Source organism: Sorghum bicolor, chromosome 2 (genome assembly GCF_000003195.3).
Source record: "Sorghum bicolor cultivar BTx623 chromosome 2, Sorghum_bicolor_NCBIv3, whole genome shotgun sequence".
Lineage (NCBI taxonomy): Eukaryota > Viridiplantae > Streptophyta > Magnoliopsida > Poales > Poaceae > Sorghum > Sorghum bicolor.
Window position 1 is genome coordinate 57844387 of NC_012871.2, and position 63773 is coordinate 57908159.

The 63773-nt window shown below is 44.5% G+C and overlaps 4 protein-coding genes and 2 long non-coding RNA genes across 10 annotated transcripts; 1 reads left to right on the forward strand and 5 right to left on the reverse strand.

The window, feature by feature from the left end:
- LOC8055784 (zinc finger AN1 domain-containing stress-associated protein 17) lies at positions 2891 to 3978 on the reverse strand. The gene has a single exon (XM_002462285.2). The coding sequence runs from the start codon at positions 3686 to 3688 to the stop codon at positions 3131 to 3133; it is 558 nt and encodes a 185-aa protein (XP_002462330.1). The 5' UTR covers positions 3689 to 3978; the 3' UTR covers positions 2891 to 3130.
- Positions 15856 to 18480, reverse strand: LOC8056216 (U-box domain-containing protein 39). Its single transcript, XM_021452076.1, has one exon. It carries the CDS (start codon positions 18135 to 18137, stop codon positions 16374 to 16376), a length of 1764 nt encoding a protein of 587 aa, XP_021307751.1. The 5' UTR covers positions 18138 to 18480; the 3' UTR covers positions 15856 to 16373.
- Positions 25128 to 29718, reverse strand: LOC8056217 (enhanced ethylene response protein 5). Its single transcript, XM_002462287.2, has 12 exons — positions 29309 to 29718; positions 29130 to 29223; positions 28959 to 29048; positions 27906 to 27971; positions 27646 to 27735; positions 27501 to 27557; positions 27330 to 27391; positions 27165 to 27252; positions 25865 to 25941; positions 25715 to 25789; positions 25528 to 25633; positions 25128 to 25439 (listed from the first exon to the last, which is right to left on the reverse strand). Exons 1-12 carry the CDS (start codon positions 29605 to 29607, stop codon positions 25314 to 25316), a joined length of 1230 nt encoding a protein of 409 aa, XP_002462332.1. The 5' UTR covers positions 29608 to 29718; the 3' UTR covers positions 25128 to 25313.
- LOC110432159 lies at positions 30394 to 32948 on the reverse strand. The gene is made up of 2 exons (XR_002449567.1): positions 32493 to 32948; positions 30394 to 30803 (listed from the first exon to the last, which is right to left on the reverse strand). It is a non-coding gene; the product is annotated as an uncharacterized LOC110432159 (long non-coding RNA).
- On the reverse strand, positions 33100 to 35241 carry LOC110433136. 3 transcript variants are annotated; one of them, XR_002450539.1, is made up of 6 exons: positions 35105 to 35241; positions 34877 to 34979; positions 34705 to 34762; positions 34095 to 34164; positions 33928 to 33980; positions 33100 to 33660 (listed from the first exon to the last, which is right to left on the reverse strand). It is a non-coding gene; the product is annotated as an uncharacterized LOC110433136 (long non-coding RNA). The 3 variants fall into 3 exon arrangements; XR_002450538.1 differs by having other exon boundaries at positions 33100 to 33664; XR_002450537.1 differs by lacking the exon at positions 33928 to 33980 and having other exon boundaries at positions 33100 to 33664.
- On the forward strand, positions 45599 to 51214 carry LOC8056218 (chromatin remodeling protein EBS). Of its 3 annotated transcripts, XR_002450472.1 has the most exons (6): positions 45602 to 45810; positions 45911 to 46253; positions 46363 to 46431; positions 48278 to 48416; positions 50383 to 50525; positions 50743 to 51214. XR_002450472.1 is itself a non-coding variant. In XM_021454695.1 (5 exons), the coding sequence occupies exons 1-5, from the start codon at positions 45738 to 45740 to the stop codon at positions 49751 to 49753; spliced, it is 906 nt and encodes a 301-aa protein (XP_021310370.1). In that variant the 5' UTR covers positions 45599 to 45737; the 3' UTR covers positions 49754 to 50373. The 3 variants fall into 3 exon arrangements, 2 of the variants coding, with proteins under 2 accessions (XP_021310370.1, XP_002460174.1); XM_021454695.1 differs by lacking the exons at positions 50383 to 50525; positions 50743 to 51214 and adding an exon at positions 49472 to 50373 and having other exon boundaries at positions 45599 to 45810; XM_002460129.2 differs by lacking the exon at positions 50383 to 50525 and having other exon boundaries at positions 45607 to 45810.

A 63773-nucleotide genomic window follows, 5' to 3' on the forward strand; every position in this document is an offset into this window, starting at 1 on the left:
CAGGGTTTAGGGGGAGACCAGCCCCAAAGACATAATCTATGACCGTGATCCTGAAGATCACGAGTCGGTCCTGAAGACCAACCTGAAACTATTGTACTCTTTTTCCCTTGATGAGTTTTTCCCACTGGGTTTTCTCATGCAAGGTTTTTAACGAGGCAACAGGTGCAACATAAGCGATACGTGTGATGTACTCTTTTCTCCTACCCTTTTTTTCCCCACAGGGTTTTTGGGGGGAGTTTTTAACGAGGCATACACACAGCATAAATTTGGCCAAGGGGGAGTGTTGAAAATCAAAGTCAAGGAATTGTGTATGAACAAAGACTTTGAATGGTGGCCAAATTTAATGAAGGAGGAGGATTTTCAAGAGTTCAAATACTGTAGAATTTCTGTATGTATTCACCACATCCCTCTATAAATAGGGAGTCACTTTCACCTTTGTAAAAGCAATCAAGAAGAGAGTGAAATACAGAACAAGCTTCTTCCTCCATCTCCCTCCCTGTGTGTTCTGTGCCTGTATTGTGAGAGTGACTGAGCAACCCAGTGACTCGATTTCTAACACTATTCTTTTTTCTCTGTGTGCTTCTCTTTTTTTGTCTATATTTTATTTATTTATTTTTATTGAAAAATAACTATTGGACAATGCAGAGTTTCTTCCGTCCGAACTTATATATAGAATAACTCTTATCTAGCATAATATGGAGTTCGATTCCAGTTTTATATAGGTCCTGTATATAGTAACCTTGATAGCTAGGTAGCTAGGAGGAGTCTTAATCTTAATATAAATAGATTACTCTAATCCTTTGATTAAGATAAATAGAATTCTAATCCAAGAGTTTGATTCCAGATTTATATATGCTCATATATGATTTTTTTCGATAATTATGTGCTCATATATAGGATAACCTTGATAGCTAGGAATCCTAATCCTAATATAAGGCCCTGTTTAGTTTCCTACCCAAAATTTTTTCATCCATCCCATTGTGGGGGGATAGACCCCTATACCCTTACGGCTAGACTTGGGCCAGGAGGCTTGGCCCATTACGAGACGAGTTCAAGGCTTGATCCGACAGCCTGGAGTTTCGCGCAAGGAAGCAAGATGTGGAGATCAAGCAGGATTCTAGTCGGTTAGAATAGGAATTGATATCGAACTATCTATGACAATTGTAACCGACTAGGACTAGTTTCCAGATCTGTAACCCTGCCCTTCAGACTATATAAGGAGAGGCAAGGGACCCCCCTAGGACATACGATTCTCTCAACACAAATCAATACAACCAGACGCAGGACGTAGGTATTACGCCAACTCGGCGGCCGAACCTGGATAAAAAGCTTGTCCGAGTCTTGCGTCACCATCGAGTTCGTAGTTTGCGCACCGTCTACCGATAAACTACTACCGTGGGTATACCCCAAGGTAGACTGCCGACCAGCTTTCGTCGACACCCATCGAATCTTTGGACACATGCATGGAACATTAAATGTACATAAAAAAATAAATTAATTACACAGATTGGTTAAAAATCACGAGACGAATCTTTTAAGCCTAGTTACTCCATGATTAGCCTTAAGTACTACAGTAACCCACATATGCTAATGACAGATTAATTATACTTAGTAGATTTGTCTTGCAGTTTCCTGACGAGCAATGTAATTTGTTTTTTTATTACTTTCTAAAAACTTCTCTCGACATCCTTCCGACATATCCGACGTGACTACCAAAAAATTTTCATCTCCAATCTAAACAGGCCCTAAATATATTACTCCACTTTGAGTAATCCAAATAGAAAAAAGATATAAAATTTTCTATCTTGTTGAACTCTTTTTCTATTATTTTTCATCTGTCCGTCCCGGACTACAACTACATCTGGTTCTTTTTTTTTGTTCTGGGTCGTCTCTTTTTTCCGGTCCATATTTTATTTAGTTTTTAAATTTTTTACCGCAAAATGGCCACACATAAATATACCTATTTGATATAAAAAGTTATAATTCTCTTTATAATTTTAATCAAAATTGAGATATTTTGACTCTCGAAGATTCTCAGAATGACTTATAATTTAAGATGAAGAGACTATTTTTAAGAATATTGTCATATTATTAACAGCATTAACTTAAATTATATATGTCATAGTCACATAACAAAAATTATAAATTTGAAATTTTCATTTTATAGAAAGAATAAAATATAAATACATTTGTATCATTTTTGTTGTCGTTTTTCACGAACATTCGATAATTTTTTTCTTCCATTGTAACGCACGGACATGTTTTGCTAGTAAATAAAAAAGGAAAAAATAAAATCGGCAAAACCACTATCCGAAATTGCTTGGGGGTTATTTGACCGATTTTGAAAAGCTCAAAGATGGAAAATTCGGTTTTATAATTTAAGGGTGAAGTAGGCCGCACTAAATAGCTTGTGGTATGTAAAGTTTTCCCTGGTTTCTTCCATTATCATGAGATTGTGAGTTGCAAGGCACGGCCATTAACTTAGGGGGTGAAAAGACATTATGGCATTGTTTAGTTCCAAAATATACTGTAGCTTTTTCGTTTGTATTTGACAAATATTGTCCAATCATGGACTAACTAGGCTCAAAAAATTCGTCTCGTCAATTTCGACCAAACTGTGCAATTAGTTTTTATTTTTGTCTATATTTAATACTTCATGCATGTGTCTAAAAATTCGATGTGACGGGAAATCTGAAAAATTTTGTAAAATTTTTTGGAAACTAAACAAGGCCTATATTCTCAAAATGTGCTTGCCCGATGCTTTCTTTCATTGTCATCAGCTGATAATTTGATTTGATACCTTGAAAATAGAGTCGAACATGCATGCGCCGTAAAATTCGATGTAATAAAGAATCTTGAAAAATTTTGGTGGAACTAAACAAGGCCTCCAGAATCAAGATCAAATAGTGAATTATTACGTTTTTCATCACAACGCACATATTCACTAGTATTTTTTATATTTTATTAGATCACAAATTTGTCCATGTTTATACATCAATCAAAAGAACATAGTACTATGGAATATGTGGACCGCATGGTCGGCATCCCATCTGGACGAGCAGTTTTTTTCGCTGCTGAAGACGTGGCTGCAACGTGACAGAATGGCACGCCCCATCCCCCCAGGCAGGCCTCAAAAGATCTTGAGGCTCCGGATGGACGCCGGCAGCGCCCAGCCGCCGCCGTTCCCTTCCTTCCGCGCGCCACGGCCGCACTCCCCGCCGGCCCTCCTCGCCGCCGCCGCCGCCGCCCCCGCCGCGGCGCGTGCGCTGGCGGCGCAGTCGTGGTCGGCCGGGAACCTGTGCTTGAGGCACACCTTCCGGGCGCAGCCCTTGCAGTGGTGGGTGTTGGAGAAGGTGAGCTGCTCCTTGCACCGGCGCGCGGGGCACCGGGGCTTGCGATTCTTGGCCGGGTCGCAGCGCCGCGACCGCGCGTGCGCCGCCAGGATCTCCCGCTCGTCCTGCCCCGGGACGAGCCTCTCGATGGAGTCGCCGCAGTCCGGGCAGACGACGACGGTGCGGCCCTGGTCCGCCGCCTTGGCGCAGCCGTGGTCCCGGTAGGTCCGGTGCGCGGCGCAGAAGACCTTGCCGCAGCCGTCGCAGTCGAAGGGCAGGAAGTCGAGCTGGTTGCAGTCGGGCTCGTCGCAGTGCGCGCCCAGGCTCGGGAACGCCTCCGTGCCCCGCCGCGCCATCGCCCGCCTCCTCTCTCTCCTTGATCGGCCGGCAGATATTGAACGAGTGTGGATCGGATCGCTGGTTTCTTGCTGCGTCCGCGATTGGTTGCGTGATGAGCGAGCGAGCGAGCGGCGAGGGGACGGAGACGTAGATTTATAGGTTGGGCTGGTGGTCCGGCTGGCGGTGTCGCTGTTGCCGACGCGGAAGCCGAACCGTTTTGCCTTTCCTTTCTTTCTTTCGCGGCAAGAAGAAGGCTGGGTTCCCAGTCCGGACAGGTCATGGCGCGCGTTGTTCTTGTTTGCCTGGCGTGGCGTCTCCTTCTGGATTGGCCGGGTCTCCTCTGGAGGCGACTTTTCTTAGCCGGGGCGGTTTCGTTTGATTTGTTTTTTATTCGCGAGGCGAGCGTCCGCGTCGGCCGTGACGTGCGGTCGCGGGGGGTTGGGGGTAGACTTGGGTCGTCTTGGTGGGTCATTGTGTCAGCGTCCCAGGTTTTTTTTTCTCATAGTCCTTATTTCTTATAATCGAATATTATGAAGGATTAAGTCCACTTTTGGCTCCTCAACTCTTGCCATAGTCTAATTTTAACCCCCAACTTTAAAACCATCTAGATTAGGCCCCTTAATTTACAAAACCATCCATGTTTAAACCTTGTGACTGTTGTAGGCTGTTTTAGAGTGACGCGGACATGGTTTTGAGAAGCGCTATGGTGTTGACTTGCCACGTTGGCTGGCTGGAACGCCCAGAAGGACTGGACGAACAGCTCTGCAGAATAATGGCTGCATATATAACTAAATTGCTGCATATATATACAAGAACAATCGTTGCATATATACAAGAACAATCGTTGCCATTGCCAAATGGATATCCTTGCCAAATTGAAATACAGTAGTTCATAATCAAACGGAAGTGTTTCCAGAATTCATCAAACATAAACCACAGAGAGAAACGCAACACACTAAATGAGTTCACACATGAGTTCCCAGAAATCACGTCACACAAATTCATCACATAATCCCATCATTGAAAAATTCACTGCCAAAATGAAATCGAACAGCAAGAAAATCCAAAGAGTCCATTGCTACAACATAACACAGAATCTCAGACATACAGAACCTGAGTTCATCTATCAAATTAGGAGAAAAAATTTGAGAAGGAAGGAATCATACCATCACTTGGCCGCGGGTCAGACCGCGCCGGGCGGCCATAGGTCAGACCAGCGTCGGGCGGCGGAGGGGCGGACGGGACCGTGTCGGGCGGAGACGTGCGGAGCAGGCGGGGTCGGGCGGAGACGCGCGCAGCAAGCGGGGTCGGGCGACCGGCGTCGGGCAGCGGATGGAGTGCTAGGGTTGGAAAAAACAGAGCGAGACTGAAAGCGAGGACAGGGTCGGGAGCAGGACGGTTGCTTTACCCACTCCAGCGTGCTGCCAGCATGGCAGTCAATGCCATGGTGGCAGTCAAAACCATGTCCATGTCACCCTAAAACAGCATACAACCGTCCCAGGGTTTAAATACGGATGGTTTTGTAAATTGAGGGGCCTAATCTAGACGGTTTCAGAGTTGGGGGTTAAAATTAGACAATGGCAAGATTTGAGGGGGGTCAAAAGTGGACTTAATCCTATTATAAATATAAACTAGTTATAAAACTAATTGCACATAATGTGACTAATTTATGAGTCGAATCTGTTAAACTTAATTAGTACATGATTCGACAATGTGGTGTTACAGTAAATATGTGTTAATGATGGATTAATTAGGCTTAATAGATTATGGAGTGGATTCGATGATAAGGAGGCATCCTAATATACTAAGGGTCTGTTTAGTTTGCAACTGAAAAGTTTTGAGGTACTATAGCATATATGTAACTATAATAATTTGTGTCTAATTATGGACTAACTACGCTCAAAAAGATTTGTCTCGCAAAATACATGCAAACTATAAAATTAGTTATTGTTTATCTATATTTAATATTACATACATGTGTCACAATATTCGATGTGATTGAGATAAAATGAAAAGTTTTTCGTAGAAACTAAACAAGGCCTAATTAGGTCACTAGTGATATATATGAACCAGGTATCTATATAATATTAGATCCATATAAGTGGGTATTAGTTGTTGTTTAATGTCCACGATGCTAAAGTATGAAGTGATTTATAAGATGAGTCTCACAGCAAGGAAGATTGCTATATATTAATAATATTTTATTTGATATGTGGGGTTTGTTTGCTTGACTCAAAAGCCATGGCTGAAAGTACTGTCGTTGATTTATTGTAAGAAAAAAATACTGGTGAATGACTAGCAGATTCGATAGATAAACTCAAACGAACAGACTCTAAAATATGGTACTTCTTACTATGTACTAGTGTAAAGCATACTTGCACATTCCTTATAGACTGTTTAAGTGGCTTATGAACTACTACTTGTTGTCACCCTCTCTTCCTTATCGTTTTTAGGACTTTGATCTAATCATCTAATTATAAAATCAGGCACACAAAAAGACCAATTGTGATTAGGGAACTCATGGTTCTCAAACTCTTTAGTGACAACAGTACTCAAGCAATTACAACTACTTAGGACCTGATTGGTATCCTAGATTTAGCTCAGTCAAGCTTGCGGGATGCACATGAGTAGTTGAGCATGGCTAATTAAATATCCATATGCAAAAGTTGCACATATGTTTTTTACACCAAGGTCTTGTTTAGTTCGCGAAAAGAAAAAGATTGGATATTGTAGCACATTTTTAACTATAGCAATACATGTCCAATCTATACATGGCCATGCAGCCCGCGGCCCGGTGGCCCGACCCATGGCCTGGCCCAAGCATGGCACGGCCCGATGGCCATGGGCTCGAGGGACCAGGCCACGCCTGGGCCACCACCCAGGCACGTGGCACGGCACGGGCACGACCCGTTCAATGGTCGACCTAGTAGTGGCCCGGTAAAAATAAACTATTGGTATAGTTGTCACCTGTACATATATGTTGTTAATTGTTATATTGGTGAAAATAATAAAATGTTTTAGCATTTGGTGAAAATATTGATGAAAATAAATTGTTGTCGGCTTGATGGGCCATGGTCCGGCACGACACGGCGTGCTTGACGGGTTGGCACGATACAAAAACCGACCCATGGGCCGTGCCATGGGCCGAAGGCCAGGCACGAAGCCCATAGAGGCACGACCCGCTAGGCATGATGGCTCGTAATAGCCCGACGACCTGCGGCATGACACGACATGATGTCGGGCCGTGCAGACCTGGCCTGGCTCGGCCTGTTGGACATATATAATCTAATCATAAACTAATTATACTTAAAAGATTCGTCTCGTAAAATACATGCAAATTGTATAATTATTTAATTTTTTATCTATATTTAATGTTCTCCAAACATTCGATGAGATGGAATAACAAGTTTTAAATGAGAACTAAACAACACACAAGTTGCTCACATGTTGGGCTCCAAGAATGGTGGTATTTCTTCGGAGTCAGGATAGTGTTGTTGTTATATGCACTCAGCATGTCCGATCTCCAGTAAATTGTGAAAATTTCAGTTCACCATATCTTTATATGTTCACCATGTCTTTTATCAGTATCAGTGTATATATAGAATTATATGTGATTTACAATTACCAGTCTACAGTGTCCCTATACGAGTCTATCGATCGGGCTTTCATCCGTGTCCGTATATAGAGCAGTCTACAGCTATTAATAAAGAGGCAAAATTTCCGCTGTTTTTTTGGTCCGGACGTTTTTGGTGTGGCCTATTTATTGGCCGAGACCACCCCTCCTTCCGTATATGCCGCGTCTTCGTATGTATAGTCTCGATCCAACCACAACACAACATCTAGAGAGTTTTGATCTTAATCATCCTGCTTCCCTCTGCCATGTTGAAGCCACTTTGAGGCATCTGCAGACTATTTAATTCCAAGACCACCTCCAAATCATATGGCAACGGCAATAGCAACACTTGTGGAGGGCATGGAGTTCAATTTTCACAAAAAAACGTACCATAGCCACGACACATCATATAGAAGTGGATAGGGGAAGGCTGCTCAGATGTTGCTGCAAAGATAGAGGAATAGAGGATAGCAGAAGGAGACGATGCTGCTGTCCGTTGCACAATCACCATCATCTCAGCCTCGACCACTCGCATGGACCGATGGACGTACGTTGTTGCCGCCCTGCTCGCACGGACGCCAGGGACTGGTGCATCGCTTCGAGGAGAGGGGCTCCCACGTACAGACTCAAAGACGCTGCTGCGTCATTGGCTAGCTAGGCCGCTTGCCCGGGAGCCGAGGGGATAGAATTGGAGGCGAGAAAAGAAACGACTTACAACAGCCAACCAAGAACATAGATTTCTACGGACGATTGTAACTAAACTATGATGAATGCTATAATTTTGCATTATCTTTTTGAGAATGATTCAACTCAGATCATACGTTGCACTTTTATAGTTTTTACCTTCTTTCTTTCCATAATCAAGATATGGTGAACTGAAATTTTCACAATTTATTATTAGATATAGATATATATAATTAAATAATAGAGATATAGATATAGATTTGATAATTTTTTCCCCGTTGCATTGGACGGGCATTTTTGCTAGTCTCACTTAAGTGTGAAGTACACAAACCAATCATATCCTTAGTCTCACTTAAGCGTGAAACCTAGACACGCCTATGCGCTGGTTAGAGTTTTATTGCCTCTATAGCACTCAATCGTTGGTCACTCTAAGGCTCCCTTTGGAATGCGATTTTTTTTTTGTGTTTCTTTAAAATAAAATGATTCCTATAAAAGTTCTGTAAAATTCATGTACGATCCTTATGAGATTCCTACATTTTGAAGGGACCCTAAGAATTACTATGGTATAGTGAGTAGGGCCATGGGCGTTAAAGTGGAAAAAATCGGTGTCCATGTCGATGGTATAGCTGACAAAGTGACAATTAACCTAAGCATTTTGCAAATCGGACCAATAAGAAAAAATAAATTGGGCTCAAATTCTATACCCAAAGACGAAGATCTGCCGTTGAGTATGCTCGGGATGGCTTTTCTAAGCTGGGCTTGGGTCGGACGGAGCTAGTTGGGCCACCCACTCTTTTCTAGTGTGAATAAAAATAATTGAACAATTGAAATACTACTACCTTGGGTTGAGAATCGACCACGCCTGCGAAACGGTTTGTAGTCTAATGGTTGAAGAATCCCCCAATAGCACATGAGGACTTGGATTCGACTTCCAATAGGAGTAAATATTCTAGAATTTAACAGTTTTGTACTTGAGTGGTAGGCGATGTTAGGGGTAGCTTATGTATTATACACTCAAAGATTTTCCCAGCCCCTCTTTCGAATGTAGGGGTAGCTTATGTATTATACTCTCAAAGATTTTCCCAGCCCGTCTTTCGAATGTGCTCATTAGCGTCTAGAAGATTTGTTAGTCCCTTCTTCAAAGTTGTTTATAGGGGTAGCGTCTGTATTGTACTCTCAAAGACGGACCCTTTTTCGAATCTGCTCATTAGCATCTACATTGTATTGTTCAATCTTAAAAAAGATAACACATTTGTCTTTGGCCAGACACACACCTGTGATCATTAATATCATCTAGAATGTAAGAATGGATGATCATTTGTCTTTCCCCGACACACACCTTTTTCGTTAATACCATCTAGAATGTATTTTTTTTTAGAATCTCAATTTTTGTGAGATGTTGCATGTATATTCCAATTGAACCTATAAATTATATATCTTTTTATGTTTCTAAACCCAATAATTTAAAAGTCGGTGATGTTTGCAATGTTGAAAGTTCAACTAAATAGTGACCTAGATAACTTTTTGCGGTAATGATACTGTGCGGGCGTCCGTCCTGTCCGGACACCGCGCACACGAACCTGCGGCCTAATTAAATCAGAATAGATGCCACCAACGCCTTGTTATTTCCGTCCACCTCCACATACACCACCGCTCGCTGCTCTCGGTACTTACGCTCGCAGCTGCCCTCGCTGCTACTCTCTAGGACAGACGACACCCTCGCATCGAGGCTGCTGCCACGCCTTCTGTTTGCGCTCCCTTCCTTCCTCCTCCTACCAGCAATCTCCCTGCTCCTCGGAGACGAGGACAATAGCGGCGGCTCCGACGAGGTAGGTCGGTTCTTCTCTAGATCTGAGCCTCCTCCTCATCCTTCTCCTCCTTCTCCTCGTATGGATCTCAGCCCCCATCCTCCTTATCCTCATCCTCTAGATCTAAAGGACACTCCTCCTCCTCCTCCTCCTACTATGGATCTGAGTCCTCGTCCTCATCATCTTCATCCTCCTCTAGATCTGAGGGACATAATGGTGGCTAGGGGTCTGGTGAACTCCTCCTTCCTTCAGAGAGCTCGAAGGTGATGGGTCAGGGTTGGAGCAGAGCCCATCCCCTTGCTACTTTTGCACGTCCTTTTTTGTTTGTTTCTCCATGTTGCAATGGTTCTTTTTAGATGTTGCGATAGATGACTTTCAAATGTTGCAATGAGATTCTTCGGTTGTTGCAACAGATGACTTTTCGAATATTTTCTCTCCATGTTTCATGGTCAATTTTTGTGACGTTGCAATACTACCATTTGAGATGGTCCAACATATGTTGCAGTACATGTTTATTCAATGTTGCAGTACATATTTTTTCGATATTGCGGTACTTTGTTTTCGATATTGCAGCATATAATTTTTGATGTTGCAGTACATATTTTTTCGATGTTGCAGTACATGTTTTTCGATGTTGCACTACATATTTTTACGATGTTGCAGTACATGTTTTTCGATGTTGCACTACATATTTTTGCGATGTTGCAATATTTATATTTTTGATGTTGCACTTGCGAACGGATTGCGTTAGGAACAGGGGACAGGGTGCGATGGGGAACGGGACCCAATGAAGGAACAGGGCGCGGTGGAGGACGGGGTGCCGTGGAAGAACTGGGTGCAATGGAGGAACGGGGAGAGAGGACGCGGTGGGAAACGGGAATAAGGGCGCCGTGGAGAATAGAGTTGGGAGCGGAGGTGGAAAACGGGATGCAGTGGAGGAACGGGACACGGTGAGAGAGCGCTACCTGAGACTTGCGTACGGACGCTGCCTACTTTATATTTTTTCATGTGATGCGGGTGGAAGCCTCAGCGTCCGGACACGCTGCTAGCGCCGGACGTCCGGGCGCTAGCAATACCGAACTTTTTGTTGTTGTTGTTGTTGTTGTTGAGACGAGACTCGAGGGGACTAGGGGAGTAGCTGTGCATGGCTTCCTGGGCCGAGCCAGACTCGTTCGGTCAGAGCAAAATGAGGCCCGAATTCCTTCCAAAAAAGTTAAAAGCTTATATAAATTAGCTAATAATTTTTGGCAAGGAATCCTTCCATGGAGTCATTCCCGGCGAAACAAATGGCCCCTGAGGTTGTGTTGGTGCTCGGAGTGGTTTTCAGAGGATCGGAAGAACCAAGCACTGCACAGCACGCGCATGTCGGTGCCCTAGGCGCGTCTCTTTCGGCGCTTCACTGCTTCAGAGGTACGTACTCCCAGCTCGGTGCCGCCGAGGCCGACGGATCACCTGCCCCAATGAGGCAGACCGAACTCAGCATGCGCCATGATGATCGATCGTTTTTTCATGGCAAGTGCCTGTGCCTGCCGGGGACGCCCGGCCTGGAGGAACAGCTTAGGCCTTGTTTAGTTCGCAAAATTTTTCGTTTTTGGATACTGTAGCATTTCGTTTTTATTTGACAAACATTGTCCAATTACAGAGTAACTAGGCTCAAAAGATTCATCTCACAAATTACAGCTAAACTGTGCAGTTAGTTTTTATTTTCGTCTATATTTAATGCTTCATGCATACGACCAAAGATTCGATGTGACGGGGAATCTTGAAAATTTTTGCGAACTAAACAAGTCCTTATAGCAAAGGTCGCAAGGATGGATCGTCCGACGGCACGACTCCATGTGCACAAACAGTGCCATCAGAGCCCTTTGCAGTTGCGACTTGATGACGCCTGACGACGCTCCAACGAGCAACGGCAGGAGCAGGCAGCCGTGACGCATTCGCCGGCGCCCCCTGCCGTGACGCTGACGCATTCGCCGCTGGCCAGTTGCAGTTGCCAGAATGCCAGAGCCAGAGAGCCTCGCTCGGCACGCCCGGGGGAGCCCCGACGTGCGCGCGCGCGCGCTCGTCACCAGTTGACGACACGATCACACGACACGCCCCGGTGGTCTCGAGGCTCAAGGGTACGACCACGACGCCGCCGTCCCGTCCTTTCTCGTTGGTCAAACACGGAGGAGCACCTGCCAACTGCCATGTGCCAAACGCATGGTCACGCCGATGGACGACGGCCGAGCTACCAAACTTTTTCACAAGCGTTGCTCGACGTCACGACACCCTGCTCATGCCGAGAAAGTTGCGAGGTGCCTGACGGTCTGACCTGACCTTTTGGTCCTGATGAGGGTCCAGTCGCATGAAGACATATTGGCTCCACCCGCACACTCTTCTTTAGACTTTGGTCTTGTTTAGTTCCAAAAAATTTCGAAGCACTTTTGTTTTTATTTGACAAATATTGTCTAATCATGAACTAACTAAGATCAAAAGATTCATCTTGTGATTTACAGACAAACTGTATAATTAGTTTTTGTTTTCGTCTATATTTAATACTTCATGCATGTGTCGCAAGATTCGATGTGACGGGGAATTTTGAATTTTTTTGGATTTTTGGGTGAACTAAACAAGGCCTTTATTACTACCGCTTCATTAGGATAGGGGTTCTAGATGTGAGGGGTTGAAACTATAATTTAGAAGGGCATGGAAAATGGGAGCCTAAGTTCCTAGATTTAGAATATGGACTTGTTTAAGAGGTGGGTTGGAGTTGCTCTATTAGGGAGTAGTACTGTACTGTATTAGCCAAGTCAAAGTACTCAAATCTCATTTCCATCTTTGCCCGTCACATGGGGTTTTAGAACTGCTAGCAAGTGAACTAAAACAACCTTATCAGAAGACCAACAAAAAAGTTTAATAAATACTAGTAATGGTAACACATCACCTGACGACATACTCTCACGGCCCTATTGCAAACGCTTCCTTGCAACCACGTCCAAGGCATGGTTATCCAATGGAGAAACGCCGAGGATGTCCCCAACCCCAAGTCACAGTATCCGTATGCTTGGACTCCAAACAAAGCATCGCAACGAACGGGTCCGTCCAGCCAGGCAGTTCCGAGCACGAACAAGGTTGGTCAACGAGCGTCTTCTGCCGACACGCACGCCTCCTCCTCCGGGTCCCCCTGGCCTGCCTACTCTGACCCCCCTCGCTCGCTAAGTCGCATGGCGGGGCGGCAACCCACCCGGCGGCGTTGACATTGCAGGACTAGACTACTGCACAGAGTCATTATCAACAGTGTCATCGCTTTTCGGGCCTTGTTTGGTTCCACCTAAAATCTCAAAATATTTTAAGATTCATCGTCACGTCAAATCTTTAAATACATGCATAAAGTATTAAATATAGATAAAAATAAAAACTAACTGCATAGTTTGGTCGAAATTTACGAAACAAATCTTTTAAGCCTAATTAGACTATGATTAGACAATAATTACCACAAACAAACAAAAGTGCTACCGTGTCGTGAAATCTTTTGGTCCACGAACTAAACACGGCCAAAAACTTTCATGATCTCTGTCACGTTGAATCTTTCTTTTTTATAAATAAAATATTAAATATAAATTAAAAAATAATTAATCATAAAATAGAGTTGAAAATCACGAAAGGATTCTTTTAATCTTATAATCTATAGTTAGATAATAAATACAAAAGTGTCATCATATCAGAATTCTAAATATTTTTGGATCTAAACAAGGTCTTCATTTGTGTATCAAAGAATGTTCTGTTTGTTGCGTTCCATGATGAGGTGTGGTTGTGACTGACTGCAACTCTACAACCATACCAAACAGAATTCTAAATATTCGTCTGTTTTCTTTTCCTGTCGTATAAAATGACTTTTATGTGGCCTGGTTTAAGACCCATTTAAATGTCTTTAAATTTCTAAAAAGTTTACAAGATTTCTTATCACGTCTGAATACATACATAAAGCACTAAATATAGATAAAAAATAACAAATTGCACAGTTTGCATATAAATGGCGAGACGAATCTTCTGAGGCTAGTTAGTCTATAACTGGATATTTAATTGCGAAATACAAACGAATGTGCTACAGTATCCAAATTCAAAATGTTTTTAAAAAGTTCAAGATTCTCCGTGACATCGAATCTTTGGACACATGCTTCGAGCATTAAGTATAGACAAAAATAAAAAATTAATTACACTGTTCGCCTGTAATTTGCGAGACAAATCTTTTGAGTCTAGTTAGTCTATAACTGAACAGTAGTTGTTAAATACAAATGAAAGTGCTACAGTAACGAAAAGACAAAAATTTTGGCGGAAAACAAAGCCTGACTTAGGACACATTTGATAGGTAGAAACCATATATAAGAGTTATACGAGGATTAGTTTAGTTTTATAGAAGAAACTTGGAATTAAAAAAAAAATCTAAGTATATGGACACATGTACTAACCATATGCTCAAATCCATGTAAGACTGTCCGAGAAATATTAGAACACATTTACCAAGCAACACGCAACACTCAGCCTTCGCAACGGAGGCGGTACCACCGCGCTATGAGTGTGCCCATGTTCCAAACTTTCACATTGCAAAGGTTATCGCCAGGTTCACCGCTGATTTTCAAGATAAGTGGGTTATGCACATGTAGTCTACAGTATGTCAAAATTAAGTACATATACAACTTGAAAAAATGACGTCAAAAAATAAGAATGAGAAAACAATTTTAATTTTAGGATAAGATTCCATAATCTAAGTATTTATTAAAACCTTGCTATTTGTGAGATTTTCACTATACAAAATTAGTCATTGCTGTGAGAACGATGGCTTGTTTAGTTTGAGGTCGAAAACTTTTTTAGGTGTCGTATAGAATGTTGTATAGGGTGTTCAGATACTAATAAAAAAAATAAATTATAGAATCCGTCAGAAAACTACGAGACGAATTTATTAAGTCTAAACAATTAATCATTTGTATATTTAATTATAAATTAATTAGGTTTAAAAATTGATCTCGCAAAATCTAATTAATCTATACAATTAGGTTTTTTTATTTTTTTCTATATTTAAAAATATATTTAATACTCTAGAGTTGGCAGCATCTAGGGATCACGCAAGCCATGCGATGCGAAAAGGGTCGAGCTGCAGTACTGCTTGCACATTTGCACTGGCACAAGAGATGAGGAGGGATGGCCTACAAAAGGTAGGACACCTGTGATTGATACAAAAGGCAGTAGACAGGCATGGCCTGCATGGCTCTATGTCCATCTCAGCATTAGAAAAGGGGTGAATTCCATTGCTTGTCCGGGATCTGGATCCATCCACGAGCAGCCAAGGCCCAAGATCAACGACATCGCACAGCGCTACTCAAAACGAATACTAGTCCTTTTTTAAAAATAAATAAATAAATTTTGAGTAGTGAGGGCTCGTTCACTCGCGAAAATTTTTGACTTTGACTACTGTAGCATTTTTATTTATATATGATAATTATTATCAAATTGCGGAGTAACTAGACTTAAAAGATTCATGTCATATTTTGAAAAATTTTGGAAACAGGGCTGATATGTGATGGAATGGATCAATGCAAATGCAAACGAATACTAGTCGCCGAATGTGGACCATACCGCCGGCGAGGTCCGCGGAATAGGCCGGTCTCGGACCGGCGGTGCGGGGAAGCGGCCGCTGGGCACCGTCCACCGTGAACGAGACTGGAGCGCGGACGCGAGGAGCCACACTGACGTGCGCCGGTTTTACGTGACAACGGCGGCGGGGATGAAAGCAGACAACAGTCCAAAACTGAAGGGCTGAAGAATGTACTCCGAAGAAGCATGCCTGTCCATCCAATGGCCTGCAATTATCTCTCCGAAACGCTGCGTGACAGGGATGAAGCAGGAGCACAATACAAGTTGGATGAACAAGACAGTCAGTCACGGATGCACCTCGCTACGATCCTGTCGCAGAGCGCATGATGTGCCTCTCCTCTCGTCGAACTGCAATCATCAAACATTAGTGATGAGATAAAGAGCTTGACAGCGTAGGGCCAGGAAGCATCAATGAAAGATTTAGAGCGAGTAGTAGATCAGATCAGAGCACAAAGATGGTTTCCTTTACTGATGGAGACACATGCGTGGGTCTCTCGCTCTAAACTACTATAATGGCTGGCCCGTCAAGGACACGAGCTTTGCCTGCCTGCCAGCGCATCAGGTACGCGAGGGAGTACGGATGGAAGAACAAAGCCATTGCTCTGACTTGCAAGCAACACCCAACCCCCGCCACCCCCGCCCGCGCCTTGTCCCGCACACGACCCGGTCGCTTTTACACATCCCATCCCGTTTCGCCATTACGCAAAGCACGCCAACTGACACACACACAGCACGGAGCAAGGAGCTTCACTGACAGTCACACAGGTGAGCTGAAGAGGGCGCATTGGTCACTGTTCCAAAAACCATGGACGTTTTTCATCGTCGCCCTTCACACACGGCACAGATGTCTAAACCTCGTGAACCTAAACCAAGCAATTTTTTACATACAAAACATTCATCATCGCAATGGGACGTGTGGACGGGGGACCGGTCGCCGTCTTCGCCGGAGAACGAACTGAGGTTTCAGAACTCGGCGGTGTTGCCGCACGACGACACGCCGAGCTCGCGCTGCCGGCGCCGGAACGACATGAGCCCGTCCGACACGATGCTCCCGCCGCAGTCCTCGCCGTCGCCGCACTCCGCGCTGCTGCCGGTCAGGTCGTTGTACTCGCCGCCGCCGTCCTCGTCGTCGAGGTCGCCCCGCATGGCGCGGAGCGTCTTCCGGGCCATCTCGCGCCGGACGCCGCCGCCCTCCTCGGCCACCACGCGCCGGAGCGCCCGGTCCGCGCCGGCCGCGCGCGCCAGGCCGCGGAACCGGAGGCTGCCGCGGCTCATCGCGTACATCGCCGACACGCACCACTCCTCCAGGTCCGCCGTGCCCCCGTCTTCGTGGGAAGGCGAGGCGAGGAGGATGGCGGAGACGGACGCGACGGCGCCCGCGTCCATGAGCGCGTTGCGGCCCTCGGCGCAGGCGGCCACGTTGCAGGCCACCATGAGCGCCAGCCTCCGTATGGGGCCCGGCTCCGCGGCACCGGACGCCACGGCGAGCAGCGCCTTGGGCGCGCCGGGGAAGCGCGCGACCTTGGACTGGTTGACGGCGGCGAGGGTAAGGTGGTAGAGCGCCATCCCGGCGTCGCGGCGCGCGCGTGGCGGGTACTGGGCCGGGGACGTGAGCAGGTCCAGGAGCGGGGGCACCGCGCCCAGCACGCCGATGGCGGCGCGGTTGTCCTCGTTGAGCGCCAGCCCGAAGAGCGCCCCCGCCGCGTGCTCCCGCGCCTCGGGCGCCGACGCGCCCGACCGGAGCACCTCGACGAGCGCCGGCACCGCACCCGCGCGCACGATGCGGACCTTGTTGGCGGGCTCCAGGGAGAGGTTCACCAGCGCGGCCGCCGCGTCGACGCGGGCGGGCGCGTGGCGCGGGAGCAGCAGCACGCGGCGCAGCGCGCCCAGGAGCCGCGGCGTGCACAGCGCGCGCCGCCGCTCCGCGCCCTCCCGCGTGGCCTCCCGCAGCGCGCCCATCGCCGCGGCCACCACGCCGTCGTCGTCCGCGTCCATCACCTTGCCCACCACGTCGTCCTCCAGCGGGTCAACCGGCGTCGCGACAGGCGGATCCGCCTCCACCTCCTTGACAATCCTCCTCCGGGGCGCCTCTTCCTTGGCGTCGTCCTCCTCCGCCGCGGTGATCTCCGAGGCCGACCCGTACGACGACGTGGACTCCGTCGGGGACGAGTAGGACGAGTTGGATGTGCTCGCGGCCAACACCGCCACGCGCCTCGCGGTGGTGGTCCTCACGGACTTGGCCGCCGCCGCTACCGCCGGAGGCATAACGCGCAGCACGGCCTGCCTTGCCGCCTCGGCGGACGGCGGCGCCGGCACCGCCCGTCCGGAGCGCGCGCACCAGGTGCCGATGGCCGCCTTGAGCGCGGCGTTAGGGATGAGGGTGTCGGCGCCCCCGTCCTCGACGCCGGGGGGCAGGAACGCGAGGTCCGCGCAGGCCTGGAGGCAGGCCCGCTCGAAGGTCTTCCCCGACGGCAGTATGACGGGGTCCGCCATGAGCGCGCCGGAGAGTGGGCACAGGAACTCCTCCGGCACCGCCTCGGCCGCCGCCCACGCCTCGGAGCGCGCGGGCGAGGCGTGGCCTGGCGGCGGTGGCGGCGGCGCCGCCGAGGCGGACGACCTGGACGAGGGCGAGCACGGCGCGCTGCTGCTGCCGCCGCCTCCTCCGGCCGCGGCGCTGATGGTGCGGTGGAACGGCAGCTTCCAGCGCCGCGGACGCGCCGCACCCATGGACCGCGAGAGCTTTAGCTTAGCGGCGACGGCGGCGGGGAACGATGGATGATGCTTTTGCTGCTGCTGCGGGCATGGCTTTTGTTTTGTTTGTTTTTCTGGGTTTGGTGCTTTTGGAGCTTGCGGTGTGCTTTGTTCCGTTCCGTGGGAGATGGCTGGCTCTGGCTTGACTGGAGTGTGCTCGCTCTTGGTTTTATGCGCCGGGAGAGAGAAGGCGTCGCGTCGGGGAGGGAAAGGGAAGCCTTAGCCTGGAAGGGACCGCTCGCTCGCTCTCCCTCCGGAGTGTGAGTGTGTTTCGCTGCGCGGTTTGGGCTGGTTTCGCTGGGGTTTTTTGGCTGGGTCTCGCGTCCCGTGGCCCGTGGAGGGAGATGGCGGACAGGGCGTGTGGTCGCGGTCGGCGTTGGTTGGGGGCGGATGGATCGGCGCCAACGGAAAAGGCTGCTGGGTTTGGCTGGACGGCCGTCGTATACTGATACGGTACTACGTAGCCGGGTGTATTCCTTGTGTAACTGCAATTCGGCGCCTGGCGGGAGTGGAGGGTGCGTGCTTGTACATTTTATTAGCGGTTGTTGGCTACGAACTGGTGGGTTTGTGAGCTCACTTGAAGGGAAACAACGGCGGATTGGTGGAGCAAGCAACCACCATTGTTGTTGTTAGCCACCTGTCGACTATTGTCCGCCGTCGTTGATTGGATAAATGAAGCAAACAAAGTTTAGGGTGTGGTGTTCGGACGACGAGACCACATGCGAAAGAATCAAAGGAACCACTGATCCGGCGGCGGCTCAGCAGAAACGAGTGCGTGCCCGCCGCGAAACGCTGTTCGGACTCGAGAACGAAACAAACAATACTACTCGTACGCGGTCGCCCAAGAACCGTGACGCTTCTGCTAGCGAAGCGCTTTGGTACCCCGGATCTCGACGTCAAAGGTCGAGAATTGGCAGGACAAGAATCGGGAGGGACGTGTCACGTGTGCAATGCTAGCCGGACCGGGTCAAGGCAGGCACAGGCAACCTACCCGGGACCCGACCCCAAACTGTGGCCTGCCTGACCCCGATCGATGGCCGATTGTTGCAAAGGATCTATAAACCGTGCTCGACAAACAAGCAAAGCCACTCGTACTGGTTGCACGGTACCTCCAAATTAATACAGCGCAAAGTTCATACGGCCAAGTACAAGCTGTGCACCAAGCAGATGCAAAATGGTTCACGGAATTCGTTCAGCAGCCCGTTGCGGTTGCGTGGCCCTCCTGGTCCATGCTTCAAGGAAAGGAAGCTTCATCCTCCACCGTGCGGCCCCAGCGGACGAGGAATCTCCTCTCCTCGGCCTCGCCTTGTCGTCTCCACTCCACACTCGAGCCATGGTTCTAGACGTGGCGTCGCCGTCCGATCGCTTTCGTTGCAGACTTGACTGTTCTCGCTCGCTTCGCCTCACCGCTTGGAAAGGGCCCAAGGCTGGAAACTCTCTCTCAAGGAAACCTTGGCAGCGTCCGCGGCACGGGACAAACATTTCCACGTCCCCGCGCTGCTGCCGGATTCCTTTGATTCCTCCAGTGCTGCTGGTACACTTGTAAAAATTGGGAGAAAATATTACAACAAGGAATTTCTCTGGAGTCCCAGAGAAAAAAAGCCCCAAGGGCTTGTACAGATGTGCGCATGCCGCATGGCACGACCAGACCAACGACAGGACTGGATGCAGCGTGTGAATTGGAGAGTGGGAAGCCGAGTCAAAGAATGCTCTCGTCAGTTTTCATTGTGTGCACCACAGTTTGCTCCTCCAGTCCAACAACTCCTACTACTAGTATACATGTTTTCATTTTCAGCCCTGTGCCTTGATAGGGATGCGAGCAGCGATTCGATTCGTTCTCCCCCAGCGCCAGCGGGCAGCGTCCGCTGTCCGGGACCGGGCCGTTTTGGTTTCTTGCGATTCATCAACCGCCGGTGCCTGTGCCCGGTCGGGTCAATGCACTGCGCACGTCGACTGATTTCCTTTTTGGCAGCTTCATCGTGACAGCCTCTAATCTCATCGATCTAATCATATATATATACAGCGTGGCAGATTGGCCAGGGCACCTCTCTCTCTCTCTCTCTCTTTGCGGTTGTGTTGTGCTCATGCTGATTCCTCAGACTAAAAGATGCGATTGCTGTGGATTTGGGACCGTGCGCCGTGCCCACTGATGAATTTTCAAGTGAATTTGGTATAGTATTTAGCATTAAGCGCCACATCACCATCCACTTAATACCCTGCCACCGGTTTAAATGGGATTATTGCGTGATTACATCCACCCACCATTGTATATGCTATAGCAGCAAAGAAATGCCAAGTCAGAATTGCTTACATCATTGCACCTTACCCTCAGAACCATGGCTGAAAACAAGTTCCCCGTACGTGTTGACCCTTTTTTTTTTCTGTTATAATAAAAGAAAACGACTTTGAGCCAAGCCAAGTTTAAAAGTATTCACGTTCAGCGCTTGGAAATAGTTTAGTCCATTCCTTTCTATACCAACCCCGTGTTAAACAACAACTACTACGTACAAGATGTGTACCAGTACTTCGGTTGGTGCAAATGAGTGCCCAAAAGTCGGTTCTCGTCTGTGTATTATTTTCCCAGCTAGCTCTTGTCTCTTCCGGTGGATAGCATTACACTCCATCAGCTGCTCTGGTTCTATCTAAAATAAATGGCAATCCATGTCATCGTATTTAATCTTGTCTGTACCAAAGTGTTGCCGCCTTGCCGGCACTAATGGTGGGGTGGGAGGGCAGTCTCTCTTCATCATACTTATAATTGGCTGACACTGACATTCAGTGTAATGCTGGTAGGCTGGTAGCAGATGTTGCTTTGGCAAACAATGCCAATGGTGGCTCTTGGCTCCTCACACAGTCAACTTTTGAGTATATGCGCCTGATAGGCAATATATGCAAATCCTCAAATGCACATGTGTCCTGTTTCCAGACTATATGCTGTCTGCTCAAACACACCACTTGATTTCAGGGAATTGGAATTATGCCCAATGCTTAGTATCCTTTTGCCTAGAAACAATGAGATACGTGGCAATGTGGGTGAATCACGTGAACACCAGTTGTCGCAATCTAGGTGCGCATCAAGTAGATAGCACATGGCAGCAACAAAAAACAACATAAAGGTAGAAAACACATGGTATCTTAAACTCCAGCTGTTTGCATATCATCATCATTATACTCCAATTTGCTATCAATAAGTGGAAAAACACAGACCGGTAACAAAAATCTTTTCCTTGTGCAAGAACCAGACATCTCTAACACATGGCTCGATGTACTCTCTGGCGTGAAGCTAGCCTTGTGATGCTCACCCATCACCCGACGTTCTTGGCGCCAACGCAAAGCGCTCATCCAATTGATGCGTCATCATCATCATCAAAGCCCACACACAACAGGAAGGAATGAAGGTGCAGCAGCCATGGCATTGGCATGGGCATCGTTGAGCAGAGATTCCCATGCCATGATGGCTTCTTCTTAGCTCCTTGCCGCACACAACACAGGTAGGTAACACTAACAGGTGAAGAGGATCCGTCAGATTCCAACCATGGAACATGGAACTGCAAACGGCACCCGCTGGCTGGTGCTCCACTACGTACATACTCCAGCCTCACACTCACAAGTGACACCGATCAACTAAAATGATTCACGACGGCACGGCAGTGAGTGGTGATTATGGCATGTGTTGAAACCGGATGCCAGGTGGGCACGGCAGGCAGGCACAAAAAGGTTGCAGCAGCAGCAGCAGCAAAGGCAAACCCAAAAGCTGGGCAGAGCTTTATCACATCGCAGGCCAGAATGCACGCTGAATGATACGCTTGGAAAGTTTCAGCAGTTCACACCAACCTGTATACAGATCCTTTTCTCCATCGTCCATTTCACACATCCACACAAAAAAAAAAAGTATTATCCATATGACCATATCCACCGAGCGAAACGAGCATGTAAATGCAATTTTACTGGATACAAGTATCTTAATACATGTTGTCACACCTCTAGAGAAAACAAGAATCTAACAGGGATATGTGTGGGTGTACATGTGATAAGTGGCGCATCACACTTTATTCCACGGGAATCTTAGCATACGGTATGTGTATGTAGTAGTGGGTTTTGTTTTGTTTTCTGCGACTTGTTTGCAAAGCGAGGATCGTGATGTCTGCTTTAGGAAATACTAGTAGGATAGAAGAGGTAAACTACTCGTGGACATGGACACAACAAATGTGCTCTACCCACAAAATACGGTCTGTCTCTTGCATTGTGTTTTGCTTATACGTTTTGTGCTTGCAAAAGTTGTGTCTCTAGCTACAACAACGCTTTTAATCATGCGCCTTATTATAGTGGTTTCACTTTCACAATAAACGACCATACTCATGATGGGCAATGCATGCACGAGTAAACAACAACCTTTTGTGTGTGGAGGGGAAAGGTGATGTTTTACATGTACGTCGTGAGGGGAATGCATGTACGAAAAATACATAGTAATTAAGCGAACAACTTGCGCAGGAAACATCTGGTGTAAAGATGTGAAGGACGCATGTCTCCTAATTAAGAAAGTAATAAAGTAATTATGTACATGTACGTAGCTGATATATTCTCTTTGTGATGGATCAGAACGTGCTACATCTGACACTGTAAAATTAAACCATGTGCCAAGTTAAAAAGAGGCTTTTGACATTTACAGGTTGTCTTCGTCTTTAGCAATGTGCACGTCTTCTGTACCCGCGCGGCTACTGGATCGGATTAGAAGTGTGTGCACGTCTTCAAGACCGTGACGGGAATTTAATAAGAAATATATAAAAGGTCACCCTTATTATAAATAAATAAATAAATAAATAAATAAATAAATAAATAAATAAATAAATAAATAAATAAATAAATAAATAAATAAATAAATAAATAAATAAATAAATAAATAAATAAATAAATAAATAAATAAATAAATAAATAAATAAATAAATAAATAAATAAAGAGACACAGAACGGAAAAGTCGAGATGAAGCACCAAGGAAACAGCTGTGACCAGAAAATGATTGTGGTAAACAAATATTCCCGCTTATATTTCTTAATTTCGTAGTCACATTCTTTATCAGATTGTTTCAGATGATCCGTTTACTAGATTCTGATAATTTGTTTACTAGAGCTTTTTTTTTCTTTTGTTGGATCAAGAAAGGAGACAGCACTACTATATCGTTGAGCAGTGTGAAAGAAATAAATTAAAGCCAGCGTTTAAGGAGCTTAACCGGGGCCATGCTAGCTAATGAGGCTGTCTAGGAAGCAGGAACATCGGAGGAATTATATTGTCCATCCATCCATGCAAGCTAAGCTGTCTGAACTGACAAAATGACAGCCAGCAACCAGCATATATAGCGCACAATACTCTGATGCCTTTCCAGTTTGGTTCTTTTTTTTTAAATTAAGAATCAGTTTGGTTCTATGGTATTGGTCTATCAACTTCATCAGCTAGTGCCTGAATCGGCTTTCCGAAAAGCTTTGTAATTTCCTGCGTTGCTCTTTGCTTTGCTGTACTGCTAGCTAGATCTTGCAAATTAATAAATCACAGGGATCTTCCTACATCCTTCTTTTTGGAGTACAACTTTTGGCCTCGCAATTTACCGGATAATATGGACAGGTTACAAACTACACACAGTACGCCCATGCGCTTGGGTAGGAGTAGGACAATTAGAGCTCCAATCATATGCAGCTATAGCTAATGCAGCTTGTTACAGTTTTACTACAGTAGTTCCCATACCTTACGCGATCTCAGTCACGGTTGTTAATAAACTTGCTCAGTATCATGATCTTCTTTTTTTTTTTTGAAATGGAAACGATTTTCATTACTCATCACTCATCAGTCTCGGCCAAGTTGCCAGACACCAAACCTCCAACCCATGAGGAACATCATCCCAGTTGCATGGTTATAGCCCCATCAGGATTTTTACAGGCAATCGCCGCACATGCATGCTTAATTAGCATCATGATCTTGTACCACGTTCTCGTGGTCCACCTAAATTCATGGCGGATGATTTCGTCCTAATTTCTTGCACGGCTCGTTTTTTTGCTTGTTTGTTCTGTAGCGAATTCTTCATCATCCGCACGGCGGCTGCTAGTGTATTTTATATAGTACTAGTACCGTAGTACGTACTAGTGGCCACGGTAGATGCGCGATGGCCAATGAATGTATTTTACGTTGCATGGACGTAGAGTACCCGAGGTGTATTTGGGTGACAGGCTAACACAGCTCGTGCACGTACCGACGTACGTACAGCGGTAACCAACTGCATCGTGCAGTGGATTTTGGATGTACCAATGGTGCACAATGCACAACCGACGTACTTCCCCCTTTCCTTGGAAAAAACACATTTCCCCTTTCCTCGTACAGTACTCCTTATGTGATAATTTCTTTACATATTTTTGCAAGTTCAGAACCTCTGCAATGCACTGCAGAAGATCCTGAGATTTTGATTGCAACACAGTAACAGCACTATTCTAAGATGGCAGAGACCAAAATTGAGGCCTTGTTTAAGTTCGTGGAAATTTTTGTTTTATCTAAAACATTTTTGTTTGTATTTAGTAATTATTGTTTAATCATGGACTAACTAAGCTTAAAATTTTGTCTCACAAATTATAGATAAAGTGTATAACTAGTTATTTTTTATCTATATTTAATACTTCATGTCGTAAGATTTAATGTGATGAGAAAATTGAAAAATTTTACAAATTTTTTTGGAACTAAACAAGGCTTAAACAAGGCCCAAGCGGTTAGGCGAAGCAAGCGGGAACAAAAGTCCAAAATATCATACATGCGTCTAAAGATTCGATGCGTCTAAAAATTCGATGTGACGATGAATTTTAAAAAATTTTAGAAACTAAGCCAATCCTGAAGCAAACGCACCTATGCATCCATGTACACTTTCAAGCCAGATCACATTTTGACTGCTTCAAGTCATTTTGCTGATCTGGCTACGGGACGAAAAAATATGTTCTAAACATGAACATAGCGCATTCGCGCATAGAAAATGAAGGCCATTAGGCAATAATGGTACATTGATACAGGTTACATCCAGGGGTGCTTAAATACAAATGTCTTTGTCAGACAGGCGTTTCAGTCAATATGGAAACCATCTCTGTATACGGGGATTACAGGATTCTCGGCAACAATTGTGTTTAAACAGGCTTCCCGTTCAACTTGGGGAAGGGGTCTTGTTTGCTGAGGACAAGGACCTTGCTCTTGTGAGCAAAGTAACCCTTTATAAGGTTCTTGTATATGAGGCATGCCATGATGCACTCCACCTGATAGCAAGGTGACAAACTATGTTAAAAACGTTATTAGAGACATAAGAAGCAAAACATAACATAAACTATTGTACTCTCAAAGCACCTCATCCACATCCATGTCAATTTCAAGCCATTTCAGAGCTCTTACGACAACATCTAGCTTAATTTGATGTGCCTTGGCTGGTTCCTTCTGCCTCTGAATGTTATGGCTGTGAACGAATAGCAGGGCAAAAATAGTCAGTCATAATAGAATGTAAAGTACACAATGACATGTTTAATTCTGTGCTCACATTTTCTTAACTAATCTCTGATAGACTTGAAGTTCAAGTTTCTCCAATACTAGGTAGACGCCAGATTTCAAAAATCTTGCAAAACAATAAGCTATCAGAGATGGCTAAAGGAATGGAACTTTTTTTAAGCAGAGGAACAGATCAACTTACTGGTCTTCATGCCTGTCTAGAGCTTGCCTGAGAAGCCTGAGATCTCCTCTCTTAAGTGCAGTTACAACATCTGCATACTGAAAGGTTATATTACCACTTGTGCAAATCTTAAATAACTACTAAAAAGCAGGGGCGACCACCATATATCAGTAACTATAGCATTATTAAAAACGAGGCAAAGATGTTCACAAAACCAAATAAGACCTACAATGGAAAGGCATATTTTAGCAGAAGTAACGACTACGAAGCTTTTCCATCAAACAAACTTGCAAGTAGAGATCAACTAGAACAGTAATAGCTGTCAACGAGACGACCAGCAGATCAGCAAGGGAATTCAAAATAGCAGTCAGCCAGTCACTAACCAAAACAATCAGCTTGATATCAAACTAAAACAGTGTGTGTTCCCTTCCGTAACTTGGCATGTTTCTCTCTGAAGTTACGGAAGGGAACACACACTGTGGCAACTAAGGGAAAAGAGAAAATATCATATTTGATCTTTGATTAATGATAAATAGATAGTGATGTGAATAAAATCAGTCAGGACTCAGGACCTACAGAGTGATCATTAACTAGTACTCAGACAGGTCAACCCACCTAGTAGTTGTTACACAGCATAATTTGGGTGTCATGGGGACACCTGTTGCTTGTCTTGAACCAAGTAAACAGCTGGTAGACGAGTTTGTAGAACACTGGTGACAACGGTAGATGGGAGAAGGGCCGTTCCTAATGCATGTAGCAGGTCTCACTCTCAGAGGGCTTACGAGTTCACATCCTTTCTTTTAAATACACCCACATAAAAGTTACGGTAAACTTAAGAAATGTTGTACCCTTCAGATAACTTGTAAACTTTCTCAAAGAAAAAACAGATTTAGATTTCTTCAAAAGTGTAGCCAATATGTGGCTAAACTGTTTGTCATGTATAAATGAATGAATTTTCACAATCCTCACCAATTTATCCTATCTATAACTGTTGTAAAATCAATATGATACATCAACATGAAGCAAACAAACTTGATAGGTTGTCACATGTAAATTTCTTCAGATGTCACAAAACAATTTGTGATTAAGACATTACTTAAGTAACTTGTGAAGTTTACAAAATAGGCATTTAAACAGGATAAAACAGGCAATTAAACAGAAATGGTGCACCGCCATATAGCGTTAAATGCTGTCTAAACAGGCTAAAACAGTGCTCGCTTGGTTTTGTGGTTGAAAAAGTTGGACGGTTCAATTCTACAGCATATATTGAGTGCTAGAACTTATTCCAGCTTAATCAAGAATCAAAGTACGAGTAAAATACCTCAAGCAAATTGTACCGCTCCAGGAGAGTCCTTTTTGGCAGTACACCTATTGAAAGCTTTACAGGGATAAGAAACTTCAAAATTCTCCTAAAAATGGAACACAAGTTAGAGTCTAAACAAGTATGTAAAACCACAAGCCAGAAAACTCGATGCAACAAAAGTACCTCAAATTTGACTCGCTTTGAGAATTGCAATGCATCAAAGCATAAGTTAGCTTCTGATCTGCCTGGTCCAATTAAACAAAATCTGGTGTAAGCAGTTTTGCTGCTTTGTTGTTCAAATCACCGTAGTTTGTAACCATGAATAAGTTCACATGTGTGAGAGACAGAACTTACAACAAGAAAGTTCTCATTAAACACCTCCAACCGCCCAGTGTAGTACATATAAGTGACCTGTACCATCACAAGGGGCAACAAAATGTCAACATAACTGAATAAGTCTCTGAGAGGGAAACATGTATGTAAACTATGTTCATCTCACCTTGTCTTTCACTGGAAAATCTTCAAAATCAAAATTCCTTGCAGTTTCGATACTCCTTATGACACTACGGCAAAGGTTTACTGTTCCAAGCTGCATCATTTCATCATCAGCTTCAAGAGCTTGTAACTTAAAAAATATAGAACTGATGCACTAGTGCACATACTACACTCCGTCACTTACTACTACCTTATGTTCAATTAGAACCCAATTACAAAAGTTACATATACCAGAACAAAACTTTACAAGAAAAATCATCCTACCCTGAAGTAAATTTTGAATAGCTGGCAGGTAACATAGAGTGCTCCAATACGCTTAGGTCCTTTCACCTGAAACATTGGGCAGAAAATAGCTATCACAGCACAGATTATGGTAAAAGTAGATATCTCTCTCTCTCTCTCTCTCTATACCATACCATCTCTATCTCTATGCTAAGTTCCTAACAAATGATTGTTGGGGCATTTGTATTTGGCTTCTTTGAGATAAGCTATGAATAATAGTCACTTCTTATTCCTGCCTAATGTTATGCATGTTTTGATCCTGGTAGTAGTAAGCCTAAAGGATATTTATTATTTGAGCTACAAGTTGATATATTCCTGTTGCAACACCGATCAAGTTTGCTAGTATATTAAGTTAAGTAAGATTCTATGATTTCTAGCAAATATGTAGAGATATATGCTGAAAGCAATAGAAACTATAATGGCAGAAATAAAAACTCAGTGAATTCAAACTATTGCAATTAATATTTTACCATAGCAATGTGCGGGCAATCAATTATTTATTTGTAAGTTGGACTTGTCATGTGATTCTTCATAAATAGATGGTTTTCCTCTAAGATTAAAGTGGTTTTTTCATGTACATGGTAAAAGAAAAATACTGGACCATCGACCATGTTTATTATTGGAATAGGGGCATATGAAGATTTTTTTTTTTTGTTCCAACACACAGCCATACTATTTGCTAGTGATTCATCAAAGACCAAATTGAAGGGATAGCCACATAAGTTCCAAGAAGATTTCTAACTAAAATAACCTCCTCAATGGAGTTCCTAATAATTTAATGAATCAAAAAATGATAAGACATTGCATTAAATGATAGTTTGTTCCTCTATAATCCCAAACTATTCAAGCCTTTGCATTAAATGATAGTTTTATTCCTCTATAATCCCAACATCAAACTATTCAAGCCTAGCTGGTTAGCACAACAATCAACAACTAACAAATGCAGTTCACAACTGTCCTGGTAATTCAACTGATGCTTAAAAGTCCAAATTATGATTAATAAGACTGAACAAAATCTTTTGAATGATAACATACCGCTAGTGTGCCAAAAACCTTCATCAGAAAGGACCCGGCTGCCTGAAGCTTGTCGGGGTTCTTTCCATTCGTAGCAAGCTCCCTATCTGCCTACACCAAGATACGAACCAGAATACGTGAGCCAAAATACCAAAAAAAAATTACAAACCCAGATCAGCCACCTCCGCTCACCTTCTCAGCGATTAGCCTGATCTCGAGCGCCACAGTGTGCATCGCCTCCATCGCCCACGGCGTCTCCCAGTTCCTAAACTCCTGCAGGAACGCGCTGCAACCAAAAAAAAAAAAAACACGTCACATCCTCGAAAACTCCCATAGATTGAACCGAATCGGGAGGATGCGGCGGAACGAACCTGGAGGCCTTCTCGAACGAGGAGTAGGCGTCGGCGAAGCGCTGGACGGAGTGGGAGTGGATGGCGCGGAGCAACGGAACGAGGAAGTCGGCAAGGTGGGGGAAGCGGTCTCCGGCGAGGCGCGGGAAGTCCGGGAAGGCGGCGAGCGCGTCGGAGAGCGGGGTGGAGGCCGGCGCGGAGGAGACGGAGAGGAGGGAGGCGAGCGCGGCGCCGTCGGAGTAGGAGATGGCGTTGGTCACGCGAGAGAGGTAGTCGCCGATGCGGCGGTGCGCCTCACCCATGCTCAGGTACGCCGCCATCTCCAGCGACGGCGGCCGCGTTGGGGTTTGGGGTTTCCGAGTTCCGCGGCGGCGGCGGCTGGAAGAAGCCGGTACACGGGTACAGTACAGGTTCGATCAGCTGGTGGGTGAGGTGAGTTGCCAGTTAACGAAGGGCGGCTGCGATCAGCTATCCTCGCCGTCGAGTGAGAAATCGATGGTCATTGGAAGCCGTGGGCTTTGCGTTGATGAGCAACTCTTTCCACAAATTCCATCGTGGTCGTGGAGAACCCCTCTCTCTCTCTCGCCTTGTTTAGTTCACCTCAAAAAGCAAAAAGTTTTCAAGATTTTCCGTCACATCGAATCTTGTGACACATGCATGAAGCATTAAATATAGACGAAAGCAAAAACTAATTACACAGTTCAGCTGGAAATCGCGAGACGAAACTTTTGATCCTAGTTAGTCTATAATTGAATAATATTTGTCACAAACAAACGAAAGTGCTACAGTACCGAAATCCGAAATCTTTTCGGAACTAAACAAGGCCTCTCTCTCTTTTTCCTAAAACAGAGTTTACATAGCTGTGCCTTTCGGCTTTTTTCAAGATTAGGTAGAAATGGGGATGTTTCACACCTGTCCCAAGAAAATAAAGAGAGGGTTCTAAACTATAATTTATAATTTTTTTACAGCATGTAGCTCATGCTCTCTTGAACTTATGGCGAATCTATCAGGCATTCAACAGTGTTTTTCTTTCACAACAAATCAACGAATAATACTTTTAGTAGGCATTCAGTAGTATTTTCTTTTCACAGCAAATCAACGAACAATACTTTCAACTATAATTTTTCAGATAAGCGAACATGCTCAGCCCATAGTCACATTGTCTTATCCATAACTCACAACTAGACCAAGTAGACCTTACTAACTTAGCCAAACACTCTTTCTATATAACTATCAATAAAGAAAATTAAGTACAAAAGAGCTCCATCAAATTCTCTTTTTAATTCTCTTTCCCTCCAAAATTTTCCGAATCCCTCAAAATCTCTCCTCTCTCCAAATGAAAGGGAAGAAAGCGACATATTTTCTCAATCCCTTTCTTACTTCCCTTCTCACTGGCATACAAGCCCTAAGCTGTTGCGCCTACACGAGTCAACAAGCTGCGTCATATGTTGCCCACATCCTTGAGTGAGCCGCCGCCACCAGCCACACACCACCCGAGCCGTGCAGTGAGCTGCATCTGCAACAAGGGAGAGAGACACCTATGAAGAGAGGAAAAAATATTTGATTCACTGTCATGTGGGTCCTGCATATAAAAATGATGAATGTTTCAACATACTAGATTTCCAGCTTAAGAATGTGTCTCTGAATAAATAGATTTCTAGCACAAGAATTTATCTACAAATAAATCAATCTCTAGGAGGTTAAATGATCTTCAAACTCATTTATTTTTCTTGAAGTCTCCTCGCATTTACTGCATCCACTCTCATCTTCCAGTCCGGCTACTCAAAGTTATCAAGAATGCACAGCAAAGTCGCCATGATCATAGTGCATGAGCAGTCTGTTTTAATTATCTTGCAATGATATTCGTGGCGTGGCAAATGTCAATACGATAATAGAAAACCGACGAACTCAGGCTAATCATGGACAATGCATTACTCGGGTTTCCGCTACTTGCTCAAAACGATGCCAGCTGACCCTGCTCAGGCAGTCTCAATGCAAGTTTTATTACCCAAATTCCAAGACTGCCACGTCAGTTTTACAGAGTTGAATTGAGGAGTGAAACTGGCTCTCTCAATGTACAATTTCGTTTCACATTTTCATAGGCAAGCTGCATCATTTAATTTGAGTAAAGTCCATCACCGGTCCCTAAACTTGTTTGGGTGTGTCATCCCGGTCCTTAAACTCACAAAACGATTGTTTAGGTACCTAAACTTGTTCGGCTGTGTCAACCTAGTCCCTAAACTTAGAAATCTCCCATATAGGTCCTCAAACTTATTCAGTTGTGTCATCCTAGTCCCTAAACTTGTTTTTAAGTCTCATCCTGATCGAAGCAGGGCGAATCTAAAAACTCTGTATAGGAAAATAATTCATAACTTTTTCGTATGAACTCAAATGAAGATAAACTTTATATCAAATTTGTAGTAAGCAATGCGATCTACAACTTTGTAGTTGAAAAGTTTTTAAATTGAAATCTTTTGGGGTCCCAAAATATTTTTTAAAAGTTTTTGGATCTAGAAATTTAAAATTTAAAATTAAATTTTGTGATATTAAACGACTTTAAATAAAAAACATTTCAACTATAAAGTTGTAGAACGCATTAAGGGCTACAACTTTGATATAAAGTTTGTCTTCATTCGAGTACATATTAAAAGTTATGAATTATTTTTAATATAGAGTTTTTAGATCACTTTGTTTTGACCCAGATGAGACTTAAAATCAAGTTTAGGGACCTGGATGACACAACTGAACAAATTTGAGGACTTAAACGGGTGATTTCTAAGTTTAGGGACCGAGATGACACAACTAAACAAGTTTAGGGACTGAGATGATACAGACGAACAAGTTTGAGGACCTAAATGGTCGATTTGCGAGTTTAGGGACCGGGATGACACATTAATACAAGTTTAGGGACCGGTGGTGGACTTTACTCATTTAATTTCTATATGGTGCTGTGATCTAATGTGACATGTAAATTGTGTAGCCTGAAATTTTATCTAAACCAAACATAGTCAGTTTGGCAAAGAAATATGGTTTATAACCTTTTGTATTTCTTGTCGGCAAATATACGCATAAACTCTCTTTTCTAGAAGCTACTCTTTAATCAATCCTATGTGCAAACGGACAAAGATCAACAGGCAAATCAAAATCAGTGTGTTGTCTCTGTACTCATGTAGTACGAACTAATTAAATTCGGGTATGAACTTACCGGATACTGCAGATTCAATGATTCATTTCCTTGTGGTCACTGGGTTGCAGCCGGCGTACGTGAAGAGAGAGATGAGGTAGAGTCCCGGGCGTCCTTCTTTCTTTAGTGATACATTGCAGGCATGGCTCCTTTCGCCCGGCAACTTCACCCTGTCGCACCCCGTCGAAGCCCCACCGTGCGTAGATTCAGCTCTACCTTGCGCCTACCCCGCGACGATTTCAGCCGACAAGCACCGACTCAGCGCCGATGGCCCTCTGCCCCACATCGATTCACACTATAACACAACATGGCTTTGCCGACACTTACAACTGTCGTCAAAGGGTACCTTTGCCGATACTTAACGTCTCACAAAAGGTTTTGCCGACAATTTACAAACAGTCGCGGTAGAAGCAGTCGGCGAAACTTTTGCCGACAGTTAATGGCATCGCTGGCACTTATTGTGTAGCCAAATCTCGTACCTACACCGACAGTTGAACTTTCACCGACAGTGAACCCTTTGCCGACAGTTTGGACCTACGCCGACAGTTTGGACATTTTCCGACAGTTCGTATGTTAACGAAACCGTTTCCAAGATGTTTCATAAACCATGTCTTGTCCAACAGTAGAAGTGTCGGCAAAGCTATATTGCAGATAGTTGGGTGTAGATACAATTTGAATATTTTAATAAATACACATCACACTAATCGAGCAAATTCACATAATCAGAATTAAAATATCAGATCTCCATACATACACCAACTGGATGGTCATAGCACAAAGAGCCATATATATATATATAGGTCTAATGGTGATCATACATAACAGGTCAAGTGCTGATCATGGTACATAGAGGCATACATATATAGGTCCAGTGATGACCATACATAACAAGTCAAGTGATGATCATAGTACATGCAACAATACATATAGAGATCCAGGATGTAGATTAGTCTCTAGCAGGATATAGAGATCCAGGATGTAGATCATAGTACATGCAACAATACATATAGAAAATCTTGCCAAACAATTGTCCAAATCAAATCAATTTCACCACACTTAGTGCTAAAAAAATCATCTCACCGCAGGACATCAACATGAATACAACCTGAGCAAAAGTAAACTTACTTCAAAGCTATAGGTGGTGATGACTTGGGTAGAAAGAACAATCGAAGCCTTGAATCCTTTAGTGCTTCCTTATTGGATATTTTGCAACATGCACAAGAAAGAAAGAAATACTCAGAACTGATATAGTGCAGCGAGGAGAATAACTTATACTTCCATTTGCAACGTCTAAAAGTTCAATAGATTTCTTCTCTCAAACTTTTTATTTATAGAATAAACACAACATGTTTTTTCTCGCATAAAGGACCAAAGTAAAGAGACTATGAACTCCCATCAGTGTGGACTTTGCCATCATAGTAAAAAAAGTTGCAAACATAGTATAAAAAGAATATACATGCAAGCTGATGGATTGTGTGGTGTGCAAGATCTTGAATCCAGCTGGTTGCTCTGCAAAATACTCAGAACTGATATAATGCAGCCAACCAACATAGCCTCATTGATTTTCCACATTTCAAACAGTGTTCGGATCACATATACAAGTCAAAATGTTCAACTAAATACCTTCAAGCTGTGATGTCCTTCCTGTGCCACCATCTTTTGAGTGCTGAGGTGACTTCTTGTCATCCTTCATCTAGTATAAAACAAATATATTACTAACCAGCAAAATATAATGATCATTTATTAAAGAATATAGAGAAGTTAGGCCACCACCACTACTGGAAACTAAAATTCCCTATCGATGGTAAACATGGCCATGCCTAGCTAAAACAATCTAATCATATATGTACAAATGTACGCCATGGCTATAAAATTGCAACAATTTAGGGTAAGTTAAGGAAGAAAAAGACCCATCTTAGTTAACTGATAGTCCTATTCCACCTTTTCGGATCTGCTCATTCTAAAGATAGAAATCAGAGTCAGACAATGTATATTCCATGTCTCAGCATAATCTTATCTTACATTAAGGCATGATCACTTTGATATTAAATTAAAGCATCACAACACATCTTACATTAAGGCATGATCACCTTACACTAAGTTTGACTTTGATATTAAATTAAAGCATCACCACACTGCTGAATATTGAGCAAAAATATAATGAGAAAAATAATTTATAAATATTCAACTGAGAATAATCAATCTAGAAATTAATGTATGAAGAACTGCTCACCTTTATAGTGTTATTGTGTACTAGAGTGCTTCAATAGTACGGTTCTAGTTGTTATAATCTGCAGTACAGAACCAAAGCACAAAGCAGTATATATTAAATAAATTTATAGACTCACAAATGGTCAGGTAAATTCAGTAGCAACACAACTACACAAATCTAGTGGCTTGAATACCTAATAAACCTCCTCCTTATCTGCAGCCCCATTGATCTTCCATGTGGTGCAGTCTCTAGTGATCTTCCTTTCCTCGAGCAGCTCTAGGGTTCCAGGCGATTTCCTTCGATAAACCAAACATAGATCGGAGAGCAACAAGATATGATCTACGGGAAATGCAGGAAGGGGAAGAACTCAAATTAGACCTTAGATCTAGTTTTGCAATGAAAAAAGGAGGAAAAAAACAACCTGCCACCGGCTATCATAGATTCTCTGCCGATATGGAGCAGCGTCGTGGCTCCTCCGGCTAGGCCTCCTTGTCATGGGCTCCTTTGGATGCGGATCTTGGGGATAGATCCACGTTCACGGGCTCCTTCGATGATGGATCTTGGGGATGATGGGAGGATTGAGGCACTGGCCTTGAACGAGAGGAGAGAGCGACGTCTTAGGGTAGGAGCAGAAGTTGAGGTAGGGGAGCGGAGGTTGGGAGAGAGAGGCCAGAGAAGACGGAGGCGGCGTGCCGCATGCGAGCGCGCGGCGTGGAGGGAGATGGACGGCGCGAGGATGGCAGGCATGCGTGCAAGTGTGCGGCGCGGAGGGAGGGAGATGGGCAGCGCTGGCCTGTGTGGTGGGTGGGGCATGTGGGGATAAGGTTGAAGGGTTCCTTTTTCTTTTTTTATTCTAATAATAGGTTGAAGGGAGATGGGAACCTCTGTGTCCACCCTTCGACGACACTCCAAATGTGGTTTCATTAGGCTACGACGACAGTTTTCTTGTTTGCAAATTATTGCCGACACTTTTTTCGTTGGGAGGAGAAACGCCGACATTTAAGATGTAGCCTTACGACACCTTTGGCGACAGTTTAGGGGATGCTAAAAGATGACACAATTGCCAACACATAACGTGTTGTTACAACCTATGATTTGCCAACACATGAGTGTAGGGAAAAGTGGGTCATGGTGTAGTGTCAGCCATGCATCTCGGTGGAAGCAGGGCGCCATCCACAGCTCTCAACGGATCCATGGTGCTGAATCTATACCTGGTGTCGCCGGAGCTCCCAACCTGCTCGCCTCTGCTGTATGGGAAGGATGGCGCGCACCTAGAGAGATTTAACTTTTTACCATTACTAGTTGAATGCCCGTGCGTTGCAACGGGTTAAAAGAAAGATTACATGATAATATTATATATATTTCATTACAAAATAGGAACTCTAAAAAACATAAGCATAGCACCATAATAGTCGATGCAACACATGTAGGCAAATGGTCGTCAAAATATTTGTTTTTTTCCTTTATGATTAGAAGTGTGGAACCAACAAAAATTACAAAATATGTTTTCAAGCAAAATTATACTAAATAAGAGATCCTCATACTTTTATAGCAAATGAAGGCAATATCAAAAGACATGCATGCTCCTAATTAAAGGATCTCATTTAATATTTTACAACCTCGCTTGTGATTAGAGTACAATTGAAGACTTATATCAGTATAATTCTTGCAGTGACAAATGGAATATCCTCTTTTTTTCAAAAATGTACTCATATGCTAAAATTTTTTCATTCCTGGTCGCTCAAGTTTATCACCATTGAGCTGCAAAAATTACACAACTAACAATATTTTGCAGATATATCATAAGGTAGAGATGAAACTGATTTCAGTGGACAGATATCTCCCATTGAACAAAAATCCATTACAGCAAAAAATACAGTCATAAATGAGATGTGCACTTCTGTATGTTAGATGGTATTGATTCCATGGCCATCAGGCAGGCATAGCTTTCCATTTGGGGCAACATTGTAATTTGTAATAGTAAAGATACTTACGGCACGTAGCAGTTGTTGCCCTATTACTATATTTGTTTTCTTTTTTTTACTATGCCTATTGTTGTGGAAACAACAAATCAGCAATGGTAGCAACAGTCAAAACCATATAGTGCCTAATATAGGCATGGTTATTGCTATTGAATTGTAAGTGGTTGATCTCTTGCATCCACCATCCTTCACATGGAAGGACCAAAAGGACTGGTAATGAAACATTTGAATTAGATCAAAGATGTTTTCTGCCTCTTTTGAGATCGCTATGATATACAAGCTGCAAAAATGTACTTATAGGCATAAAAGTCTTTCAATTTGTGGCAGGTTACGACCTTGAGCGTTCCTGGCCTGAAGGGACGACATTCTTATCATCCCTCTCATGAACACAAATTGAACTGTAGGCACACTTTTTTTTCAAAACCATGAGGCTTGATTGTAAGATGGTCATGTAATATCTGTAAAGGCACATGAATACATTGTGACATGATTCAGATGTAAAGCAAAGGCAACATCAGGTTGAAAAGAATAATTGAGCTTTTGCCTTGAATTACAAAAATCATAAGGAGAAGGGGGAGGAATCTCCTAGCTTCTACATGAAGGGTTCTTCAGAATATAGCTTGAGCCACTTTCAATTTTTGCTGAAACAAGATGAAAAAGTGATCTGAAGATCATCCGCTGTCATCAAGGAACAATACATTACCCCGAAATCCATAAGAATTAAGATGCACATGTTAATCCTAAATTAGGATAGAGTACTAACAAGTGATAACTGAAAATATGAAACATCTGAGGATGCACAACTAAACATTTTTTTAATAATGATGCATAATTGATTTGATATGAAAAGGATAGACAAAATGCCCTGGTCCTTGCCAGATCCTCACCAAACAACCTGTTGTAGTATGTAAATAGCAAACATAAATACAACCAGTTGACTCATTTCAAGAAAAAGGCAGTACCACAACAAAAAAAAGTGACCTGGTTATCTTTTTTCATTCCTAACTGATGACTTTTCTTTTATTTCAGTGCTGCCAAAACAAAGTAATAAGTAAATCTTGACATGATTCAGCTATTACCTCTTGACTGATGTCATGCATCTTTGAGCAGCAGCGCCTTCAGGGTCAAATGCTCCACTTGCCTAGCTGAAAGGAAGAACAGTTACTAAATCTAAGGTTCGACGAGACGACACTTAAGAATATGGAATGCAGTTTTGGGACCAAATTTCAGGCAAATACAATTACATTTTTCAGGAAAATTTAGAACCATTTCAGCAAGCGATACCGAGTTACCCAGCTCCCCACAACTACTCATGATGCTCCAATCCATTCATCATGCTCTAGTTATTTAGAATCTCGATCCTTACCATGCTCTTCTAGTTGCTGGCCCTATTCTTGCAAATTTTCCATTCGTCACGAGCTGGACGCGCCCCCCACCTCCTCGGCCTCGCCAGTCTCGTGGCTGATGCCGCCTCCACTATTCTCCTCATGACCTCGGGCTCTCAACACTATGTGTGAGCATCTGGGAGGACGTGGGTGAGCGCGACAAGCAGACTGCAACAGAGGATAGGGGAGGAGTCGCCGCTGCCCGCACCAGTCACTGGGGTAGCTGTGAGCGATGGGGCACCAGCAGCCAAACTTCGACTCTGCAGATGGGGAGGTGCAGAGGCCGAAGCGGTGGCGGTTGTTCGGGCCGCGCCGCAACGCCCGCTGCGGACTGTGCGGGAGCCATCGGCAGGAGGGAGCTGGGCAGTGGGCGGGGCTGGGTTGTGCAGGAAGGCGGTGGGGCGGAATTGGGCGGCGGATGGGGCCGAGTTGGGCAGGGAGGCGGCGGATGTGGTGCGCGACCGCCTCTCTTCCCTTCCTCAGCGGCGGCGGATGTGGTGCGTGATGGCGCCCCAGGGCCTCGCGTGGTGAGCTGCTGATTTGAGTGGCGTGGGGGAGCTCAGCGACGTCGACGGCAAGGGCGCAGGGGCCGCAATTTCTTGGAGGATTGGAGCTCACAAGGGGGGGCGACGAGGGGCGCGGAGGCACTAACCGCAGTAGGGGGCGACCAAGGGGCTTGTGGGGCAATAACCGCAGGAGGTGGGCGATTATGTCCGGAGACGATGACCTTCGGGTCTTTTTAGTCGTAGAGATAGAGATAACGAGTGACAGCTCCTGAGATAGCATCTTAGCGGCTGTCAATACAACTTTACCAGCAAACTGAGAAAATTGATACAAAAATACCATATTTGTCGACGTGGCACGTTAGCGCCGCATTTCAGGTTGAATCCAAGTCAGCAGGGGTAAGTGAAATGTTCGTCCTGCCCTTCCTCTACCTCCTCTTGCACACACCCAGACACCTGTCCCTGCTATAGTTTTCCAAACAGGCGGCACGTCGCTACACGGCACTAGCACGGTGCTGGCACGGCCCTATCAAGCACGCGTGCCAGCCGTGCCGTGCCGAGCTCCAGGCACGGCCACTACACTAAGGGCGAGAATTAGTGTCGTGCCGTGCCCAAGGGCACGGCAGCCCGCCAGTGAACATTAGTGTAGTGTCATGTCCAGGCACTAACACTACAAAAACATGCAAAAAAACTCATAAAAAATAGCAAATTCAATGAACTTCTCAGAATTTGAAAACAGAAAAACAGGCAGAGATCACAAAGACACAAACATAACAAAAGAAGGGGGCTATGCAATGGCTGCCTCATTAAAAACCTGTCTAGGTAAAACTCACCCTTGTGAGAAACCCTAGACAGGGAAAAAGAGTGCAGCCAGCCCCAAATTAAATGTTCATTACATCAACCAAGGTCCAAAGCATCCACATCCAGAGTTTTAAGATTACAGAACCATTACATAAATGAAATGACTAATCAAGATAAAGGTCTTCAAAGGCAGCCTCCAGTTCTTGTCCTTCACCATATGTTGTAGCTTTGATTCAGCAGCTTCCCAATCCTTGATGCATGCCAGTGCCTCCACAGTCTCAGGATTCAACCTTCGCCGCTGTTCTTCAAGGATCCTGCCACTTGTGCTAAAAGTAGATTCTGAAGAGATTGTAGAAACAGGCACACTAAAAATGTCTTTAGCTAGGGTAGAAAGAACAGGATAAGTTAGTTTATGTTGATGCCACCAATGCAAGAGGTTGAAGTCATCATCATACTGACTGACAGTGTCACAATCCAGATAGGATGTGAGTTCAGATCCAGTAGATGAAGAAGAAATTGCTGCATGAAGCAAGGTAGTAGCAGAAATAGAAGTACATCATCATCATCATCATCATCATCATCATCATCATCATCATCATCATCATATATATAACTTTTGTATGCAGCAATTCTTTGGTTAGAAGCATTAAGCCATGATATTGCAGTTCTAAAAGCATCAAGCATAGGAGTAACAAGAACAAGAGCCTCCTTCACTATCAGGTTTATGATATGACAAGCACAGCATTGATGCAAAACAAATCAGCACCCAAGTACTCCTTAAGTATAGGTTTTAGTGCATCAATGGCTTTAGTGTTAGCAGAAGCATTGTCTAAAGTTACAGAAAAAACTTTGTTTTGTATGCCATAATCATTAAGCACAACATTAATACGATCAGCAATGTTCTCAGCATTATGTGACACATCAATAAGCCTTAAACCAAGCACCCTTTTTTCAAGTTGCCAATCAACATTAATATAATGAGCAACAACAGACAAGTAATATTGTTTAGCATTTCCAGACCAGATATCAGAAGTAATAGCAACCGAAGAAATAGCACTACTCTTCATAGTTTCTATCAGAGCATCACGCTTACCATTGAAATACTTAAGTAAATCTCTACCAGTAGTTTGCTTAGAAACAACTTTAAATCTAGGGTTATGTGCAATGCGTATGTATTCTTCCCATGCCTCAGTTTCCCCAAGTCTAAGAGGAAGGTCTAGTCTAGCAAGCAAACGAACAAGCTGAACACGAGTTACCTCAGAAGAATACTCCCAGTTACGAGCAACACCATCTTTAGTGAAAGTAATGTGGGACTGAGTAAGGCGAGACTTCTCCTTTTTCTTCTCACAAACGTCCATATGATGCATGAGGTGGTTAGTTCCAAATCTAGAATACCCAGTGTATTCTTTACGACAATGAAGACAACGAGCGCCATACCTGATCTCCTTACCATCTACCTTCTTGAAGAGCTTCTCAAAATCCTCCCAGCATTTTGAGGTAGAAGGGCGTTTACCCCTAATGCTGCAGGCATCAGCAGCACCGGTGTTGCCGTCAGCAGCACCGGCGTTGCCGTTAGCAGCACCGTCAGCAGCATGGACCTCGATTGGGGCCACATCGTCGTCGACGGGATGTGGGTGGGCAGCAGAACCCTCGAAGAGCTCCTCGGCAGCACGACGGCCCAAGAGCTCCTCGTCATCCCCAAAGAGATCGTCCTCATCGTCTCCGGTCATCTCGACGATCTCATCCTCTTCTGACATCTCGTCCGTCTCCGGTCCCTCAACGCCAAATCCTAATCAACATCAAAACAAAAGAGTGAATTAAAACCGTTGCTTGATGAGATCTAAACCCTAACGAACATCCAAACCCTAACGAGATCTAGGGTTACGACTCACCTTGCTTGACGGAGCACCAGAGACAACGGCGAGGACGTCGTCGCCAAGATCCGGCACCCTGGTACCTCAACGCATCAAAGCAGAGCACCGAACCTGCCGGAGTCCGGCAACGGCGGCGTCGACGACGGAGACGAGAGAGAGAGAGGATAAGAGGAGATGGATGAGGTTACATTCACATTGACTTGGAGCAAGGAAGAAGGGGGTGGGGGATGTAGATCCGTGTGTCAATCAGCTGCCGTGGCCCTCTTGCTTCTCACCGGACGAAGGGAAGAAGAAGGTGGATTTAGGGTTTCAGCCGGGGACGAGACGCCGCATCGAGAGCGAGTGGAAGAGGAGAGGGCGAGAGGCCGGCCGAGGGGGGAAATGATTTAGGGTTTCAGTGGAGGAGGGGCGGCCGCGGCGCGCGCCTTATATAGTGCCGACCGTTTAAGCGGGCCGTGCCCGGGCCGTGTCACCGTGCTGCCATCGCGGCCCAAGCACGGGCACGGTGCCGAGCCGTGCTTAGCACAGGCACGAGGCAGGCCGTGCCGGGCCGTTTTCGGATCAGGCTTTTTTGTGCCGTGCCCGTGCCAGCCCGCTAAATTTGGCCCGTTTGGGAATCTATAGTCCCTGCCACGGTGGCTCTGCCAGGCCACGAGCACCAGCGCACCATGACGGACTCGAGCTCCAGTAAAGTGAGGGTAGACCCGACAGCATGGGATGCGGATGCCGGCAGCCCCTGTCCGAAGGCGAACTCCTCGGCGGAGCGCTCCATGAACGGTGGCGGCTAGCTGGCGGAGGTAGGCACCATGAATGGCGGTGGCTGGCGAGTGTAGCGGCTGGCATGCAAGCACGGGGAACGGGTGGGCACACGAGCGCGGAGGTGCAGCGGGCGCGCTCGGTGGCCGAGCGGGCGAGCGCGTGGGGCGGCCGGCTCTCGAACGTGGAGGCGCGGGCGAGCGCGGGGCTACCGACGAGCGCACGCGGCGGCGCGGGCGGATGCATTGGGCGGCCGGCGCCTTCTGCTCTCGTCATGGCCCGGCCCCATCCTGCATGCCCTGTTCGTTGCCGCTTGCTGGACAACGAAGCCGAAATAGAGCTCCCATGCCGCACGCACGCAAATTCAGGGCGCACGCTTGGGTGAGGCCGGTGCCGAGTGCCAAGCCGAGCCATCTGCCCATCTCCGTGTCACTAGGCGACAGCAGCGAGGTGATTCCAGCGCGGACGCATCCATGAACCGGATAGGTTGCCACCGTCGGCTTCCACCCTGGCCACGCCGCGTTACGCGCAATGCTCACGTCGTGCTTGTTGCCTTTTGCCGCGGCCGTAGTCACGGAGAGCCCTCGACGGCCGTAGACACGGAGAGCCCCGAGGCCGTTGAGACGTGTACGTCGTGCTTTGCTTCAGCCATGACGTCATGGTGACATCATATGCGCTCTTTTTCCATTGAAAAATAAATAACAAATGTCTTTTAAAAAATATAAGTATACGTATCTCAGCCTCCAGCTATCCTAACTGTTCATTCATTAATCTATGGCCTGGGCGAAAGAAAGAAGGAAAGGGCATGATAGTCTTTTCGCATGTGGATGATGACTCAGTATCGTCGTGGTATTTTTGTATCTATGTTCTCTATAAGCTGGTAAAAATATATTGGCAACCGTTAAGATGTTATCTGAGGAGGTGTCACTCGTTAAGATGGTAAAAAGTTAAATCTCCCGCACACCTGGAGCACGCGACGCGAAGGAATCAGTTGCGGCGCGGGAGAGAAGTCAGAGTCGCACGCCTGGAGCATGGGATCGCTCGGATGAAACTTTCCCCCTCAACGCTGGTTTCACGCGCTTTTCAAGTTGTTGGAAACGGTGTACGCTCGTTTCGTGGGGATGAAACGTATCCCCTCTCTCCTACTTGTTTCATGTAAAAATTCCAAATATGCTGATGTGACAGTATATTTAATGTGCATGAAACTCCTCATAAACTCCATTGAGACTGGCCTAACTAAACTGAAATGCTTCACGTGTTAAGTATGTAGAACTAAAAGAAAATGTTTATCATGCGGGTGCAGCGTAGCGCGCCTGATGTAGCTATGGATCTAAGGCCAAAAGGCCATTATTGAACATCTTAATTAGTTATATCAGTTTTGCTCCTATAGCTAAAAAAAGAGACGCACGACCCATTTGGATGCTGTCCAAAAGCTATCGGCAGCCAAATCAACGAATAGTACTTTTAATCATGATTTTTCAGACAAGTGAAGAGTCTCAATTTCCTCTCAACATGCTACTATAGCAACATCAGCTGCAACGGAAGTCTATTCCTTTCTTAAAAAACCATGACTGAAAATATTATTTGCTGATTTACAGTGAGAGAAAAATACTGCTAACAGATAAATTCAAGTGAAATACTTTAGAAAGCTATATACAGATAAGGATCCAGTGAGCTTCACTTTTGCGTCGAGTTCAATAAGCCAAGTTACACTTGAATGAGAAAAATAAAGAGTACTATACTACGTTGTTCTTTAGTATTTTTGAGGCGCTAAATCTAAATGAAGCCTAAACATAGAACACCAGTTTAGCAAGGATTCAAATCTCAGTACAGCTTTGACACCTATTTAAGTAAGGATTTAAATCTCGATATATATAGTTTTGAGAACAAAATCTGAGCAATCAGATACATTTCATCAATACTTTGGCCTTGTTTAGATTTTTTTTTGATTTGGACCGTAGCACTTTCGTTTGTATTTGATAATTATTATTCAACCATAAACTAACTAGACTTAAAAGATTCATCTAGTAAATTACAGACAAACTATGTAATTAGTTATTTTTTTATCTATATTTAATGCTCCATGCATGTGCCGCAAGATTCGATGTGATGAGAAAGCTTGAAAAGTTTTTGAATTTTAAGTGGAACTAAACAAGACCTTTAGATCCTGTTTTGCAGGGCTTATATTTGCAAGAAGCTTTAACATAAATATCACTGAAGCAATTTTTAGATGGCTTTATTTTTTCATATAAAAACACTTTTTCCTTCAAAAATAATTTTTCTTCCATACAATTTTTTCGTAGAGTTATTTCATGAGCTAGCGTTTGACAAAATCCTTCGAAAAGTTGTGCAAGAAGGCCTAAGTACCGTGTACCTTATCTGAATAAAATATTGCATATTTTATATTCTTATTGTATATCTTTTAGTGTGAATTTAATGAGACAAGTACCACAAAACAGATACTATAGTTGAGGATGTCTTTAATTTTATCTACTCTCTCCACCCAAAGCAAAAACGTTTACCATTCGAATTTTGTACAAATTTTAGTGCAAATTTAATGGGACAAGTACCGCGAAAACAACCCTAATCTATTGTATTCAATGAGGAGAGAAGCTCTCCCCGTCGTCTCGCGAGGGTGGGCTCGTGCTCTGAGATTTCCTCGCCGGCTGAAGACACGGTGTACGGGCTGACTACTCGAGTCGACGAGTTTGCGGATCTAATGCAAGCGCACGCACGGAGGAAGTTGAGGGCACGTGCGAAATGAGTTTTGCACGCCATCAGACTCAGTGAGTGCGGCGACAGTAGTGACGGCGGGTGCGGCGTTGGGGCGGAATGGCAAGTTCAATCAAGCTGTTGCGGCATCGACCTTCCTCCATACGCTGTAGGTCTAGCTGAGCAGCGCCCTCTTCCCCTTGGGCCGCGGATCTGGCTCATCGACGGCGGCTCATCAACGACCTTCTCCTTTTGGCCGTGGATCTTGCTCAGCGGCAGCCCTCTTCCCCCTTGGCCATGGCAACGGCCCAACGGCTGCATTAACTTCTTCTATGGCATCTGACACAGCTGTACCGGCAGCAACGACTCCTCGGTAGTCCTCTTCTCATTTCGGGCTTCAATTCCATCCGTTGTCATCAACGACATGGTGTGGTTGCTATGAAATGTTTTAGGAAGATACAGCATACCCTTTTTTTCTCAAATCTAGCATTAAATAGTTTACACACGATAAAATAGACTATGATTGTATGTGTTGTCTTTTTATCTTGTCTATATGATAAACTCGAGGTGTTTATAGACAACGCATCCGTGGACTGTACATGCCCTTATATATCTACCGGCATTTCGGCGCAGAAAAAGGACGGCGCCACCCAGCACCTATCAATCAAATCAAATCAATCAAATTCTTGAAGATCACGACCAAGAGGTTAAAAAAATATCTTGATGGGTTCACTCTCAGAGCCCACACAAGCACCGAACATTCTAGCTCATGGTGTCAACGGCAAAGCGGACCCATCAAATCCGCCGTCCAAACCAGCAGACCAAAGAGGCAGCCCTCCATCGGACGGCAGAGAGCAGCCGTTCGCCACTTGGATTCAAACGCCCCGTCACTCTAATCGCTGCAGAAACTACCAAATTACCCTTGGCCTGCTCCCTCAGTCTCCTGCTCCGTCGGAACGGACAGCCGCGGCCATTCCCCAGCCCACCTCTTGCTGCACCCTCGCGCTGCTAGGGTTTGCTCGCAATCCAGCCGCCTCCGCCATGGCCAAGACGAAGCAAGGGAAGCGGGACGTCGACGCCTACACCATCAAGGGCACCAACAAGGTGGTCCGAGGTAAGCCCTTGCCCGCCCGTGCTCTTGATCGACGCCGTCGCGTCATGCTGTCTAAGATTTGAGCCCTGACGGGTCCGGCTGCTGTGCGTGAACCGTGAAGTCGGGGACTGCGTGCTGATGCGGCCGGCGGACACGGACAAGCCGCCGTACGTGGCGCGGGTGGAGCGGATGGAGTCGGACGGGCGCGGCGGCGTCCGGGTGCGGGTGCGCTGGTACTACCGCCCCGAGGAGGCCAAGGGCGGCCGCCGCCCATTCCACGGCGCCAAGGAGCTCTTCCTCTCCGACCACTTCGACACGCAGAGCGCGCACACCATTGAGGGCAAGTGCATCGTTCACTCCTTCAAGAGCTACACCAAGCTCGACAACGTCGGCCCGGAGGACTTCTACTGCCGATTTGACTACAAGGCCAGCACCGGCGCATTCACCCCCGACCGTGTCGCCGTGTACCGAGCTCTTCCTTTTCTTTAACCTTTTGTCATCAGTTCGTACTGTCTCTTTGCTTGTGATGTAATGTGGGATTGCTTGTCTTATGGCATCGTTTTGTATGTGAAGGTATTGCAAGTGTGAGATGCCTTACAACCCGGATGACCTCATGGTGCAGTGCGAAGGATGCAAGGACTGGTAAAATCCTGTGATGAAAAACTCCACATTTTTCTCCCAATAATAATGCATATTTTGAAAGGAGTTTATGTGGTAAAATCACTGTGAAATAGCTCCAGATTTTCCCCTCAACAATGCATGTCTTGAAATTGTGCTTATGTGGTGCTTATATGAACTGCCTTTCTTCGACATGTTATATGTTTCTGCTCTCTGGCCCTATGCCTAGTTTGTCGTGCAGAATGAACTAATTAGTCTATCTCGCTATTATTTAGTTTCCTTTTGACTGTGGGACAAAGTATAAATCATCTGGAATACGATCAGGATTAAGACTAAACATTGATTAATGAACATGAGATTTCTTAGAGCCTTATGCTCCTGTGTTTACTTGGTCTTTATCTAAGATATATGCTATTCACTATTGACTAGTATTGCTTACATAGTCTTTTGTAGATATATATAGTATAGTTTCAAGAACTGTTATGATCAAGGAAAGGACTGGTTTTCTGCAAAATTTCGTAGCATTTGTCTGTTCTGTTCTGTTTTATTATACCTGTTGCGCATTGGTTTTTCTTGCTCGACAAGCAGCTATCTTAGTTATATGAACCTGATTGTGGCACATGCGATTCTCCCCAGAATACTACGGAACTAATATAGAATTGGATTAGAGTTTAGAACAGAAGGTGCCATGCAGTGTTTTTAGGATTTGCATGACCTGACATTTCCTTTTTCTTTTCTATATATAAAGAAGCTTTTAAGATGTTTGATCTACATGAATATGATTGCTTATGAGAATATTTAGACATCATGGAGTATGCTATCTCTGGATTTTGTCGCATGATAAATGTATGCCATGTGTTCTACATAATGCTGAGTTTGGGTATGGGTTAGGTGGGTCCCACGAGATTAAAAAAGCAAATCGCACATGTGTCGTCATCCTATCCGCTCGCTGCCAACCACCAGCAGTACCTTATCTCGTTCTCATCCCCAACACTTCCGCAAGCGTTGACCAACATCGGTGGCTCTGGCAGCCAGCGCCTGTGAGCGCGGCTTCACAGAATCGCAGCAGCATGTGCGAGGACGTTGTGAGGTGAGTGGCGGCTCAGGGAGCGCGGGCGCCGAGGGTTTCGGCAGCACGGGCAACCAGGGTGGCAGTTACTCGAGCAGCACAGGCGGTGGCATGGCACAGCTGGGACTCCCAGCATTGCAGGTGATGGGGGCTGCTATTCGCCTGCTCCAGCAGTGCGAGATGCACGGGAGGTGGAGACGACTCCAGCTATGGCGACGAGAGTGGCTCTTACTCCGGTGACGAGGGCGGCTTCGTCTCCTCCTTGGCTGGGAGGCGACAAGGCCAACAACGGTGGCTTCCTCCTTGACGGCCAGCACTGATCTGTTTGAGAGGGCTGTGCTTCCGATATCCCGGTGTAACCCACTAACCCACCCCTCTGGCTGGGATAAAATTGGTAGGATATGAGCTACACATTTCCCTATCCCACAGCAGCCTCATTTCCCTATCCCTCTTACCAAACGATGGAGAAGTTATCCAGCACCCTCCATTTCCCTATCCCACTCCCTATATCCCAATATCCAAACGGCACCTGAGAGTTGAGACTCTTTTTTCATTTATACATATGAGTATTATTTATTATTGTTTGGATCCAATATCATTTTATTGTTACTAACCACTATTTCCTCTTCATCCTGGTGCCATGGATATGACTTGTACATATAATCCTGTTTTTTCCCCTATATTATACGGGAGATGTTTATTCAACTTGTTAACGACATAATTATGTTTCTGATATTTGTATGCTGTTATTGCTCTTCTTTATTACCATTTTTTTAAGTATCCAACTTTTAACTCTTGTAGGTTCCATCCGTCTTGTATGGGAATGACCATTGAGCAAGCCAAAAAGATAGATCATTACATGTGCTCGGATTGTGCTAAAGAAAATGGTGCAAAGAGACCCTCAAATTCATATCCAGTTTCACCCAACTCTGATTCTAAGGTAGTGTGGTTTTCTGTCACATGACTGCATAAATTGTTTATTAATCTTCTGTGTTCATATAGTTTCTTATTTCTATTTTGAGATGATTTTAGGCTAAATCCTATAATAAGATCTTATTTTCATGTAACATGTTTTCAGAACTGGTAGTTTTGCCTGCATTCCCAAATTAATCATGATCAGTGCTTAGTGTTGAGCTGTCGATTACAAATGCTCATCCTTGCTTATAGTCTATGTTTGCTGCAATTAGCTCTTTGCGCCAAGTTGATTTATCTTGTTGAATTTTGTTTCATCTTGCACTGATCAATACTATCTCATAATTATTCAGTGCAACATCTGTATTAATCTTCATTCCGTATGCTGTTTTTGGCATACTTCAAAAGTGACTAGTTCAAGTTACTCCCTCCGTCTCAAAATAAATCAACTCTTAGAGTTGTCCCAAGTCAAACTATTTTAAGTTTAGCTAACTTTATAGAGAAGAGTACCAACATCTACGACACTCAATAAGTACACTATGAAAGTATGGGTGTGTTTGGATACCTGCATAAGGCTCTAGCCAGGGTTCCCCAATGCAAAAATCGTGTGTTTGGATGCTTGCATAGGGGTGTAAGCCTGGGCCGGCTAATGCAAAAGAACGCCCTTGGCCTGGCTTCCTGGGACGCTCCCTCCCACCGTTTCCAGCAAGCCTGGCTTGTGCTAAACCCCGGCACAGCTTTTGGCATGGGCCCGAGTGGCCTCGTTTGGCCAACGAACAAACACTTCCCTGTCGTCCAGGTGCTAGGGTTACCTCCCATTCTCACCCTCCCCGCTGCCGCAGCTCTTTCTCTCTTCGCATGGTTCAGAGTCCAGATCGGAGAGCCAGCCCTTGCGACCAAGGCAAGACCTCTTCTTGTCACTGGTATGTGCTGTATGGTGTTGGTGACCCTATGGCGGACCTCAATCCCCGTCTCCTCATGATTGCTTGAATTTCTGATGTGTTGCTGCTGCTTCTTTGATGATTGCGATGTAGACATTTTTTGTCGATTAACCCTATGTGGTGCTTTTATGTTGTCTTCAAGGGGAGAAATCCTGGTGTGTATGATAACTGGATGGATTGCCATGCACAAGTGAATGGTTTTGCAAGCGACCTATACCAGGGATACAAAACTTGGGAGGAAGCAAACCGAACTTGGTTGCCGTACAAACGTTACCAAGATCAGGCCGCAGAGATCAAAGCAGCTATAGCAGAAACCTGCAAAGCTCCAGAAAAGCCTCCCACTGTTAATTGCAGCAAAGATCTCATCATCATATTGCTGGTGGTAGTGGTTGCAGTCCAGATGTGGCTTCTGTTTGCTAAGTAGTTCAAATGATGCAAAGGACCATATTCATCAATTAGGAGTGGTAGAATGTGAACTGAATTGTGGTAATGTCGTATGTGTCATTAGCATTGGCTTGTGGCAATGTCATTTGTATCGTTCAACTAAGAAGGCAATCCATATTTAAATAGAATTGAGAGCTGGCGGTAAGGTCATCACTACAGGTGGTGGTGAGGCCAAAGGAATCCTAAACCAGGTAACCAAACACGCAGAACCCAGGTGGTGGTGAGCTAGCATTGTGCAATCCGGCAGTAGAGCAGGCAACCAAACAAAATACAAGTGCAGCCAGCCTAGACCAATGCAGCCAACCAAATAGGTCCCATTTGCATTGCAGTAGACAGGCCAGGTTAGCCTAGGCTTGATGCGGGTACCCAGGCTAGGTTTGCCAAGGCATACAAACACATATTTCATGGTGTCATAAATGTTGCTCTCTTCTATAATTTGGTCAAATTGAAGAAAATTTGACTTAGAGCAACTCTAGAAGTTGATTTATTTTGGGGACGAATATTACCTTTTTAGCTAATTGGATTTTTATGTTCGCAAGATTTTTTATGCTTTCTCATCTATGATTGGCAAAGCAAGTCTTAAACCTTGATTTCCAATCTTCTCTTCAGATATCCGAAACATGCTTTCTTTGGTGCGCAGTCAGTATTGTTTTGGTTGGAAGTACCTTATGGGCAACATAAAGCATACCATAGAGATATATGAAGCCTTGCCATTCCAATGATATAAACTACAGCTAATCAGTGAAGTTCTGGTAAACATAAGCTATGATCAGTCGATCACATGGTGAAACCAGTGGCCTAACCGTGTCTGTCATAGTGCATTGTCTAAATTTTAGCCTTTTAATTAACTTTGATTAGCATTTTTTCCTATGCATTTCTTGGTACATTAGGATGCATTGTTTCAATGGTTACATGTGGGTTTAAAGAGATTAAAATATGCTTTCTGTTCTGTCTCTTGATCATCTGCAGATTGAATCAAAGAGGCGCAAGAGATAAAATGCTGTGGCAGAAGCATCCCTGGCAAAGGAGATGCGATATTTATGGTGTCAGCTCCTCATTACTGGTGCATATTGAGATGTTGAGATGTACACTGCGAGAGAAGAGCCAAGCCAATTGTAGGACAAAACTTGTTTTTATCATTCTTCTGTGTATTCTGGGGACGTTTCCTGCAGCTTAGACATTAGTGTGATGAGTAGGTCAGTTCCCGTCGCTGCGCGTGCATGATCAGCTGCTCGAGGCGGGATAAGAAGTCGAGAAGTGCTAGAATGCTGCTGACTCTGTCGATGTAACTTTATCGGTGTGTGTGTTAACATATGCACTGGCTGGAAACGTTCCCATGTGTGAATGGACGATGCTGATGATAGCTTTGACTGTTGTTTCATAATTCAGTTAGATGTTGCGAAGAGTTGAAATAATATTGAGTTTGATCTTGAAACTTGAAGTTGAAATGTGCAGAACGGCATGGTCTTTGGCGATGAGCAGGCTAAGCTGGATTTCCGTGAGAAAACATAGAAGAGCATTCCTCAGCAGTTTTCTGTGTGCTTGAACTATCGACTCGTTTAGCTTCCTGTATGTACTTGCGAGACATTCAATCTGCAGATTTTATTTCACACCTTTAACACTGCATGCATTTGCTGGTCCGGCTGTTCTCACCATAGGTTCAGATCTCGGATCATGGTTGCGAATATGAGGACGGACGGCAGGCACATCCGTTGGCCAGTTGCAGGTAATAAGGACACTCACAATGCAAGACTCTATCAAAGAGTCCAAGATACTTAATTACATATTATTTATGGTATTTTGCTGATGTGGCAGCATATTTATTGAAGAAAGAGGTAGAAAAATAAGACTCCAAGTCTTATTTAGACTCCAAGTCCACATTGTTCGAGATAATAAATAACTTTAGACTTTATGATAGAGTCTGCATTGTGAGTGCTCTGAAAGGTCAGTGATGGTGCTATGGAGGTGGGGTAAGAGCGACGCCGCAGGAGTCAGGACGAGACGAGAAAGCAGCATCGGTCGGAGACTCGGAGTCGACGACACGGCAGTCGGCAGCCACCGGTACATCGTGGAGGTTTCATCAGTAACTCGCGTCCCACCCACCGACCCACGGCACAGCGCCGAATGCCGTTGCATTTCCATGGCACGGGCACGGCCGTGTAGCGCTGAACCGCGTTTTTGCCGGAAGTTGGTCGCATATGTAATACTCCTATAAGTTTGTTCCCCCAAAAAATATACTCCTATGTGTTTAGTGCAAAACCTTCAAGTATTCAGTGACGGAGGTTGCGTTAACAGCCCTCAGCATCAAGTAAATTATGCTCGTTTAGCCTAACTAGCAAACATACTCCTGCACTCATGGACGAAGCTAGCGGTGGGGCTAGGGGGGCTCTAGCCCTCCCTACCGCTGTTGATTCAGTGGAGCTTCTAGTGTTTTTGCTTCTAATTTTAGACACAAATTTATAAGGTAGGGTGGGCTGAGACCTTTATTTTTAGATATATTTTGTGAATTAGTATAAGACTACTTCAAGTTAATATATATTTTTTCTATTGTAAGGGGTTATAGTAAAATTAAATCGATGTAGCAATTTTGTTCAGCCCCTCCTATAATTTTTTCTGGCTTCGTCCCTGCCTACACTACAACAAAGAAAATAATGGCACAATGGGAGTAAATTATGCTTAGTCTCTTCGCTTGTCTGAAAAGCCGTGGTTAAAAGTACTGTTCGCTGATTTATCGTGTTTGAATTTGTCTAGGAATTAAACTCTATATTGTGTTTGGAAGCATGATATGTGTGGTCAAAATCTACGCCATGTCTAGACACTTAACTCGTACCGGTGTGGGAGCGAGTTACTGTACGAACCATGGAAACTCTTGGTATTCCAATTTGTTGACTCTACACCTACATGGACACGCTAATCTAACTTGTACAAGCATAAAAATAATTTGGGTCCACCCATCGGACGGTTGTGAGGTCAAAAGACAATTAAACTTTCCGCACTTTAATATTAGAAGTAGCAGACGTGCCCATATGCTGCAACGAGAATAATGCACGCTATTCGTGCTTGTGTGTTGCAACAGAAATGATGCACACTATTCTAATTCCTATAAACACATGTTGTGAGTTCAGATCACGCACTTGACAACAAATCAATTATACTTTGCATCATTTGTTCTAAGGCCATCCTCAGTGGGAGTTTTATGACACTAGCAAATATACACGTGCGACACGCACGTGTTTATAAATATTATTTCATATATAAGTGTTTGTTCGATTTTATTGGTCGTGTACAACAAAGTTCAAATCATTTGTTCGTTAGGATGCCTCAGCTGCATATATTGCTGCACTTTAACTTACACATTTTATAAACGGCTCGTGATGTTGCCCCTATGTTATCGTATTTCCATAATTTTATTGATCCATCCTCGTATAGATGGAGAACCCAAATCTTTGTACGTGTACAGAGAACCCGACATATTTTGAGTTTTGCTACTGAAGGTTTCAGGGAGATTGAAGATGAGAGCACTCATTTTGGAGTGAGCTTACTAATCATATGTTTTTAGCAATTATCTTTTCCATACTTAGCTACCTAACGTTTACTATAGGCACATACAAACAATGCAAGGGATTATTACTTTATTAATGATGCAATAAGATTGTACCTAAATGAATACATATAAAATAACATGATATAAACAAACAAGCACTTTTAGATTAAAATAATTATGACTTAAATAATGTAGTAATAATTTATTTGGCAAGTCCGTCTAAACATAACTTTATGTTTTTTTCTTTTTAGCCCTATAAATAAATAATGTTTTATGTTTTTTACGAGGCTAGACTTAAAGGTTATGCAGTGCATGTAATTTATTTATTAGTTGCATTTGTATTGATGTGCCTTGAGGACTTAGAACATCTTTGTCACAACCATATACATACATGTTGTTATGTAACAATGTTAAGACGACTACATCGTCATACATGAGTTTTATATATATATATATATATATATATATATATATATATATATATATATATATATATAGATATATTTGTAATATGCTGTTATATGACAATGTAAAACCATGCTTCCTACGTGATGGAAGCAGATTACTTCTATATATGAAAACACTTTTAATGGCTCCCAGCCAAAATAATTACACAATTAGCAAATACAACCTCCGTACCTAGCCATGGCGCCGTGCAGGGCGCTGTGCGCCAGAAGAGGATATAGCCAGAGCCCGACGTTTGGAGCACCTTTGTTGCGAGAGAGGTGTCAGCAAAGCACATGCTCTTGGCGATGAGGTCCTGCCTGCGCCCACGGCCACGACGGTGACCATCTGGCCTTTGTTGTCATAGAGGCTCTTCGCCTCTTCTCCACGAACTCGAGGAAGCCGTCCTTGCCCTCGAGGTCCCGGATGAGACAGAGTCGACGTCATCGCCGCTGGCCATGAGCTTGAAGACCCCGATGCCATTCTCGATCGGTGCATGCTCTTGACCTCGACATGCGCGGTGTTGATGGCGCGCTGCAGATCGGAAGGGGATGGGAAACGAATTGGGACTCTGGGAGGGTCTTACCGAGAGAATCTTGGTATAGGAGGAGTCTTACATCTATATAAGAGATCACGAATAATAAAGGGTTCATATAACACTGAGATTTAGATCGAACGGGTATTATGAAAGGAGAACCGTCTCAAAAAAACTCATTCTTTTATAGTGTGATAGTTTCCAACACATCTATATTTTGGAAACAGTGCAGAAGAGTTTTATCCCCATGAAACTCTCTCCATTCCCATAAAACTCTTATCACATCTCTCTCTTCATTAATATAGAGCCACATCAGCATATTTAATGTGCATAAAACTCTAATAAAACTCCATTAAGACTGACCTAATATGTCATCTTAGAATCGAACTCATCATGAATGGATCCATAGGTCATGAGTTTGGGTCATGCATTGGACAACGAATCAGTTAGGAGTCTTCCGCTAATTTATTACTCCCTCCATCCACGAAAGAATCAATTTTTAGAGTTGTCCTAAGTCAAACTTTTTAAACTTTGACCAAATTTCTAGAAAAATGCTAAGATTTATGATATCAAATTAGTATCATTAGATTCATCATAGAATATATTTTCATATGATGCACATTTTATGTCATAGATGTTGTTACTCTTTTTTATAAAGTTAGTCAAACTTAAAAAAGTTTGACTGACACAGATTCTAAGAATTGATTCTTTCGTGGACGAGAGAGTATGTACTAACAAATATGCTCATGTATTGCAACAGAAAAAAGTTATCAAACGTTCATGAAAACAACATGAATGGTACATATCTTTTTATGTTTTACTATTTTTATCTATATATCTAAACCTACCTTATTATTAACAATAAAGAACCAAAATTTTAGGCTACTTTTTTTGTCTACCTCTGAGTAAGTTGGACAAGGATTGCAATCTAAATCCATATAGAAAAAAGTAAGAGTAGATATTTATTCCTAATAGTACTAACTGCGATAAATTTCTTTAATTTGGATCTTTTTCTTCTATTTTTCTATAAATGCTGACTTTTCTTTTTTTTGGGAGGTATCTGGGTTGCCTGTGCATGTAGGGTGGTCAAAAGGAGGAACTTTTGCTTACCTAAAAGATAAAATCTGGAATCAAATACAAGGGTGGAAGGAGAAATTTCTATCATGGGCATGAAAGCTAGTGCTCATTAAGGTGGTGGCGCAAGCCATCCCAACATTCGCTATGGGCTGTTTTGGTTTAACAAAGTCCCTATGACTCTATGAGATCAGATAAGTAAGATGATTTGCTGATACTAGTGGAATGCACAGGAGGGAAAGCACAAGGATCCACCAAAGAAAACCAAAGAAAGAAGGAGGGCTAGGATTCCGAGACATACATGCATTTAATTTGGCTATGTTAGCAAATCAATGCTGGAGATTAGGGGACAAACTGGATCCACTTTGTGCTAGAATTTTGAAGGCCAAATATTATCCAAATACTTCAGTTTTGGAGGCCAAACCGAAGAGTGGGATGTCATACACTTGGAGAAGCATCTTGGGGGGCCTAGAGGTGATGAAGCTGGGAGTTATATGGAGAATTGGAGATGGCAGAAATATCAAGATATGGTCTAATCCATGGATTCCTAGAGGAATATTGAGAAGACCGATTACCCCTAGAGGGGGGCATGTCCTAACAAATGTTGCTGATCTGATAGACCCATTGACTGGCTCTTGGGCCTAGTTTAGTTCGCAGAAAATTTCAGCCCAAGGCAAAAATTTTGGCCTTTTGCCCTTTTGCAACTAAACGACCCGCCGAAACATTTGGCCTACTACTGTTCATCCAAAATTTCGGCCTGCCACCGCCGCCGCTGCGAACCGCATCAAAGCCTGCTGCCGCCCGCCATCCGCTCCATTCCCAACCCTAGCCGCTCCCGCACCCGCAGCCAAACCCTAGCCGCTTGCTCACCCGCACCCGCAGCCAAACCCTAGGCGCTCCCGATCCACCGCTCCCCTTTCCCCCCGAGACCTCGTGGCCATGGATCTCCACCACGAAGCGGCTACGATGCCGACGGCGCCGAGGAGGACCGCGACGCCGTCTTCCCTCACGGCGACTCGGCTTGGTTTGAACCCGGCCGAGGCCCCCTGCATCCGAGGAAGGCGGCTCTAGCCACCTGACCAACCGGTTAGGGTTGGACTCCTTGGATCTGAACGGCGGCGGCCGTTGGACCGGCGACGGCGCGTACCCCGACTACCTTGCTGGGTTCAATGAGGTGCCCCCCACGGCACCTCGTCCGATCCGCGTCCCCGCAAGGCCGATGACACAGGCCGGATCCGGGATGTCCCCTCCATGGAGTCATCCGCATGCGGCCCTCCCCCGTGCGACCATTGGAGGCGCATTCAGCCCGCCCCGGCCTCCTCGACATCCGGGTGTCTCCGCCGACCTCGGAGGCTCGTTCTGGTTGCCCCGTGCACCAACGCAGTCACCGAACCCACCTGCTCGCCGTGGGAGGAACCGCACCCAGCGTACACGCCGGTCCTCTTCCGACGTTGTCGATGACTCTGAAGTCGGTCGTCTACGAGTAAGACTACTTCCTTTCTTCGTATTTACCATAGCGTACAAACATTTTTTAGGTCACGGTCTAGTTCATGTTGTGCCAACTACATTCTTTATGCAATGTCAATGCTAGCATTTGTTTTTAATAATCATTTAGGCGCACAAAGACAAGGCAAACTGGTCTGCAAGGAACACAAAAATATTCTATGAGATTTGGTGCCAGCAGATTGCAACTAGAAATTGTGTCAGGGGTCATGAGTAAGACTGGATGGAGGGACCTTGTGCAGAGGTACCAAGCTGCCACTAGATTGTTCCATGACAGGGATCAGATAGCAAGTAGGATTAGGCAGCTCAAAGCGCAGTGGCAGTTCTGTAACCGACTATGCTATGACTCTGGCTTAGGACGTCGCCAAGATGGCTCTATAGATGCAGACGATGACTGGTGGGAAACAAATACAAAGGTGCATTCGTCAAAAATGTTGTTTCCTAATTTGCCAACATAGTTCCTGCAAACCTGGTTACCTAACTGTTCTCTTCTTGCAGGATCACTCTGACTGGAAGAAATTCAGGGATGATTTGCCTGAGTACCTGGACGAAATGGACACGATGTTCACAGGGAACACCGTCTATGGGACAACCGCTTTCTGTGCTGGTCAGCCATACTCTTTTGTGGCCGATGCAGGAAGCTGTGTTGAGGAGCCTATAGATGACCCCGAGTACCAGGTGACACCGCCCAGCATGCAGACGCCGAGAGGCACCAGTCCAAGCAGTGGAGCCAAGAGAGCCAGCAACACGAGCACCACAGCCACAAGCCCCAATAAGAAGCCCAGGAGCCCTGCTGTCAGGGTGGTGGACACAAACATGCAGGCGCACAACGACATAGCGGCACACAAGATCAACTTGATGCACATGTTGGAGTTCAAGAAAGAGACTCGCCAAGCTTCGCAGGACAGGATAGAGCTGGTCACTCAGATAGCTTATGACATGGGTGTCTCTGCTAAGACCCCTACTCTCTTCCGAGGGCTGTACAGGGTCATCCAGAGTGATGCTGAGATGAAGTTTTTCCTCATACTTGACCGTGAAGAAAGGCTGGCCCTCCTCCAGCAAGCTGTCGGGGTGGACAACTAGAGCCCGTGCTTTTCTTTCAGTTTTATTTTGAAGATCATGTAGTAATGGCGTAGTACGAACTGAGTTCCTCTAATTTGCTGGTGTGTAATTGTCTTTGATTCGAACTATGTTTGTGTTGTCAGTTGTGGCCATTTGCAGTAAGTTTTGCATGCATGAGGATGAACTGGCATGTGTCAGTGAAACTACATTACAATCTGATTGCATAACAGTGTGGTTCATGACTGAGGAAACTCATTATTTGTGTACACAGGAAGAGCTCATTTCACCACCTTCCAGCGTCTTGGAAGACTCTGATGATGACACCATCGACATGATGTTCAATGACCTGGCTGAGTCTGATGATGATGATGCATACTTTCAAGGTATGTATGAGTATGCCTTGCACATAGACAAGCATTTGACTAGGAGTGAGTACAGGAAACCAGCATTGACTGGATTAGAATGGGTTTACACCAAGCTGGGTGATAGGAAGCAATGCTACAACATGTTTAGGATGAACCCAACTATGTTCTATAGGCTGCATGACGTGTTGGTAGAGTCTTATGGCCTGAAGTCTACAACTAAGTCGAGCTCAATAGAGGCGCTAGGGATGTTCCTTTGGATGGTAGGTGCAGCTCAATCTGTTAGACAAGCTGAGGATAGATTTGAGAGGTCAATGGCAACTGTGTCAGCCATGTTCCACAAAGTTTTGAAGTGTCTTGTCCAGCTAGCAGCAGACATTATAAAGCATGCTGATCCAGAATTTAGAACAATGCATCCTAGATTACAGCAGCCTAGGTTCCATCCATACTTTAAGGACTGCATAGAGGCTATAGATGGCACACATGTTCCTTGCGTCGTGCCACAAGACAAGTTTATGCAGCACTTGTGCCGCAAGGGCATGACCACACAAAATGTCCTGGCTTGTTGCGACTTCGACATGCGGTTCACTTTTGTCCTTGCTGGATGGCCTGGGTCTGCACATGACATGAGAGTGTTCAGGGATGCAACGACACGCTTCGGGCATGCGTTCCCTCATCCGCCAACAGGTTCGTATTTGCATTTAATTGATTCAGTTGACATTAGCTGTTGAAATTGGAGATAGGTGGTGTTGCAATGCTGTAGGGAAATATTACCTGGTGGACTCAGGGTATACTAACCGACCTGGTTACCTAGCTCCGTACAAGGGAACAAAGTATCATCTGCAGGAGTACCGCGAGGGGCCCCAACCAGAAGGTAAAGAGGAAACCTTCAATTATGCACATTCATCACTGAGGAATGTGATTGAAAGGTGTTTTGGAGTGCTCAAAATGAAGTGGTGTATTTTACGTGAAATTCCTTCGTATGCAACCCATAACCAAAGCCAAATCATAGTAGCTTGCTGTGCTCTACACAATTTCATTAGGACAAGTGGTATCCAGGATAGACACTTTGCTAGGTGTGACAATGATGAGAACTTTGTGCCCCAAGAAGCATATGAAGACCAGCCTGAAGGAGAGGTTGTGCCTGATGAGTCCGAGCTTATGAATGCATTTCGTGACTCCATGGCCTTGGCTTTGGTGAACCGTGCCTGACAGTTTCGTTATTGTCTTGGCACTTGTATTTGTAATTCTACAGTTTTGGTTTTAGTGATTGAATGTGGATAGATTTATTCATGATTACAGGTGATTTGTTGTTGTAAATGTGTGAGGACAGGAACTGTATCAATAATGTAGACATTGTGTGGAATAAATGTTATGTGAAAGTTTTTTGATTGGAGATGAATGCAGTAATGTCATTTGCAACATATGTTGCATGGTTTCGCATGCATGCAACAGTTTGCATGAGGCACATTAATGTTCACGCAAAAAAAAATTTGCCAACTGAACAACACAGGCAAAAAATTTTGGATGTTAGGTTTTTGGGCACCAATCATTAGGTGTCAGCTTTTTAGACTAACCCAAAAATTTTGTGAACTAAACAAGGCCTTGGGATGCTGAACTGGTCAGGGATATCTTCTGGGAGGAGGACGCAGAGATTATATTGGCTTTGTCGGTGCATGAAGAGAGAGATAATACTCTTGCTTGGCACTTTGATGACCAAGGTTTATTCAGTGTCAAGAGTGCCTACAAAGTCTATCGAGATGATCTGTTGTGCAAGAAAGATAAGAAGAAATCTTGACTCTTTATTATTAGGTATACAAAGTATATAGATATATTAGATTGGATGACAAACTTGTTAAGATTTCAGCTACGATTTGTTTATTAGATAGGAATGAATAGTTTAAATATCTATAATACTATATTTATCATTTTTCTGTTTATAAAGAAAATCGAGAGATAAGAAAAAAAAGAGAAAAACAAAAAAGTCATGAAACCACAAGTATAGAGATATATACTGTATTAGATTGGATGATAAATTATTTAAGATTTTAGTCATGGATTATTTAAGATAGATATTAGCTTGGACGATATTAGGATAAGAGAAAATCTAGAAGGATGGATCGATTGAACAACTTGGCGTTGGCAATTACATGGAAGATAAATTCATGAAAGAGAAATCAATAGAGCTCGCGGTGATTAATTTAGCATATGCACAATTGATCTGAAGCTTGAACGCACACGTGAAGTCACTTCAGAGTTCAGACTCGTTGAACAAGGCAATAGACTAGTAAAATTATCCGTATGTTGCAACGGGGTGTTGACAATATCAGAAATACTCACAATTAATTTCACCATTTTAAGAAGATGAAAACTTCTTCACCCAATAATGAGGATGTCGATATGTAGTACTAGGGGTACCTCGTAAGGAAGGAAAAAAATTAGTCTGACTAGGATTCTTTTGAAGTAATCCTAGTATCATTACTATTCTGTAATCTTGGAACTCCTATCTTGTAACCGACTAGAAATCTTATCCCCTGAACTATATAAATGAGGGTAGGGTGTGGGGGTATAAATCCCTATATCCTCATGGCTCAATATAGGCCACACCATCGGAGGTGGCCCGGCTCACAAGATGAAGACGTGCAACGCACGACGCTGGTTGGCGTGCACCGCAAGGCTATAAGAAGATATTGTATCAAATAGAATACTTTACTTGTAACCCTGTTCCTTCATAGTATATAAGGAGGGGCAAGGGTCCCCTAGAGAACAACTGAACACATCTTATTACATCTCATATCAATACAATTAGACACAGGACGTAGGTATTACGCCCTCATGGTGGCAGAATTTGGATAAAATTCTTATCTGTGTCTTGCATCACCATCTAGTTCGTAGCTTGCACACCTGTCTACCGACAATCTACCTTGGGCATACCCCTAGGTAGACATCGACCATATTTTGCGGACATAGGGCTCCCTAGATCGGCACCTCACCGCACCACAACTGTCTCTATTGATATAAAGAGAGGCTGAGGGCACCCCTTATAACAACGAACAATATCATACAATTAATCCAATGCAAAGACTAATGTTGATGGGACGTAAAGGCTTTTACTCAAGATTGAACTCGAGGGCCTGAACCAGGATAAATTGACTATGTCTTGCGTTAACCATCGAGTTCCAGCTTATGCTGAAGCCCAAACAGCAGTCTCAGGTACCCCTATGGTGGTGGTAAAACATCAACCGCTGGTGTGCCAAGTAGGGGCTCTTAGTGGATTTGCATCCGAAAGCTGGATGGACCTTGACAACATGAAATTCTCAGTAGGATCAATCTTCATTTTTGGATCCTAGGTCTGCGAGGCAGATGGTGATGACAAGCCCCAAAGTTGTCTCCTCAAAGATTCAGAAACCCAAGAAGCAATCAATTTCTTGATGACCGCGATGGATCAACTCGCCGAGAAGTTTTCACAGCTCACAATTCTAGGTTCTTTTTATTAGGACTACGGAATGTAGCCTCGACGTACCAAGAACTCAACTCAAGACTTTTTGAAGACTCTCTCGAGAAGTCGAGTACTTTTCAGTTTGGGCTCTCCAACATAGCTTTATCTTATCAAGCGTTGCTCCATGATTCGACCATTCCAGTTCAAAGGGTACTTCTGAGTGGAGCTCAGGAAGGACTTGTGCTGATAGTGACATCATAGGATTGTATCATCCACTGGCTAGGTTCTATTGATAAAGATAACAACACCTAGCTAGTTGACACAACGATGGTCCTACCATACCAAGGAGATTCACTTTATGACTCAGATTGTGCAATAGAAATTATCAACAACTCTGAAGCAAGTAAGGCGTTTCACGTCTGAGAAGTATTCATGATTCACCATCCCCAATCACCATTGATCTTTCTAGAAGCACCCGATATCAGGTCATCAAAGAGTCAAATATATCACCCGAAATTCAAGACGATGAAAGTGAAGCTGAAGACCAGAGGTGGACTAGAGAGAAGAAGAATAAATTAAAACAAGGATGCCTTTGAGCTCAGATTGGACAGGATGAAGGTGTTCATAGAGGAGTTGTCCGCTCCCTCTATCAAACAACCTGGTGAGATAACCCTGAACTCCAAGCTCCAAGTACTTTTGCACCAGTTTCTACTAGTCAACTACTTTAAGATATGTAGAAGAAGCAAGCTATCCGACTATTGTCTAAGCTATCCGGCTACATCAAGTTGTCCAAGCCGAAAGAAAGCTGTCCGACTACATCGAGCTGCAAGCGAGCCATCGAGTACCCATCGAGGCCACAACCGAGCCATCAAGTAAACGTTCAAGCCTAACCACTTCCATCTACTCGGGTACTATGCCAATTGGGATTGGATGAGGGAAGGTCACGTGCGATAACCCCTGTACTCCTAGCTCTAGCCACTCAAGTCCTGATTGTCATTTCTACATGAACTCAAGTCTTCATCTGCTCCATTCAAATGTTGCAGCAAACATCCCAACCAAGCTCGGATTGGATAGGGGAAGGTGACGTGCGATAACCTCTGAACTCTCAGCTCCTACCACTCAGATCGTGGTCGTTGCTATAGTATAGATACAAGTATTATTCATCGATATATCAAGAAAAAGTAGCAAGCAAGAAGACCATGCAGCCGTGCAAGCTATTTATGAGAATCAACGTTGAAGCTTCCATGTATACACAACATTGCTAATTCCACCTCAATGACTAAGTCCTACTCCACTACGACGCACATGCAGCAACAATGAAAGAGGATGCATGCATATACATATGAGAATACAAAACAAGAACATACCATCAAGGCAAACAAGCGTGCAATCAAAGCTATTTACACGCACATATGAGCAACTCCAGATGGTGCCGACTCCAACTCCTCGCAAGACTAATCAACTAGTACAAAATAATTGGAGACAATTTCAACATGATTTAATCATCTTAAAGTCTTCTCGGGTTGTTTTCACGATGCCGCATGAGAGTATGGCTATCACGCTTACGCTTGCCTCTATCCTAGGTTTTTCAACCTGGATGAGAGTAAATACACTCGTCCCTTCTCGGGCTGTTTTCACGATGCTGGATGTATGGCTATCACACTTACGCTCACCCCTATCATGGGTTCTTCAATCTAGATGAGAGCAAAGATGCTCGCTCCTTCCTAGGTTGTTTTCATGATGCTATATGAGAGTACAGCTATCATGCTTATGCTCGCCCCTATCCTGAGTTTTTCAACCTAGATGAGAGCAAAGACGCTCACCCCTTCCTGGATTGTTTTCACGACACCAGATGAGAGTATGACTATCACACTTACGCTGGCCCCTATCCTAGGTTTTTCAACCTAGATGACAACAAAGACGCTCACCCCATCTTGGGTTGTTTTCACAACATCGGATGAGAGTATGGCTATCATGCTTACACTTGCCCCTATCTAGGTTTTTGAACCTAGATGAGAGCAAATAGGACACAACCTA

Coding starts and splice junctions, on each gene's coding strand:
- LOC8055784 (XM_002462285.2), bottom strand. CDS start 3,688: ATGGCGCGGCGGGGCACGGAGGCGTTCCCGAGCCTGGGCGCGCACTGC.
- LOC8056216 (XM_021452076.1), bottom strand. CDS start 18,137: ATGGGTGCGGCGCGTCCGCGGCGCTGGAAGCTGCCGTTCCACCGCACC.
- LOC8056217 (XM_002462287.2), bottom strand. CDS start 29,607: ATGGCGGCGTACCTGAGCATGGGTGAGGCGCACCGCCGCATCGGCGAC. Junction 29,224..29,308: donor TCGTTCGAGAAGGCCTCCAG/GTTCGTTCCGCC, acceptor TTTTGGTTGCAG/CGCGTTCCTGCAGGAGTTTA. Junction 27,253..27,329: donor CAAAGCGAGTCAAATTTGAG/GTACTTTTGTTG, acceptor TTCCATTTTTAG/GAGAATTTTGAAGTTTCTTA.
- LOC8056218 (XM_021454695.1), top strand. CDS start 45,738: ATGGCCAAGACGAAGCAAGGGAAGCGGGACGTCGACGCCTACACCATC. Junction 45,811..45,910: donor CACCAACAAGGTGGTCCGAG/GTAAGCCCTTGC, acceptor TGAACCGTGAAG/TCGGGGACTGCGTGCTGATG. Junction 46,254..46,362: donor ACCCCCGACCGTGTCGCCGT/GTACCGAGCTCT, acceptor TTGTATGTGAAG/GTATTGCAAGTGTGAGATGC.